This window comes from Triturus cristatus, chromosome 7 (genome assembly GCF_964204655.1).
Source record: "Triturus cristatus chromosome 7, aTriCri1.1, whole genome shotgun sequence".
Lineage (NCBI taxonomy): Eukaryota > Metazoa > Chordata > Amphibia > Caudata > Salamandridae > Triturus > Triturus cristatus.
In genome coordinates, this window is record NC_140590.1 from 135,974,346 (window position 1) to 136,046,434 (window position 72,089).

At 41.8% G+C, this 72,089-nt stretch overlaps 1 protein-coding gene across 1 annotated transcript; it reads left to right on the top strand.

Moving 5' to 3' along the window:
• Positions 1–11,245: 11,245 nt before the first annotated feature.
• On the top strand, positions 11,246–24,926 carry LOC146809034 (lens fiber membrane intrinsic protein-like). The gene is made up of 5 exons (XM_085614281.1): positions 11,246–11,339; positions 14,262–14,456; positions 17,097–17,246; positions 20,749–20,862; positions 24,549–24,926. Exons 2-5 carry the CDS (start codon positions 14,297–14,299, stop codon positions 24,587–24,589), a joined length of 465 nt encoding a protein of 154 aa, XP_085470407.1. The 5' UTR covers positions 11,246–11,339; positions 14,262–14,296; the 3' UTR covers positions 24,590–24,926.
• Positions 24,927–72,089: the final 47,163 nt, after the last annotated feature.

Sequence of the window (72,089 nt, forward strand, 5' to 3'; positions counted from 1 at the left end):
CACTCATAGTCTGTATTTACTAATAGTGTCTAATCTTGGCGTGGTGCCGTTTTCTACAATCTCAACGCCAACTTACTTAGGGACCTTATCTGTTTTTAAGAGAATGAATCTCATCAGAATAACCTATTGCAGGTAATACTTCTGCCAAATTAACAGGTGGGCCTCTTATTATGACATTACAATTAGACAACATGGTACCATTATAACCTCTGTGCCTGCCAGCGGAAAATGTTGTCGATCCAGACAGCAACAACCGTACCAAATGCATGTGGAGCAAATGTGGCACCTAGACAGTACAAGTATAGTCCAACACAATGAGAGTTTTCCTCTTCACCATCACAGCTGCTGACCCCTAATCACTTCAGAAAGCAAAGTCACATAGTGGTGTCCCACAGGCCTTTCTGTTCCAGCTGTGTCAGCACACCATTGGCAGCACCACTTCATTTTCAATGTTATTTTGCTCCGAAACAGAGATGGAAAGGCAGTTTGTATTCAGGCAGTCCCCATGATGGCGCAGTACACAATGTCTCTTTCAATTTCTTGAAACAGTTTGCAAGTTCATTAGTCATAGCATCTGCATTCATGGACCCATGGATGGCAGTAGTTCATTATCCCCAGGAAGGACATCATTCCTTTCTTGGTAGGCAGGAACTGAATGCTCTGAAACAATTTTATTCTGTCAGGTGGCATGTGGCGTGTACCTTGGAATATCTCATAACCCAGGTAAGTCACCTCTTTTTTGTTTTTCAGCATTGGCATTTTGACAATGAGGCTTTGTGTCTTCTCTCCTGGAGGTAGTTGAGCAGAGCTACAGTGTCTTTTTCACAGGCTTTCACAGGCCTCAAGGGATGGAGATGTCACAAGGAGGTCATCAGCTTCCTGCAAGACGATGCTACCACCTTCCCGGCATAGGTGGTCCAAGTCTCTTTTTACTGCCTGTGCTTTGACATTGAGACTCACAGTGAATGAAGTGTACTGGGTATCCCAGCATGACGGCAAAGAGGCTTTCACCCTGTGGATGGACTCCACTGCTAAAACCCACTGAGGAGAGAAAAATACTCTGCCTCTGCAGGTATGAATAATAATATAATACTAGTGTCAGGCACAACAGGCTCTAAGGAATCATAGGTTCATAAGGTAATTTCTTTATGGGGACAGCATGTTTTCACCACCCTCTCTTTTTTCATTTTATTAATTTTAAATATCACTGTTTGGTGAGGGCATTTTTCCAAACCTCTCCGTTCCCTAGATCTATACCTTATTGTTAGTTATGTGTACATCCATCCATTTCCTTTTCATATGTACCAAACTGCAGTCTAACAGCATCATTCATCATCTCTCAACACATCCGCAAGTGCTCTAGAGGGTTGCGTACAACAGAGAATCTTTACTGAAGCTGCAAGCAGTATGTGCCCTGTTCTAACCTATCCTTAGGTATTTATGAGTAAATTTGATTTATTAAAAACATATGTATATATATATATTCACTAAAAAAACCATAGGTTTCACACACGTTATAGTTAGGAATTAGCATTTAAAAAACCTTTCAAATTCACTTAAAAAACCATAGGTTTCACACACGTTATGGTTAGGAATTAGCATTTAAAAAACCTTGCAAATTCACTTAAAAAACCATAGGTTTCACACATGTTATAGTTAGCTGGACATTTCACTCGTAATAAACCAATGAAATTCCACCGTTATAGTTAGTTCAGGTAACTATAACTCACGCAACCGCAATCCACTGCTGATGACGTCAGATATTACATCACTGTATTTAGACACTTATTTACTCATTTATTCTACCATTAACCTTTATCTATATATATATAACAAATATTTATTTTACAGAAAGACACATATGTCATCAGTGATGTAATATCTGACGTCATCTGCAGTGGATTGCGGTCGCGTGATTTATAGTTACCTGAACTAACTATAACGGTGGAATTTCATTGGTTTTTTACGAGTGAAATGTCCAGCTAACTATAACATGTGTGAAACCTATGGTTTTTTAAGTAAATTTGCAAGGTTTTTTAAATGCTAATTCCTAACTATAACGTGTGTGAAACCTATGGTTTTTTAAGTGAATTTGCAAGGTTTTTTAAATGCTAATTCCTAACTATAACGTGTGTGAAACCTATGTTTTTTTTAATGAATTTCAAAGGTTTTTTAAATGCTAATTTATGTATGTATTAATTTTTTTTATATAATTTGTTTTTTGAATTTGGATAAAGTTGAACAGCATAGTTAATATCTTCTATAAAATCATAAACAGTTTTAAATATATATATATTTTTTTATGGGTTTTTCACCGTGCGCGCACCTCGCGCGCACGGTGCGCGCACCTGGCGATTTAAAAAAAAAAAAAAAATGTTTTTTCTCACCCTTCGTGGTCCTTCAGGGACCCCCTGACAAAGGCTAAGGGGTCAGGAACTCTCTACCCTGCCCCATTTTCACGTTCTTATATGTTTTGTTCTTTTTTTAAAAGTTTTTTTACCGTGCGCGCACCGTGCGTGCACCCCGCGATTTGTTTTTACAAAAATAAAATGTTTTTTTCACCCTTGGGCTCCTTCAGGGACCCCCTGACAAAGGCTAGGGGGTCAGGAACTCTCTACCCTGCCCCCTTTTCACGTTCTCCGCCTTTGTTTTTCTCTCTCACACAATGCGACAGACAAAATGGCGGCCGACACTTCCTGATTTTGACCGATTCGAATGTTTACTGACATCTAACAGCCAATCAGAATTTCGCTCGCGCACGGCGCGCACGGCGTGCTTATAGATATATATGTACTTTTAAATGCAATTTTCTCAGGAAATACTGAACAGATTGACACCAGATATGCAAAAGGCACTTCCTTGACCTAAGGACTACCTCTGTGCCAAATTTAAAGAAATTCTGTTCAGCCGTTCGGGCTGTACCTTCGACTAAACGTCCTATGGGAAAATGCATGGGGAAAACGCGTTTTGGCCCCCGCTTGACGAATCACCCCGAGACTTTCAGGGTAGGAGCTGAGCGGAGCGCCCCATTAGTTTTGAAAATTTCGCGAAGATTCGTCAACCGGCGCCAAAGTTATTCAAAATAGAATTTTGAGATCTCCTATGGAAACACGGTCCTAACTATAACTATCTACTGGCGACCGCCAGTAGATAATATATATATATATATATATTTACATATATACTGCTACAAAAATTATATTTATTTGTATAAAAATTGTGAAATGTATCCCTATTTATTTCCCACCTTAGTGGAAACATCTCCTACCTTAGTGGAAACATGACATTCCCCTTGGGCGTGTCTGATACCTTCATCTTGAAACACTGTGCAACAATAACACTGATACCCTATTCTTATGTACTCTCTGGTATCTACGTAGGGCCCCTTGATAATGTTATTTAGTAAGATAAACCCCACCCTGCATTGTGGTGCATCAGCCAAATAAGTGAATCAATCCCAATTTCTTCCCCACACTATCTCAGACCCACTGAGCTAACTATGTCTGTCTCTGACCAAACTGCTTGCTCTGTGCTCCTAAAATCACCCCTCCTTTACAAATCTATTCCAGCCTGACTCAAGGACCTTTTTATTGCCCTCTCTGACACATCCTGGGTTAACAGCTGTCAATAGCCTCCTACCCCTGTCTGAGAAAGCTATTCCCATGCTGTTTTCACAATTCAAAGTAGCTCTCAAGAAGCATGGCTGAAAATCTTTCCTGCTCTGTGCCTCTGTCCTGATAATTGAAAGGTAAGAGGCACTATTATTCTTGTATTATTTATTTATTTATTGTGAACTGTGCGTGCTAGCACCTAAAGAAATTGGCTAAAAATTTCAGTTTTCAGAATGCCATAATTAGCTCATAACTAGTGCATTAAGGCGTGCAATGTAATTCTCATGTCTGTAGAGCTACTCTTTGCATAACTTTGTAAGTGCATCTCAGACTGCAGCCAGTAGGCCATATTAGGAATCATATTTTAAGGTTGGCCCTAATATTCAGTAATATTGTCATTGCTGCAGAACCTTAATATTCACCCTTTTTATTTGGTGCAACAAAATATTTTAACCAGTTGGAAATAGAAATCTTAATGTGCACACTAAAATCTGAATATATACTTTGCACATTAGACATTATAAGGATCATAATTATGCAAAAACTATTTTAGTGCAGTGACTTTTAATAATATTCAGTAGTCATTATATCACTAACCCTTTTGGTTGTGTCTACATATGAAGAGCAAGCCTCATTCCTTTCATTTTGTCTTTAAATGCATTTATTTATAACACTTACAAAACTTCTTTTGAAATTAGGCACAGAAGCTTTACTGAAACATAGAAAGTTTGTTTCACCCTTTAGAAATAAGTAATTATTTAGTATGAGATCCATAAATGTAATTTTATGAAAAGCAGGAAAGGAAGTCCTAACTTGTATACGTTTTCTTTTATCCAAAATAATCAACTTATATTTCAAAACTTTCAAGACTATTTGTCTTTAAGGCACAGGCTTGTAAATGCTATTTTATACTAATTTTAAACCTAGTTGCCACAGTCTTTACTTGTAGCTTGTGCCTGTCGCTGTTTTTTTATGACCAGCAGTCTATTAAAACCCAGGCATTCCAAGTCAGTCAAAATCTTTCATTGGCACTGTGGTAAAAAGGGAGGACGCTTTTATTTTAGCATTTTACCCATACAGCAGCCACCAATTACTCATACAATGTGAATGCTTTTAATATTATGTATCTAAGGAGAATGCTGTAACATTTTGCACAAGAGTGTTTTTGAAACTCTAGGCCTGTGTGCACATTTTACTGCTACTTTAAAATTAGTTTTTTTTCTTCTTTCTGTGAGGCCTACTCTTTTACTATTTAGTGCCCTTTCCTAGGAAAAGTTAGTTTTAACATTACCATGTTACAATTATTATTATTTTTGATTTTATATATGTCTAGCTATACTCAAAAGTTTCAGAGTGCTTTCTTTGCTATGAGATAACATTTCCAAGTGGTGCATGAGCAATCCTTAATACATCAATTATGTATTATTATATTAAGTATCCAAAATGCAGCAGCTTGTATCAAAAAGCTGCACTGGCTTGCAGTGGCTAACTAGATCAAATTCAAGGCTCTATGCCTTACATATAAAGCTGTATATTATTTCGGCCCCATGTTCCTTAAACAATCTCTCTCCTGGTATATACCCAAACGAGATCTAAGGTCTAAAAATATTTTAATGATCTTGCTCCCTCTATTTAAAAGACTTAAATGGGGGCAACTGTTTTTCTTCTGAAGCGGCAGTGCTTTGGAATAGCTTGCCCAAAAATATCAGAGCAGCTCCCACGTTACATAATTTTTTTGTTTAGCAAACTTTTAAAACGTTGGCTTTTTAATTCCTAGCCTCCTCCGCTCTCTAGACACTGTAAATACTCAAATTTAGCGCCAAGACACCCTTGGGTATTCATGCGCTTTTGAAGTTACCATAACATAACATAACATAACATAACATAACATAACATAACATAACATAAACAAACACAAAATATCTTCTCTGAAACAGAGGACAATGTATGCAAAGCCCATTCTCTTTTTATATAATTCATTTTCTTACCTTTATCTGCAGGGCTATCTTTCTTTCCTCCTGCCAGTTTTTTAAACAATTTTCCAGTGGGCTTACCATGATTTTCTTCTGAGAAATGTTTTCATGAAATGTGTTTTTGTTTTTTTACTCACAATGTGCACTTTTACCCTGAAAGACAAATACAAAAGGTCTCCTAGAAAGGAAAAGTTGTTAGGTAGTGGATAGAATGTGTTAAAAAGAGGAAAATCAACAGTTATGGACCATCCAGAGACATCACATATAAAACCCATTTGCTTTTCTAATGCACTAATGCGCTCCATTTTTTATATAATTCAAAGAAACATTTCAAGGAAACATAGAGGTCCAGTACTGATGCTGAATACCCTATTCAAATGCAGTCATTCATCCATGACATAACTACGCATAATTAAAAATCACCTCCCTGTGTTCCGGTGCAACCTGCAAATCAGAAGCTCCACTCACTATATTCTGGGAGGGTTTTTTTTTTTTGGTGGGTAAAATCAATACCCCATCCTAGCACAAGTTCTCCTGCAATGGTTTTTATAAAACCCCCAAGGGTCTAGCCATTTGTCAATATTTATTGACCTAAAGTAACTTAGTTACTTATCAGTCACCTGTTTCACTACCTCTTATATGTGTAGGTACACATAAATTATTCTCTACCCCAGGCTCTCCTGCAGTGTATGCCACATATCCATTAGTGTATTGACACAGAGAATATTTTTAAAAACATTCTCTACAGTCCCCTGTCTATTTTAAATGCCAGTCAATGCCCCTTTTATTAATACTATGTGTTAAATACGCATTTGAAAGACTGAAAGGTCACTTGCAGCAAGACAAGTTTGTTATTTAGCTTACATCTCACTTACTGACTAGTGACATCACAGTCCTCCAATATACCACTTCTGACACCATTTTGATGGGGAAATACTGGCACACTCCCAGGAGCAAATGAATGAAACTCACCAGACATAGCAGGTTTGCTCAGAAACAGAGTGAAATTTATTTATTGGTACCAAAAGCATGCATCATTGCTAATTAGCAAGGAAGAAGTCAGATCTGCCACCTTAGGGGCTCTCAGACTGCTTCTTCCCAGAGTGACAGGTTTCTAGGTGCAATATACATTGAGTAATGCCATGTCAGCGGAACTAGAATAAGGCACCAAGCCAAATATGGCTAACATGGATGTGCTATGTCTGCACCATGCAAATTATAACAGTCAGATATGGGCAGACCAGAAAGGCTGGCTCGGCACTGTGTAAGCAACTTGCACAACCAGATAAGGAAACTTATGATGACGTCAGGACATGGAAAGTGACCTTTAAGGCTGATTCAGGATAGCTGCTGGAAGCTTGTCCAGGCAAGGTCAGATAGGAAGCCTTTTGGAGCTCTGGGCCTTATGTTAGTGTGATATATCTAAGCATGATATATTTTGAAGTGCATACATATGAATTTAAATGGATATGCATATATATTTTGCAACATAGTCACCCGATTACCTAATTCCATGATGTACGATTTTGTGAAATTAGGTGACAGGTCCAGCCCATTCATAAAAGAAACAACCCTGTCTATTAGGACCTGCAGGCCCATACGTGTGTGCGCTAACAATACCATGTCATCTGCGTGCAACAGTAAAGGCACCGGTCTCCTACCTATCCTAGGAGTGTCAGCTTGTAAAGATATCAGGGCAGATTCTAAGCCGTTAATGTATAACGTGAATAAAAAAGGAGCTAAACCTCATGCTTGGTGAACCCCTCTAGAATATTTAAAATTATCAGTGAGTTCTCCTTCATGAGTATATCTAACTACAGCAGTAGTATTGGCATGAAGAGTCATTAATACGTTTATAATCGCCTGGTCAACCCTTAGGTCACCGACTAAAAACTACAATTTATTACGGTTCACCCGGCCAATTGCTGAGGTAAGATCCATAAAACCCAAGTAGAAGGCTCCAGATTTGGCAATCGTATATTTAGAGATTAAAAGATAAAGATTAAAGCACTGTTCTACTGTTGACTTTCTTGTTCACATTGCACCTCCGAAATGCGAAATGATTTGTTTTGTGTCAGCTCAAGTGGACAGCCTATTTCATAAAAACTTTGACAGTAGAATCAATAAGGGATATTGGGGCGATAATAGTGAGGGTTGTCTCTTTCCCCCTTCTTGAAAATCAGACCAATGGTGGTGGTAGACCACGAGGGTGGCATCAATGTCTTTACTGTTCAAAACCAGGGCCCAAACGTTGATAGTGTCCAAGAAAAGGTCCGGATGGATTCCATCGTGTCCGGGGGCCTTATTCCGGGATGGGTCCTTGATGCCCAGCCTAACCTCGTCGAGAAGGCAGGTAATGGGAGCATCACTGGGACGGGGATTTAAATCATTAAAAAATCCCTCACTTTGTCCATAATTCTAAACTCTGTCAAAATGGGCCTTCCATTGTTCCGATGTGATATGATGACCTAGGTCCGGTTTATTTGGCTGTGAGAAGGAGGGGCTGTTAATAATCCGCCAAAAAAGAGAACAGTCCCTTTGTTTGCTTGCTTCTATTCCCATGCTTGTTTTTGTAGCAAGCACCTCCGTTCCTTAAGGGCCTCATTACACTTACTGCGACAACTTGCCACACAAGTTCTATCGAGTGAAGTCTGTTTCAGGGCCATCTTAAGTTGCCAGAGAACCCGGGAGCATTCACTATCAAACCATCTTGGCTGTTCAAAGCGAGGAGTGACTACCGGGGCTGTTAGCAGACTGGCGACTGACTAGACAATGGCAATAAATGCATATATGGTTTCCTCTGCAGGAGCTGATGGATCTAGACACAATAAAATCTCATGTTGTCTCAATTTAAAAAGAAAATAATTAAAAGCATTGGGGTACAACTGTGACCAATGGCGCTGTCTGGTTGCTCGGCACTTCGAACGCCAGAGTCAAAGGGCTGTGGTGACTGAAGGGACTGTGTCAAATATTAAAAGAAGATATGAGCTGGGCCAAGAAAAATGAGAAGATAAAAAGCAATGGTCATTGCACACCCCCTGCCTTTATAGATCCAGAAGAGATGCCAGTTCAAGATGTTGACCCACTCATACAAAGCCCTGCACAAGAGACCAGCATACAAAAACAAACTCATGATCTTCCACCAACCAACCACACACCTACAATCCACCTCCCTCTTCCCTGTAGACACCCCCCTGAATCCACCGAGGTAACAGCGGAGGATATGCCTTCTCACATCTGGCAGCAAAGCTTGGAATTACCTTGCTCTGTACCTCAGAAACGCCTCATGGCTCCAGAAATTTAGGAATGGACTCAAGACCTGGCTGTTCGAATGAACATCACCACGAAGCAGCTAGCAATTCCAGCAACTCCAGCACCTTGAGTGATTTGCTGCACTTTACAAATCCTTGATTGATTGATCTCTGTTGGGACTTGAGCAATCCTATAATTATGCACAACCTCTGTGTGGACTTGAACATCATTAGCTTCACACTCTCTATAATGGGATTTAAGCTTTGAATATACACACTATTTAAGTGGGGGCTTAAACACATTCATCTTCACACACTATCTCTGTGGGGACTTGATCATCACGATAATAAATCACTATTTTTGTGGAGACTTGAACAACACGATAAAAAACACACTATCTTTGTGGGAACTTAAACATCACTATAGTAACATACCATCTCTGTGGGAACGTGAGCATTCTGGTAATTACTCACAAACTCTGTTTGGACTTGAAGACCATTAGCTTCACATTCTCTTTACACACTATTTCAGTGGGGACTTGAACACAATCATCTTCATGCACTAACACAGGGAACTTGAACACCCCAATAATATAATTCTATTATTATGGGGACTTGGACAGGATTCCATTCACACACTATCTCTATGAGGACTCCTATAATTATATGCTATTTCTTTGGTGACTTGAAAATGATTACCTTCACATTCTACGTTTGTGGGAACTTTCATCACTGCTAAAGACACCTTCTCGATACAGAATACTGGTACTACTGTGATCACATACCACCTCTGTTGGCATTACAACACGCAATCCCAATGCAGTGATGACATACAACCTCTGTAGGCATCATTCAATACTACTACTACGCAGACATTAACATTATATGCATTCCTAGAAAGGTGTGGTCCAACAGCTATTTTGACAAAAAAGTAAGCAGCTACTCAAGCTCTGGGTTCGACTTGACCGTATTTCTTGGTTTTATATGTTAATTTCTTTATGTGTTAGTTCCCTTATCTCCTAAGATTTAAGCACTAATAAATAGGTTCAATACAGTTTTAAGTGTCTTTCTTTAATCATGATGATGTTTTCTGACACATTAACATCATCTGTCTTTTGTATCTACCCCTAGTATTTATGCAGCAATTCATATATGAATAGATTATAATGTTGTTTGTGTATATTGTTGATAAAATAAACATTTAACCATGGGCCTTTTACTCTGTCCAATCACAAATAGTATTATGGAGTGGGTCCTCACACAGATGGTAGCACATGTTCAAATCTCCACAAGGATGGTTCTGTGTCATGATTTTTTTTCTTAACAGTTTTCTTTTATTAGTATATTTTTTAAAACATTGGGAAAGGTTAGTCACCACAAGGCAGGTATCCACATTTAGGGCCTCATGTAGGTAGCCAAATACCGGTCGGTAACGGCCGATTTTCGGTAATTATACCGTTACCGACCGGTATTTTGGCCATTGGTATGTAGGGGGACATATTTTGCTTTCGGAATTTACCGAATCGGTAAAATTACCGATTCGGTAATAATACCGAATCGGTAATGTTACCGAATCGGTAACTTTTCCGAATCGGTAATTTTACCGATTCGGTAAATTCCGAAAGCAAAATCGAGATGTAGGGGGAGTGTGTGTGTGTGTTTATGAGTCGGTATTTACCACCAACTTATAGTTGGTGGTAAATAATGAATGTATGTGTAAATGCATTTTTACGCGCGTAGCAGTGTGCAATGTGGCATACATACATGCCCTTAGGGCATGTATGTGTGCCACATGTGCACACATGGCCGAATCAGGGGTGCAACAGGGTGTCAATGTGACACCCTGCCACCCTTGTATGTGTTCCCCCCATTACCGAATCGGTATTTACCGATTCGGTAATGAGGCATACCTTCCCATCAATGGGAAGGTATGCCTCATTACCGAATCGGTAAATACAGATTCGGTAATTACCGACTAGTAACGAATCGGTAAAAATTACCGACTCATTACCTACATACGAGTTACCACTTCTTAAATACCGAGTCGGTACGGCTCGGTATTTAAGAAGTGGTAACTGGTACGCTACCTACATGAGGCCCTTAGTGCCCACAAGGATGGTAATGTGTGTGTGTGTGTTTGCGCACATGCTTGCGTGTGTGTGAACCTTGCTTGTACCTGTGTAGGTGTGCATGTAAAACTACCCATATATGTCCTTTGTTTAAAGAATAGAGTTTTGTTTCCTCACCACTCAGGCTCAATGTTCAGGGAAAAATGATTCATACTTCCGCTTACAATAAACGTGCAAAACAAAAAACGACAGTGCAAACAGATTAGTAGTTATCAGTTAGGTGCGCACAATAAAATTGGGCGTAGGCAGTATTGAGACATCCTAAGGACCGCCCTTTATAAGGGATCTAGAGGCCCCTCTGCTGTTCAACAGCGACAGGGACCTGAAACTGTAGAAGACCCATCACCACAGGAGAACAGAGCTACCACTGCAAGAGTAAGTGAGAATGAGAAGATTTCATTATTCTGGGGAGAATATGGCATTTAAGGATGGGCAGTGCAAAATGCTGTTTTGTACAACATTGATTGACGTCGCAAGTTTTTGCTATTTTATTTGAAGTTATGCTATGATGACTGGCCCCAGAAAAAATTCTCAAGATGAAACAATCCTCATCAAATTATATAAGTACGTTTGTCTGAAGTACTTTTTTTTTCTCATTCAAAAGTTAATTGCTTACCTATAATTGGTGTACTTAATATGAGTTTACTCAAGTTAAATACAAAAAATAACACGGGTTGTGGGGTGAAATGCATAGTCAGTCAGTCAAATACCTTTATTCTATCTTCAAAATAAGATCATAAGGTACAGAACAATAGATCCACCAGTAGAGTCTTAAAAAGGTCTACATGTACATTATGGTCTTTTTTTATTTGTTAACTGTGTTTCGATGCAGTAGAAATTGAAGATAATTTTCAGAATTCACGCATTTTCTCAAAGAATGAATCGTTGGAAAACTTTGTAATGCTCCAGTGAAAAAGGAAAGGCTGTGATCCTTTTCATCACAAGAAGTGAATCTTCTGTGCACAGATCTTTGTACAGAAACACTGTTGAAGGAATCTTAGAAGGTCGTAGGTCATTAATGAACAGCTAATCAGAGTAATCTAATTACGTTTTTTGATCATGTTTGTAGGAATGCGATTTTAAAGAGTGCTCTCATGTTCAGACATAATTTTGGAGGTAAACAGAATACCTGTAAGATGTTACTTTAATTACATAATTTAAGAGTAGACATTAACCCCCTTTTTTCCTTTTTGTTTTATTCCTTAAATAATTAGTAGTTGCACATGAACTGTAACTAGTAGCAATTTCAAATTTCTGCTGCAAGCTGATTTGAGACAACGCTGAAAATAATTTCCATGGTGTTTGTTACAGAGTGCACAAACAAAGCCTACCAGCTCCTAACAATTAGTTATTGAGGGAAATGGTGCATAATGGATAATTTCAAGTAAAGAGCATTCCATAATCTGGTGCCGCCAGCTGAGAGGGACAGGCCACCCCGTTTGGCAGGTCTATCACTGGGAACAGACAGAGCTTTGTTTACTGACCCACGCTGTTGAGTTAGTTGAGATCCGTTAAGCGGAGGCTCAATAAGCCACGTCCCCAGTGAAATACTGCTCTCCCGACCATAATTGTTGACTTATATTCCATGCGCTCTCCAACCGGGAGACTCTGTAGGCTTCGATGCGCTGTGCCGGGAGATATAGGGGCAGATTTATGAGCCCCTTGCGCCACTTTTGCGTCACTTTTAACATGGGAAAAGTGACGCAAAAGTGGCGCAAGGGGCTCATAAATTTGCCCCATAGTTTATAGGGACGAGATTCCCTCCCAGCAGACACATTTTGAAGGTGGTAGAATTAGGTCAACAGGTTGTTGTTCAAACCCCAAATGTGCCCTGTTTGCCATGTTGAAGGGCTGATACTAACACGAATATCGAAGATCGGCTGGATTTTTTGGGGGAAACTGAAAAAGCCGACATTTTTGTCAGTAGGGGAAGATACTTTGAAGCTTTGAAGATTTGGGTTTTCATAGAAAGTTCATGGTCCATCCCGAGCCCCAGGTTTCTCAACTTCACTGTTGGTGCGGACTTGAACCTACTTTCCTTGTTCAGATTTGTTTTGGCCAGCTAGGAGGAAGCGCTCTGACAAACATGACCTCTGTTTTTCTAGGATCTAATTTATGCGAATAAACCACTTCCAGCCGTCAATGTCCATTAGATAAAAGCTGAAAAGCGTGTGCTCCATGGGGCACACGCGTGACAGTGGTTTCCGTTTAGCAGGATGTGTCTCATAGCCTGTGCTCTTAGAAAGAGAATCATGTCAATCCGTAAAAAAGCCAACTTCCCCAGGCCACAGTCAACCACATCTGCAGTGTCTCAAGTTGAAGGTGAATGACAGATCCAGTATAACTAGCACTCAATAAACTAGCAGTCAGGGATCATGAGTAATGCTATGAAGACGGCCTCTGTGATGGGAACCCCCGTGTGGAATCTTCCACAGTCCTGTTGGTCTCAATCTATGCTTAAGGTGTCCCTGACGATATCTTCCAGTACCTTAGGGTTCTAATGGACATTGCTTGGGGGTCTAAGGGACATTGCTTGGGGCTCTAAGGGGCATTACAAATAGGTGTTTTCTTTGTGTTAACATCCACCTGTGATTTTTTAGAGGGGGAAACTTTACCCCATATTTCAAGCACTAGGTGCCTAATTTAGATCTTATAGAGCAACTGATTGCAAATGATAAGAGGGAAGTTAAACTAACAAAACCTTTTCTGGACAGACATCCAAGGGACAGTCATTGGGTTTGCTTTAGCTTGTTATATCAGTCATTGCTATGGTTTAAATAGGTGAGAAAAAATACAAGATGGCGCTGACTGTGGCATCTACTTGGATCTACTCAATACATTTGCTGCCGAAAGCTTAATTTTCAGGTCAGAGTGGATTTTATTTATTGTGTGTGGAAAAGCTCAGCTTTTTATCACAGAGCCATCGCCTAGAAGACCTAGTGGCTCTTTCCTCCATGATTTTTTCTGTCGGTGAATTTCTGTATGAAGAAATCACAAGTGCTGTAAAAAGCTCTTTCTCCTTTTAATATAGGAGCCTTCTGGGCCCTACAATGGTTTTGGAAAGGAGCCATGCAGGCAGTATCTTAGTTTGTCATTCTTTTTCCAGTCTATATTTAATTCGTTTAGATTTTACAGCTTTCTCTGTAATATATTGCTTCCTTAACGTTTGAACTTTAACTTTGCTACCCAATTCAAGATTTATTGGTTAAACCCCTTAGTTAACTACTCAGGGAATTCTTACAACCGAGGTTCTATTAAAATATTATCAATATAATAATCTGTGTTATGTCTTTTCAGGTGAATTAAAGAAGTTGCACAGAAAATAATTAAAGATGTCTGCCCTGAAATTGTCTTCGTTGGCCCTTATCATCATCAGCCTTATATTCATTCTAATCTCGCTCGCATCCGATTACTGGATATCTGGCTCTAGTTCCTTTTTCGGACTCTGGAGAATTTGTTTACGTGGTATTTGCGGGACACTGGGATCTGCCGGTAAGAGAAGGAATCAAACTGGCAAAATGCACAGAGATGTAACAATGTATATGATAATTTTTCATCTATGCTATAAAAATTTTAAAAAAACAGGAACTGGAGGCCGATTTGAAGGCATTAAATATAACTGAGAACATTTCTCCAAAACCAATAATTAAATCACAGGCAATCTGTCCAGGATAGAATTACAATTGTTCAACAGACCATTAGTTTTCACATTTTATTATTCAAACATGAGAATCAAATTTATAAATCATTTTTCATTCATATAATACATATACAGTTCATATTAAAACACACCAATACACCAATACACATAGGATAAAACATTACGAAGCCCCACGAACATTACAATACAAAACATAGATTGTATAGGTTGATAAAGACAAAACACAACAAAACTCAAAGCACATAGGCAATCCAAATATACAGTCAGTCAACGAACAAAGGGAACATAATAAATACACAGACACACTTAAGGAATATTCAAAAATTCAATATATGGGTAATACATCAAATCATTGCTGATTCATAATACATAATGTTGTTCATACAGACCATTTAGTGAAATATTTTGACGTAGAGCCCCTGGCACGACACAACCAGCAATTGTGTGTGTCTCACTGATGGCGTTAAGCCACTGATTCTAACTATATTTCCAGCGCCCTGATGAAGGATTCCTTCACTCCTGTGCCACTTCCGAAATGCACGTTGGCGGTTTTCTTGTTGAATTATGTATTAGCAATGATTTGATGTATTAGGCAGGATGATATTGCATAGACCAGAGAGAAAGTTGATTGACATTACAAAAAGACTACATACACATAATTCCAACGAGATGATAAGGAATTTCCCAAAATCACACAATGTTTGGTCAAATGCATAAGCCATGATTACCTAAATACAATCATTATGTTTTAACATACTTGCTCCTTGTCTTTTTTTTTTTGTTTCTTTACTTTCGGACACCTTAATTAGGGCAAAGTTTAGAATTGAGCATCATCAGAAAATTCTCGGGGTCATATTTTTGAGAGAAGTTGCATTGCTCTTGCACCACGCAATGTGGTGTTAGTGCAACACAAGTCCAAAATGAGATTTATGAAGTCAAGCACGGCCACCTTGCGTGGCCTTGAGTGGCTTCATAAATCTAGAGTAATGCAACGTTGGACAAATCGCTGTGCTGCGTTACTCTGCTCTGGGAAGGTGTTCCATGGACGTTGCGTGGGTGTTCTCATGCAAACCCCATGGTTTTTGGCAAATTAACAGATTTATCAGAACTGGTTAACCTGTGAATGCACCAAAATGATACGCCTTCCCAGGGGAGGAGCATTAAGCAGAAATATCTTTATTTCTGCTTTTTACTTCCTTTTTTATGTGTGTTGTGCCCTGCAGCAGACATAGAAAACGGAATATGCATTATAGGATTGTTTTTGTGCAGGAATGTGTCTGTTCCTCCACAAAAACAATCCTGCATGCAAGACAGGCACCCTTGCACCATGGAGCAAGGGTTCCTGCATTGGCGCTAGGCATCCAAAATGGCACCAGTGCAAGGAGAGGACAGGAATGTGTCATATTCTTTTAAAGACAGCGCATTCCTGCTCTTTCCTTTTGACGGAGAGCTGCGCTGCTCAGCAAGGTGACTTGCTGCGCTGCGGCCCATTTTCATAAATAATCCCCTCAGTTTTTACTGGATGTGCTGTGTTGACCTTTGAAAAACCATCTAACAGAATTGTCCCAGCATCTGGGATAAAAATGTCAGAGGTAACTTTGGAAGCACATTCTGTAACAAGAAGGAGAATCATCTAATGAAGGATTTATATATTATCCTCAAAAGGGATGATTTTTGTCAGCCATGCAAGTTTAAACTCAGGGGCCACAAAGTAATTATGAGCCTGAATTATAGTTCGGTGGTAATGAAAAATCCCCCCATTTGTCGAGGAAGTGCTAAATCCTTGTCTGAAGGATTCCACTTTGCAACATAATCTACAAGAGGAATAACATCCACAATTGGTAAGGGCAGCTTGGCGGATATACTTCCGCAGGCAGATTCTAAACTCCTTGTCAGAGGATTTAACACATCCTCTAGAAATCTGATACTCTCACTTGTCCACCCATCTCTACATCCCACCATCTGCATCACGATCAGGTGATTTGTTTGTCTAGGGCAGGCTTTAATAGTAGTGAACCCATCAAAGCTATCAATCCTTTTCTTGGCCATCAGCCCAGATCACACAGGAACAGTGTATGTAAACAGATGTGCACATATGATTGTGCAATTGTAGAGTGTGGACCTTGGAACTGAGCTGCGGAGCACTGTAGAAGCTTTGGGCAGAGCTGCAAGATGGTGGATTGAGTATGTTTTAATTAGGGGGATATCTTTTCATGTAGCATCTGGGGCTGGAATGCAGTAGCTCTATTTACTTATGGACAGGTTGTTCCTTGGAGAGATGTTTTAATGCCTCTCAAAAGTGGAGGAAGATGGATCTTTCTAGAAATGACAGGTTTGTCTTAGCCCTGATCAGGAGGGAGCACCAACCCCACCCAGACCATCACCAGAATACCCATTATCAACTCAAAGCAGAGTGATGCATGAAACATGTTATGGATCAGTTTAAGAAACTTTTTCTTGGTTCCTTGCAGCTGATATTGACACCACTCGAGCCTTCATCATCATCTCGTTCCTCTTGTTGGTGGGATCTGCTGTCACACAGATCCTTGAAATCTGGATCAACAAAGTTTCAATGGGGATGAATAAGCAGAAGCTGGTGACCATCCTGAATTTTTGTGCAGGTGAATCCTCATACTAGCTTTGTTTTGAAACAGTTGTTTTCTCTCTAAGAATTGCACTAAATATGATGAGATATTTTACAGCTAATCGTTTTACCGCATAGTTGGCTGTTAATGACTTTGATTCAATCGGTTAAACAATGATCACGCAGAGCGGTGAGAAGAGGAGAGGATGACATCTTATACAACAATGTGTGATTTCAGTAAAGTTAAAAGCATTTATAATATTGTCTTAACCACACATGCCTTTAGTGCGCATACCTTTACCACACAAACGCCTTTACACTGCATGTGTCTTCACCACACATGCCTTTAAAATGCAAGCTAAGTATATTTAAGGTAAGAGAGAGTGTGAGAGAGTGTGTGTGTGTGTAGATAAATGTAGGATGTAGGCGTAGTTAAGGGTATAAAGTGGCATGCATATTTTTATGATTTGGGGTGAGTAGGGATATAGAGTAGTAGAAATATTTTACGGAGTAGGGGTGGGTAGAGCTATAGGATGATAAGGGCATTTTTGGGGATTGGTGTGGAACAGGGTATAAGGTGGAAAGGGTATGTTTAGGGTATAGGGTTGGGTAAGGGTATAGGGTTGTAAGGGTACTTTCAGGGGTTGGGGTGGATTAGAATATAGGGTGGTAAGGGTATTTTTAGGGGTTAAGGGTGGGTAATAGTATAGGTGATAAATTAATTTGTAGGGTGTACGGGTGGGTAAGGGTATAGGGTTTTAAGGATATTTTCAGGGTTTAGGTATGGGTAGTAAAGGTAATTTAGGAAAAGGGAGGTTTGGAGGCTAACTCCCTAAATAAAGAAAAAATACATTTATAATTGATATAAAAAAAGTTGGGGATATAAAAAGGTAGAGGGTAAGCTTACCTTAACTATACTTACCTTGCATGGTAAAGGCTTATGTGTGTAAAGGCATGCATGGTAAAAGCATCTGCGACGTAAAGGCATCTGCGTGGTAAAGGATTGGAGGTAAAGGCATGCATGGTAAAGGCATGCATTGTATAGTCTTTAATCCTCTCAGAAAGGCATTTGTAGACTGAACAAATGCAATGATGTTAATAGGTCTGGATGCTACTGTGACAGTGAAGCACTACGCTCCACTAATGTAATGTATCCTGGATTTTATTACATCTGGAAGAGTCAACTTCTTGTGTACAATGCACAGCCAGTGGCTTATTTGGCATCAGCAGCCTTTCGCTATTGCCTTTAAACAGTGTCTCACATCTTAAATCAGCCAAGAGCTGGTAGCTGTATCACTGCAGGATACCCTCGCGGGCGATAGCTTTACTTTTTCTCTTCTTTTCTTTCTCCCTTTGTTGTGTTTTTTTTCTGGCTCGCTTTCTTTTTTTCTTTCTTTCTTGCAGTTTGGAACTTTGGATATTGAAACACTGCATAAGCCTAAACCCACGCCCTTTAGCAGATTACAGACGAAACACTTCTGCTTAGATACTGTGAAGGCAACAGAGTGCAGTACTTATTAATACTGGTGCTAGTATTATTTACCTGAATAGATAATAATATTGGATTAAGACAGGGTTGCGTGCTAGTCCCACTGCTATTTTCCATATTTGTCGTGCTTCTCCTGAAGACCCTGGCGGGGGCAAAATACGCTAGCCCTAGAATGGATGGGAAACACATACAATGCCTTCTGTATGCAGACGAGCTTATCATTTTAGATCAGACAGAGATGGGTCTACAGAGAAAGTTGGATGCATTTAAGGATTACTGTAGTCACAAACAGCTAACCGTAAATATGGATAAAACTAAGAGGTCTACTTTGGTAAAAAAAGTTTATAAGTTTAGCTGGCATTTGGGAACCACTAAACTGGAAACAGTTAACAACTATAAATACCTAGGAATATGGTTTGAAAGACCCCTGAATTGGCATACCCACTTGGAGGCCCTAAAGGCAAGGGCCCTTGCCTCGGCGAGTAGCTTGAGAAAATTCAACCGGCACTATGGGGATATGTCACATAGACGAGTTTTGAAAGATTTTGTGGCCATGATACCACCACAGCTACAATAGGGAGCTGAATTGATTTGCATCAGTGGTCAAAGCAGGTGGGACACCGGAGAAGGGAAATGCATCAAGACCTTAATATCCCTGCCAGGCTCCTCCATCATACAGACCATTAGACTAGAGGCAGGTCTGACCTCTTGACACATATTGGCCCAAATGGATTCAATAAGATTCTGGAAAAGACTGGGCTAGGGAGAGGAACAGAAAGTCTCACATTGGTGCAAAAACAAGATCCAGCACAGTGAACTAAAATGGGCAAAGGGGGTCAGAAATAATCTGAAATCTGTCTGTAGGGGTATGAAGGTGAGTTTATGTCATGAAACCCTACAAGTAGCAGTCTACAAGAGTGAGCTGAGGTCAATAGGGAGAGAATTATACCGGGAAATAGATTGGCAGTATCTGTGTGGGAAAAAATCAGCAGAATTTATGTTAAGTTCATGGCAGAAGGGAGTCTGGTTTCCTTACCTGGATATCTTGCTAAATCGCTGGCTTAGGTGCGAATTTATTAAGAATAAGAATTGTTGTTAATCCTTATTATGTAAATGGGTAAACAAAAATGGAAATGATCCAACCTGATGCGAACTGCATATGTGGGCTCCATACAAAATGCGGCATTTTGCACATGTTTGTGAATTGCTTAAAGGTGCTGCCCTTGCGGAAATTGATTTTGCGCCCATTGTTTTTTAAATATGGTATTACAAATCGAGCTCAGGCTGCAGAGATTCTACTGACATGCACTACTTGGACATTGCAATTGCTAATGGAAGGTTTATGACTGCAGTTAAAAAGTCATGCTCGGAGAAATAAAATGAATTTGGTGTTTAGATAAATTATTTTAGCAGTTATAATAAGAAATGAAATGGTACAAATATAATCGGGAAGTTTAAATGTCACAGTTTTTATCTTGGTTTTAAATGAGAAACTCCTAATGAGTCAACACTGCATAATACATTGAAAATGCATATCTTAAAAGGTAGGTACGGCAGCTAAGAACGGACATGTTCAAGTATCCAATTTTAAAATAATGGCATTCCGACAATTTTGTTAGAACTTTTTGATTACATGAGTATGAAGTTGAATCTAAATATTATGGCTCTCTCTCTGTTTTAAATTGTATTGGCTGGAGTATGAATTTTGGTGTTGAAATTTTAATACTGCGATATTTATTACTTAATTTGTTAAATGTTTAAGATAAGTTGAATATATGTGTAACTGTGTTGTTTAAAGACCAATGATCTAAATAAACATTCCTTTGACTGACTGACTGATTTCTGTTTATTTAAGTTTCCCAAATATTACAAAACCTTTGTTTAGTGCAAAAGGACAGGATGAGTCTAAATGAAACTATGACTATAATGATTTTTCCACATGACACAAATATAAGTGATCCAAGTAAACAGTCAACATTCTTTCCTGACTCTGGACTCATCTGCTTTCCCTGAGTGAAGAGAAGTCTCATGTTGTTTCTTTTGTCCCCAGCTTGCAGTGCCATCATTGCTATGAGTGTCTTTACTGGATTTGGAGGAGTCAATGCTTTATATTCTTGGTCGTATGCCCTAGGATGGGTCTCTGCAGCACTGAGTCTGTTGGCAGGTGAGGCCCGATATCTAATAGAGTTTAACATCAAGTCCCACCATGATCCTCATTGCTGATGTCTGCCTCTAATAAACTTTAATACCAAGTCCGACGATGATCCTCAACGCCAATGTCTACTTCCAATAAACTTTAATAACAAGGGACCTATTACAATGTAGATCGGAAAGTCTCTGACCATGGGTCAGAGGCTTTCTGTCTTGCATCGTTGGTTTCAAAGACGACAGCCTTATTTCTATATAGGCTGTCGGATTTGAAACCGGCCGGTCGGACTGACTGACTTCCGACGGGCTCATGGAGCCCGTCGGCAAGTCGGATGCCACTCACAATCTCCTATGTACTGCGTTTACGCCGTGGGGATTATGATGTTAGTTTCCGACAGGCATTTCATGCCTCGCTTTCTGACATGAAAAGCCTGTCGTTAAGTGACTCTGGAAGTCCTTAGCAGAGCCCCCTTGCCACAGTGGCCTCCGGTTGCAGCCTCGGGGCACCTGTTAACCCCTGCACCGCATGCTAGGAACGGCCAGGTGCTTGCCACGGGGTGCAGGGATTAACAAAAACACCCATTTCACTATAGAAGCTTGTGCTATGGTCGGGTTTACAGCTGTAGCACAAGCTCCCATAGAGAAATGGAAGTGTGCAACCACACCATGTGCGGTTGTATCCAAATAATGCGGTCAGAACTGCCGACTGGAGGTGAAACAGTTCCGATTCCGCAATGGTGCGTCCCCCCGACATAGTGATAAGGGCCCAATTCTCACCATGCTCCTCAATGATGATGCCTACACCTAATAAATGTTAATACCAAGTCGCACCGTGATCCTCAGTGCTGATGTCTACCTCTAATAAACGCTAATACCAAGTCCCACCGTTATTCCCAAAGCCAATACTTAACACTAACTAACATTATTATCAAGTCTCACCTTGATCTTCAGTGCTGATTCCTAATTCAAATAAACTTCAAGACCAGGGGCCTGATTTAAATCCTGATGGATGATCCGTAGTTCCGTGGGACCACCCGCGTATTTATAAATGACTGTCAAGCTGGTGGTCATTTATGAAGCATTGCCAGGAACTGCTGTCACTGCGGCTCCTGTCAATGCATTTTGGTGTTTGGTGCAGAGCTCCATTAACATGACGCTGCCACCGTCACTCTACCTGTGTTACCTACTACATCAATGACAAGGACAGTAGTCCACGGCTATTCAAATGAGAGCATGCTTGTTGCACCCCTCCAGGTTAGAGGATAGGTCCAGGACCTCACACATGTCAAAAGACAAGCCTAGGTCTTCAATCAGGCACTAGATTAGTGAGAGGCTCAAGCCAAAATGAAACAACAGGATACCTAATGCTCACAGTCAAGCCCTCGGGGCATGGGAACACAACTGTGCACCATGTACACATTCTAATTCCAACAACATCTAAGGGATGTATATCAATGTATCTCTTGTTCTGAGGTTTATAGCCTATTGTCAACTCAGACAAAATATAGAATACAAACGCAAAATAAGTAAAACAAAAGGGACTACTTCAAATGAAGTTGCACCATCAGCAGCATGCCATTCAAGCTCCTTTCTGCATATTGTATGATGCATTGTATATTGTATAGTGTGTATTGTGTTGTTATATGCAGTTCTGGGCTGTTTATAGTCATGACAGCGGCATCTTGCCAAAAATCTAAAGATGTAAGTAGCCAGACTATAAAAATTACGTTGTTAAGTACCTTATCTTGCCACTGCTTCATATGGACTAGCATAACATAGTCAAGAACCATATAGATGTGGCAAATACCAACAATTCATATCTCAATGCCAACAATACCACAGGAAAGGGTCCTGGCATATAATCACACACTGAATGGGAAGACATTGTATCAGCCCAGAAATGTCCAGATATGAGTACAACAAAAGTTTGAAAATTCATCTTTGAAAATGATATCTTCATTACACACCAGCACAATAGTACATATTAAAGCTAAGTGGCAAGTGCTTACGACCCAAAACACATGGGCAGGGGGTATGTGCATGAGTAATATGCTGGAGCATCATTAGAGTTGGGTGCCTCTTCTGAGCAGCAATATACTGAGGAAAAATCATTAAAAAGAGGCCAACTTCAATGCATAATTTGTGGCAGTGGTGGCAGTTGATGGGGACCAGAACTCACTTTTCATCTTTAGACGATCTAGAGCTAGAGAGAGAAAGGCACAACATGGAGAAAAATCAGTGAGAGAAAGATGGGAAATACAGTGCAAATGTAAAGGCAAGGATGCAAAGAACCTGAAAGAGTGTGAGATAAAGATACAGAAAGTGCAGGGTGAAGGACATAAGAAGCGTAAGGTGGAATCGAAACCAGGCAGCATTTATTTTTATGAGATAAAGAGACAAGTATCGTAGGATGCTGAACAAAAGAGGTGGGAGGTAGAGTCAAGACTTAGGGCCTGAGTATGTGTTTGGCAGAAAGAGCACAGGGCATCAGTGTGGCAAATAACATTACATCCATCAGCTGGATGGAATGACGCCTGCTAAATTTAGAGATGACTGCCGGGCCCAGCGGTCCTTGCAAACAAAGCAGCGGTTTGCTTTTTTTTGTGTTGACATTTTTTATTGAGTTTTAGAATATAATACAAGTTAAGAACAATGCAATAATACATTTGTTAGTAAATATTATAAGAATGAAAGACTTTAATGGAGGAATAACATTTTGCTGTTGGATAAAACGAATAAATATGGAATATAGAAATATATGATACATAAGTAGTTACATAGGCAAATTAATAAATATTAAAAGTCAATGTAGGCAATAAATATAACATCAATTGATAAATATAAATGGATTGGATGTAAATGTGAAACAGTGATTGTTGCTTTTGAGGAACAATAAACAAATGGATCAGGCGCGCATGGACTGTTCCACAAGGGTGTGGATGATGTCATAGTTTGATTCCTGTACCTCATTTCCATATTATTCCTGGCAGTGACATACAGGGAAAGGTACATTACAACATCCACTCTAAATAGGGCAGATGACGCAATGTCCTTACTCTGGCAGCCTCCACTCCATTGAGCCGCTGGAGGCTCCGCAACAGAATTCTTAAGATCTGACTATCTCTAAATGAGGCGGGCGGACCCAGGTTTTGGCGGGCAGCATACTCTGTTTGCCATGAAGCGCATGGTCTACTAAACTCTTCATTAGGCTCGAGGCAGCCTTGTATTTGGCGATCTCAGCATTCAGTGAGGCAGGTGGTAAGCTCCTCAGAAAAATGTTTTCCTCCTCCATTTATAAATGACGCATGCGCAGACCTAATGAAGAAGATAGTGGGTCCAGAGTGATAAGAGACCTCCTACAGCAGGAAGACAGCATTCACCCATATGCCCAAGTGCTGTATATGCACCAGAAGCTAACATCAGAGCTCTCTCTTTAGAAACTACAAGGCACATAGGTGTTGGGTCTGAAACTTGCCTTTTGCTTGGAAGCTAAACATCACTCTCAGTTTTTGTTTGTTTTTTGCTTGTTGGTGTTTTATGTGAGGTGCTTTTATCACACTGCAGAGTTGGGGGAAGCTATACTTTCTATCTAAATGTTTGATACACACATTAAGAATGTTGGTTTCTTATCCACTGACCTTTGTTCTTTCCCTCCACTTGTGGTCTCTGCGTCTCATCCTCTTGTGGCTCATTCGCGGGCAGGTGTTGCTGCCTTGGTGTCCTTCAAGAAGGAAGCTGAGTAGAGGGTGAACTGAAGAAGACCTGAAGCAGGAAACAGAATGGATGGTGCTCAAGAACACTGGCCTGAAGCCACCCGGTGCTGGACTCTTTCGGAGCAAGTGCTCATCATTTTCAGCTCTTTTTTGCACAGAAACAGAGCTGAACATAGGAAGTCCTGCAACATGGCTGTTAAGATGCCTCCGCTGCTTTCATACTTTGAAAAGTCTCCAGAAGAGGAGATAACATTACACTCAACATTCCTACAAGAATGGACTGTAAAATACTTTGATTTTGCTGGCAAACAAAACCTGTGGATTGTGGAACTTATTTTCTATTTTCAAATAAATTGTTTTTTTCTAATGGTTTTGTAGGTTCTACAGTTTGTTTCAGATTATTCACATTTAAGTATTAGTGCGCGCTATAAGTATTATATAACATAACATAACATTTGGTGTTACAATATAGACACTAAGGGGGCCGTCATCCAAACTAACAAGTATTCACCGTTAGTTTTAGGTCTCTAGTCTTCTGTAGTCTTGGGATGAATGCTGGAGGACTCCGGTCATTGGACACCCCTTTGTGTTGCTTCTGTGATCTTAGTGATTCGATGTGATTATGTTTCCCAAGTGAAACTGGTTGAATAGGTTTCTAGAACCACGGTTAGTATTGCAGAAAGGACCTCAGTGGCGCAATGGGCGTGCTTGCCTGCTTTTTACATCCCTTGGGCACCATGTTATTACAGAAGGGGCCGCAGACGCTTGTGCTACTCATTCTGTAATACTGATAGCGCTGGTACACATTTAGCCTTCTCGTGTGAGGGTGTTCCCTCATTTACATGGGAGTGTGGCCCCATGCAAAGGAGGGAATTTCTTTGCTTCTGCATCTGCACTGTATTACGGGCGTGGGCATAGAGACAAGCTTGTTCTTAGGAGGTGCACTGACAGTACAGTAATGCACTCTTGGTGCAGACCCTCAGAGCATCCCTTTGGAGTGGAGAAAGGGGACCCCCAGAAATCCCCTGCAGGTATGTTGTATTGTGTCCACCTTCCACATGGGTTAGTCCATCCCACTTGCTGCCTTGTTCTCTCTGCCACATCTCTCGAATAAGGTGAGAGGCTACATTGGCTTGACCTGAGAAGAGCCTTTAGTTTTTATATTATGCACACCAGGAATGCTGTGTAGATGACCAGCTTGCCATAGGCTTGGCTGGGGCCAAGAAGGGGAAGGTAGTGCAGAAAGTGACCCTTTCCAGGTGGATCATCTGTACATAAACACATGCTATGCCCTGGGCAAGAAGAAGCCAGTCTGAATGCCTACCAGCTCACTTCATCCAAGCCAGAGGTAGCTCAGTGCATTGGCGAGGGCTGTCCCTCCTCTGTCTGGCAGGCTGCTATGTGGTTATTTTGCATGCATTCGCCAAGCACTGGTGGGTAGACAGCCAGTTCCACAGAGTGAGGCCACTCCTCAGACCCTTTTAAGGGGCACTGCTTGGGTATCTCTTTTAAATGTGAGGTAGATTTGGTTAGAAAATAAAATCAGAAGAATAATTTACACACTTTCACTTTTCATGGTGGATACTTTAACTGCAGATTTCTCAACCCCTTCTCCCCTTTTCCGGGGAGTTGTGGTAAATAAAATATACCGGACTGAATTTCATACGGGATCTTAAATAAAGTAAAATAGCTCAAAATAACAAGAGGCAGAATCCGTGGTATAAGAGGTTTTCTAATGGGCTTTATTCCATTCAAAATGGCCGACTCGAGTCGCGGCCTTCAGGTTCCGTCACCACGAGGGTTCAGGAAGTGAAGTACAATAATTCATTGACAGACATGTATTTTTATAATAAGTGCATTACAATGAAACGAATGTAAAAGGCGTAACATTTGATAAGAAAAATGACGTGACAGTGACATAATCGAAACTAGGCGTAACAAGGAATAAAAGAAACATGATTGGTTTGCATTATCAGACATAGGTGGATCTATAAGATAATACTTGGCATAGATGCGCGCGCAGCAGCATGACGTGTAATTGACGTGCAACTAGGGGGTGAAGGGGACTTGACATTTAGCTCTACATGTGGAGACGAGAAGTCTGGGGGGTCAAGTCAACCTAATCCCAAATCATATCTACCATCCTATGTTTGGAGAACTATGTTATCCACAAGGAAGGACTCTCGGACAGAATCTATTCTATACTAACTGTGTGTGCGTGTACAAGCGTCTAAGTGTCTATATGAGATGCGAGGGGCAGAAAACATTCCATGGCAGCAGGACTATGAATCACTTGCAGGAGGACGGAAAGGCTGAGTCCTTGCTTGTGAGCTAAAGGAAATGTTTACCTAAATCACTTGACAGGAATGCATCGGCTAAAGAGCAAAATAGATAATTCGAAGGTGAAATACAGCTTCTTGGCAGGCATGCGAAAACTGGCCGAGGCAGGCACCGTTAGCTGCACAGGGAGTAGGACAAAGTTCATGGATACAGATGCGAGCTCAAGCTGAAGCTGTCAAAGACAGAGAGCAGGGAAAGGCTTTGAGGACAGAATCGGGCCTACTTGCCTGAACTGTAAAAATGGAGTAACTTAGCCATATAAAGTCGGTGGCCTTTCATACCTAGGAATCGAATATCCAGCCCATCAATGGCGGATCTGACAGAGAACATGTCGACGGTAGACACACATATGTTTGCGTCTTAGAAACTGGAACTGGAGGGAACATACATGTACTTGTAACATGCATATAGAACCGTTGGGGTCCAAGATAGGGGACATAACTGATCAGGAAAATCCACATTTCCACATTCCCTCCTTGTCCCCTTCTTGCCCTTCAAGAGACATCAATCTTCATCATTCCATCGATTTGCTCATGGAGCATCATTTCTTCTTCCTTCTTCTTCCGGCATTCTGAACGAGACCTTGGTGGTGGAATACACGATGTGGCACACAGACCACAAATCGCTGGTCCACATTGTAGACATAGACAGCAACTGAATAGTATGAGAAGGCCAATACCTAGGAAGGATAGAACTCTCCATCCCCAGGCTGATATCACACTCCAAAACCACCCGGACCACGTCCAAGTGCCTGGATTCTCGTGTATCTGGCTTACAATCTTATGAAGGCGTGTTATAGCTTTATATACAGATGGCGAATTTTCTGGTATGAATATGCAGCAGCTGGATCCGATGACCCTGCAAGCTCCGCCCCTATCGGCCAGGATGACGTCAAGGACAAGACGATTCTGGAGAACAACAATTCTCATCACTGATTGTTCCTCTGTCAGATTGCCTAGGGCGGCTATAGTCTCGTTTACTACAGCTTCAAGAGTCTTGGTGAGTCTGCGTATCAGCTTACTATTTGATATAGTACCTATATAGGGAAAGATACCTTTATTGAAATCTACATATTTGTCCCATGCTGTCTCAGTATAATCGACAACTGGGAGATCTCTTCGCTCTCTATTGTGTACTAAATGAACATTTCGATAATAATCAGGGGGAGCTAGGAAAACAGGTGGCAAAAGGAATGCTATGTAACAGGTACCATCCCAATCTAGAGGCAGGCGCATATATGCCGTCTGGCCACATATGAAGTAAGAATGGCGAGAAGCTCTAAATGAAGATTTACCTTGATCACTATATTCTACTATAGTAACGCATTGGCTATGGCCCATATGTATGGAACCAACTTTTCTCACACATAATTCACCCTTAACTGGAAATACTGACATAGTGGGCAGAATTAGTTCAACTTCGGATTTGACATTCAAAATCATAAGATTAGGCGTAAAATTACCTAATTTATACACTTCATTTTCTAAATCAGTTCCTGTTCTACTGGGGTGACCCTCCTTATTAGGGTGACAGACTTTGAATAAAACTAGATTCAGATTTCCCCATATCCAATGTTGTTGATAAACTGCTGTGTCTGGGTCTATGGAATTTAATAAACTAAACCATGCTCCACAGGAGCCATTGTGTGTGAACGGATGTGGAAAGAAAGGCAGAACTCCTTTGTTATTCTGATAGGGAGGAAGTCGGCCACACACCCAACAATTGGTGGCATTACTAGTCTGATGGGAATGATGTAACATACTAATGAATGTGTTATTACGCAGCGCAAGTCTATAGGACAACTCATGTGGGGGTAGGTCACTAAAAGAATGTTCATCAGTTATATTGAAAGCAAGTTTAGAAACAGGATAATACATATGCAACAATATACTTGCAGTAACTATTAAAAAACTCAAGAAAAACAAAATTAATAAAGTCACAATACAGTGGCTACGCAGTGATTTACAATAAGCATGTCGTTTCATTATGATTCTGGACTCTACATGATTCAGACCTAAGGGATACATGTCGGGACAGATTCAACCGCTTCACCTTGGAGAGGACTTAAACAATCAAATCGTCCGACAGTTTAGATCTGGACCTGAGTTTCTGTTTATAGAGTTCGGTGCTACTGGCCTCAGCCAAAGGTAGCTTTGAGTCAATGGGGGAAGACACACGGGAAGTACTGTTTGTGTCAGGAGGAAGTCCATTAAATTTTTTTATATGGGTGGAATGCACCCATCCTTTTCTTCCTTCGATCTTCACAGCTGTTCTGGTCGTCAGCAGGACCAACTTAGGAAGCCTCCACCTTGGCTCCAGTTGGGTTTTCCGATCAAAATTCCTGACGAGAACATAATCACCGGGAATTACATCATGAGGTTTCACCTCGGTGTTGTCGGGAAAAGCTGCGACTACCTGTGAACGACAAGATTGTAGTGCAGACATCAAGGAAGCCAGGTAATCTGTCAGCATATTACAGTCAACATCAGTTATTTTACGGGGTATAGGTGTCCCCCACATATTCGGTGGCCTACCAAAGATCACCTCATAAGGCGATAGCCCTGTTCGAGAGTGTGCTACCATCCTCATGTAGAATAGCGCAACTGGTAAGGCTACTATCCAGTCCACACCTTTTTCCTGACATATTTTAGACAATCTGATTTTTAAAAGTTGATTATGTCGTTCCACGAGACCTGCTGCCTCGGGGTGTCGGACACAGTGGAATTTCCACTGATATCCCAACAAGAGTGAGACATATTTCATTAATTCGGATGAGAAAGGCTGACCGTTATCTGAATATACAACACGTGGTAAACCGTACCGTGGGAAGAATTCTCGAACTAGCTGCTTGGCAGTAGTCGAGGCAGTGTAATCTGATACGGGATACGCCTCTGTCCAACGGGAGAGAGCGCAGACAACTACGAGAACATATTTGAATCCTCGACAACGTTCCATCTGAATATAATCCATCTGGAGGACTTCAAAAGGATGGTCAGGAGGCTGAAATCCACCCTGCTCTACGGGAACACTCTTTCCTGGATTAAACTGACAACATATCATACAGGTACGAACTTTTTGTTTAGCTGCTGCTCGTAAATGTTTATTGAACCAAATGTGCTGAATGCTGTCTAGCATAGCCTTCTCTCCTAAATGTGCTGGACTGTGAACTGTAGCTATAATGGCTTGAACCATGGAATCAGGGAGAAACCATACAGATTTCTCCTTCGTCATCCATCCTTGATCTGTCTGGATCCCTCCTAGTTCAGTCCACTTCTTTATTTCTTCTGCTGTGGCATGTGTCTGTATGTCAATTACGTCAAGTGCGGGATCCTTAATTGTCATACACTGTGTTGGTGTCTGAACTATTGGCTTTGTCATGTCTAATGTGCGATTCTGAGCAGTCTGTTTAGCTGTTTTGTCAGCTAAATCATTGCCTTGAGAAATGGTATCAGTAACCTTCGTGTGTGCTTTACATTTCATAATCGATATAGCAGTGGGTAGATGTATTGCGTCTAACAAAGCATGAATGAGGGGTCCGTGCTGAATGTGGGCACCATGGGAGGTTAAATAACCTCTCTCTCGCCACAGCACGCCGAAGTCGTGTACAACTCCGAATGCATAACGTGAGTCAGTGTATACATTAACTTTCTTATTTGTGGCTTGAATACAGGCTTGTGTTAGAGCAATAAGTTCTGCTGCTTGGGCTGACAATGTATCTATACAATTTGTTTCAATAACTTCAGTGTCTGTTGTGACTGCATACGCGGCCACTAAATCTCCTGTACTTGTTCTCATGCACGATCCGTCTACATACAACGTCAGGTCTGGATCTAACAATGGAACGTCTGTCAAGTCTTGTCTAGGTTTCGTCTTTATTTCAATGATTTCAACACAATCATGAGCTAGTGGGTCTGTTCCAATTACAGGTAATAGTGTAGCAGGATTCAATGTATTACACCGTCGGATCTCTATGTGTGGTTGAAACAATGTCAGTTCATAACCGGTAAGTCTTGCTATGGTCAAGTGTTGTGTTTGTGTTCGGTTCACAAGAACCTCTACTGCATGTGGTACTTGTACTGTCAATGGGTGTCCTAATACTATGGCATCGCTTTGTCTGATTGCTAAAGCTGTCGCTGCCACTGATTTCAGGCATGCAGGCAAAGCCTGAGCTACGGGATCTAATGTACTGGAAAAATAAGCACATGGCTTGCGTGATCCTGCTTGATCCTGAGTGAGTACTGACAAGGCAGTACCTTCGCGTTCTGTAACAAAAAGTGTAAAATGTTTGCTATAACATGGCGTTGCTAAAACAGGTGCTTGACATAAAGCTTTCTTTAAGCTTTCAAAAGCTTGTGTATGTTCCTGAGTCCAAGGGAGAACAGTCGATGTGGCTGCCTCCTGTGTGGTTAACTGAATGAGTGGTTTTGCTAGAAAAGCGTACTGAGGGATCCACTGCCTACAATATGAAGTGAGGCCTATGAAAGCCCGCACCTCCTTCTGTGTCTGGGGTATTGACATGTTAGCAATTAACTGGATGCGATCTGGTGTAAGCTGCCTTCCCTCCTTGGACAGCGAGTGACCAAGATAAATAACTCGCTGAACACAGAATTGCAGCTTAGAAGGGGACACCTTGTGCCCCTTGTCGGCTAGGAAATGTAAAACTGTCAGAGAAGCCTTTTCACATTCTGGCTCGCTTCTTGCGGTGATCAGCAGATCATCGACATATTGAAGCAGTGCAGTATTGACTGGCATGTGGATACTGTCAAGTTCTCGTTTCAGTGCTTGGCTGTAGATGCTGGGGCTTTCTGTAAATCCTTGGGGAGCGCGTGAGAATTTAAAGCTGCGCCCATTTAAACAGAATCCGAACAAGTATTGGCTTTCCGGATCTATTGGGACGCTGAAAAAGGCATTCTTGAGATCGATTACAGTAAAGAACGTTGCTTCGGAATCAATTGCTGTCAACAATGATGATATATCAGGGACCACAGGGAATTGTGGTACAATACACTTGTTTAGTTCACGCAAATCAATAACCAATCGGTATACTGGTGGGGCAGTAGGGTCAGTTCGTTTAAGAATCGGAATTATCGGTGAATTACATACATTGGAGTCTGTTTCTATAACTACTCCCTGGGCAATCAGCTCATCAATGATTTTCAGCAAAGCCACTACAGCATCATGCGGTAACTTGTATTGTCGCATTCGTGGTAGTACCACTCCTGCTTTCAATGTAACTCGATAGGGTGTAATGTTCATGCAGCCAACATCCGTAGGGCCTTGTGCCCATAGATGTACTGGTAAAGTCTGTAGTCGGGGATCCATGTCTCTAGACACATAGTGACCTTTAAAATCCCGCAAAAACAACCTTACTCCTTCCGGAGAACAACATATTATGGCTCCTAGTGCTTTCAGAGTTTTAATTCCTAACAGATTTTCTGGGCATGATTTAGTAAGCAATAAATCTGTAGTTCGTGTCAAAGGTCCTATCGTAAGTGGTAGAGGCTGTGATACTTCATTAACAATAGGTTTTCCCGAAAAACCAAGGGAAACATTTTGAGAGCCTGAGAGGGGTGCCCCTGGAACTTCACTACGTTTTATAGTTGTTCGACTTGCCCCTGTATCGAGTAAGAATTTTCTATCTTGACCTAATAATTCACTATGTACATAAGGTCCTTCTTGATCTACAGGAATCTCGATAAGCGGTAAGTCGACTTCCCTCTCTAGGCTGGTTCATGCGTAGCGCTGATATTCAGGGTATTCATACTGTGCAGTCTGATACATTTGTCGTGTTGTGGTTTGTGTGGCAGTAGCAGGCAACGGTGGTGCAGCTGGCACAAACTGTATGGGTTGCTGTGAGGCTGGCATGGACTGTTGCTGAACTGGCCTGGACTGTCCATGCTGCATAGCTCCTTGTTCATTCTGATCTTGTCTAACTAATCGTGGTCTCTCTTTTGCAATACCTGTAGCTATATTACGTTTCAGGACTGGACAATCATGTACATAATGGCCTAGTTGTTTACAGTAATTGCAGGTTCCTTTTACAGGAACTGCAGAATCACCAGAATGTGTCACACCCCTTTTGTGACCATCTGCTGGTACTGTCTGAGAAACTAGCATTTTCATTTTTGTATCCTTCATGCGTCTATGCTCGTGTTCTTGTTCATCCCTAATTCTATTGTGATGATACTGTAACATTTGTAGCATTTGCGACGGAGTGTTACTTTGCCAGGTACTCTCGAATTTCAATATTCTATTCTTCACTGGAGGCAATGCATTTTCCACCAATTTTGTCACAAATAAATGTGGATATGAGTCACTACTTGCTTTTATACCACTATTTATACCAAAACATTTTTCAAATCGAGCATAATAATCGCTTGTGTCTTCATCTTGCTTTTGTTTGCAGGCTGTGATTGCACCCCAATCTTCCTTTTTTGTAGTTAATAAACGTGGCAGTACCTGTACTAGTAAACCTGGTAACAGTTTAACTTTATCCCCGAGCCCCGAACCTGCAGTTCGGCCCCTTTCTTCCTCTGCTAATGCTGTCCAGTCTATCTTTTGGTCTCCTACTTCCCACTCTTTTTCTTTCAGTTTTTCATAAATGCCAGCAGGCAAAAGCACCTTTAATATCGTCATAATATCAGGAAAGGTGTACTCTCCCATCAGTAACATGTCTTTAATTTCTCGGTGGAAACCCGCTGGGTCTTTGTCATGACTAGGTACTACTTTCTTCATTTCTAATAATTCCATTTTCGATATGGGTGTGTAAACAAATACACGGTGAAACTCATTGTCTTCGCCTTTTATTGGGTGCACTTCTCGTAAAGGATTTTGTCTATCCATATAGTACGGTGCTCTTTCTCTGTGGGGCAGCGAGAGAGAATCCGGACTTACAAAAAGGACATACTGTTTACGTGACACTAATATCTCTTTAATTAGCTTGTTACTAGAACCTCTCCATCTGTTTGTGAGTAGTTCCGTTAATATATCAGGTAAAGGACCAGGGTCAGCATGTTGGCACTTATATAATATGAGGAGTTGCTGAATCATATAGATTCCAGCTAAGCGTTGTTCATCTGTACTGAGATTGAGAAACGTGTGTGCTACGGTCTCATCACCGTATTTTTCAGGACTGTCAATCCAGTGAACGGCTGATCTGGCTAATTCTTGCTCATCCATGGAATCGAGGAGGTGGTAACCCCTTCGTTCTCGTAGTATCTTATCTGCGGCTTGAAACGAATGTTCAGGAGACTTCAGATTTATTACAGGCGTCGGATACGTTCTGCTGTTTTTTGGGCATACAGAATGTATTGGATCAGGAAAACATCTAGTATTTTCACAGGATCTTCCTCTGCCTACATAGGCTATGGTCTCTGACTGTCTTGCGGAATTCCCTGATTCGGACACTTCATCTTGCTCAAACTTGTCTGTTCCCAATCTTTCTTCATGAATATGCTCTATTTCTTTACGGATTTTTCGGCACATGGCTATTATACAATTTTGCTTATCGTGTCTCCCTTCTGATATATTCTGACTCCATCTTGTAAGAATAAGCATTGCATTCGGGTCTACCCCCGGACGATCTTGATTTCTGATCATACAGTTTATGAGGAAACGTAACAGTTCCCCCTGGATCTCTACTTTCTGGAATTCCATAGCTCTGTTAATACATCCTGGATCTCGTCCTGTTTGAACAAAATGATATATGTTGTCTAGATGCGTAGTCATCCCTGGTAACCTCGCTAAATACTCTGCGGCTCGCCTGATACGTAATGATGCCAGGACCATTTCGTCCTCTTTACCAACCACCGGGTCATATCTACAATTTACAAGGAGTTCCTTAAGCGTACGTTCACTTACGAATTTAGGTGTACGTGAATGTGCTGACTCTTGAAAGACAAGTTTATTTATTCTAGGTGGTGTAAAAGTACTGCTAGCACCTCCCGTGGCCCTATCTGGGGCGTCGGGTGTGAATGGGTTCGTTGAACGTGACACAGCAACTATGGGTGTCGATACCTCTGTAGAGTCGACTGCGGAGACAGATGCGGAAACAGATGTGCTTGCCGACGCTTGTGTCGGAACTTGCTGTTGCACGGGGACAGGTACCTGATCCTGACGTTCAACCCCTCCGCCAGACGGTCTATGTGGTGTGGCGTTAGCATACTCGGGAGCTGCGTCATCTAGATATGAGGAAAGAAAAACATCTTCTGCGGTTCTTGGAAGCCCCTTTGGATGTACCTTAATTGGAAATAATGGGGGTGGCAAGTCTTTTGGTATCTCTGGAGCAGCCTTAGGTAATCCTTCGGCTAATAGGGGATACATACCATTCATAAGAGCATTTCTTTGTCTATTTACTTGTTCTGATCTCACTCGGATACCTTCCTCAATTAATAGATTTTCTTGAACTTTATTTGAACTTTCTTTACTCCTCTCTTCTTGTCTACGTGCTTTTTCTGTTCGTCTATGAGATTCTTTACGCCATAACTCAACAGCGTCTTTCTGTGACTGTCTGACCTTTCTTTTCCATAACTCTTCCTCCACTTTCATGATGCACTCTGCATCCCAGGTTCCCGCTATGGGCCACCTTTGACTTTCCGGTAATCCCTTGGTATAATCTACCCATAGATCAAGAAACAATATGGCATCTAAGCCATGTTTATGGTACATGAAATGCCCTGGAGTGTCCCTAGGAGGAATAGGAACTGCTTCTTCAAGCACCCCTTTTCTGGTAGTAATCTGTCTTAACTTCGAGAAGAGCGGCATATTTACAACTGATCTGATACTTACTCTTGAATTTTCTTAATACGAAAAACACAATAAATGAACAGTGAACAATGAACAGTCATTCGTACCACAATATGCAAGACATTTCTGAATACTTTAAACATTAAACATTAAACATTTTAACAATGATCGACAATGATGACAGTCTGCCTAACTAATCACCACGCTGAATTCTTGACAATAACTGAATACTTCGGAATACTTGATATACTGCTAAACAGTACATATACACTGCTAAACAGTGCAGACCGGATTTGTGTACCCAAATCCGTCTTGACCGGCACAACCTATGTGCGCGTCAACACGCCTCCCCGGCGATGGTACTCACCGAGTAGCTCCTTGAAACGGAAGGCCTCAGAGAATGGACAGGACTCGATAACTGCGGACAGCGGACCCTCTCGACATCGGGATTTCGGAAAACCTGGTGGGCCTCTGTATACCTCGGATCTTGCTCTCTCAGCTAGGCTCTGGTCGGGATACTTCGCACTTCTCACCGCCTCGTCTGGGTTGATCGCAGCCTCAGTCGCCCCCGCTTGACCGGAGGGAGCTTACAGGAAATCCTGCTGGTACGCGTTTATGGTCCGTCCAGCTGTGGCAGGAGACCGGGCCTGCAACGCACCGCCGGCGCGTGAGATGAGAAAGTGTCCCTGTTCGGGCGCCATTCTGTGGTAAATAAAATATACCGGACTGAATTTCATACGGGATCTTAAATAAAGTAAAATAGCTCAAAATAACAAGAGGCAGAATCCGTGGTATAAGAGGTTTTCTAATGGGCTTTATTCCATTCAAAATGGCCGACTCGAGTCGCGGCCTTCAGGTTCCGTCACCACGAGGGTTCAGGAAGTGAAGTACAATAATTCATTGACAGACATGTATTTTTATAATAAGTGCATTACAATGAAACGAATGTAAAAGGCGTAACATTTGATAAGAAAAATGACGTGACAGTGACATAATCGAAACTAGGCGTAACAAGGAATAAAAGAAACATGATTGGTTTGCATTATCAGACATAGGTGGATCTATAAGATAATACTTGGCATAGATGCGCGCGCAGCAGCATGACGTGTAATTGACGTGCAACTAGGGGGTGAAGGGGACTTGACATTTAGCTCTACATGTGGAGACGAGAAGTCTGGGGGGTCAAGTCAACCTAATCCCAAATCATATCTACCATCCTATGTTTGGAGAACTATGTTATCCACAAGGAAGGACTCTCGGACAGAATCTATTCTATACTAACTGTGTGTGCGTGTACAAGCGTCTAAGTGTCTATATGAGATGCGAGGGGCAGAAAACATTCCATGGCAGCAGGACTATGAATCACTTGCAGGAGGACGGAAAGGCTGAGTCCTTGCTTGTGAGCTAAAGGAAATGTTTACCTAAATCACTTGACAGGAATGCATCGGCTAAAGAGCAAAATAGATAATTCGAAGGTGAAATACAGCTTCTTGGCAGGCATGCGAAAACTGGCCGAGGCAGGCACCGTTAGCTGCACAGGGAGTAGGACAAAGTTCATGGATACAGATGCGAGCTCAAGCTGAAGCTGTCAAAGACAGAGAGCAGGGAAAGGCTTTGAGGACAGAATCGGGCCTACTTGCCTGAACTGTAAAAATGGAGTAACTTAGCCATATAAAGTCGGTGGCCTTTCATACCTAGGAATCGAATATCCAGCCCATCAATGGCGGATCTGACAGAGAACATGTCGACGGTAGACACACATATGTTTGCGTCTTAGAAACTGGAACTGGAGGGAACATACATGTACTTGTAACATGCATATAGAACCGTTGGGGTCCAAGATAGGGGACATAACTGATCAGGAAAATCCACATTTCCACAGAGTGGACACCTTTTTTTGGCAGAAAGGCCCTAAGCTAGTTTTACCACACTCTAACATCCAAATTGTCATGATTGACCTGCATCTGAAGTCATCCAGGAGAGCAAGATACTGAGAGTGCGCAGGAGTTGTGCCTACATGCAACCTTTTATTCCAGGGAGGGGCAAGGCTGTTGTATAGTGCAAAGGCGCCACCTGATGGTTCAAGGGAGCAAATGCTTTTAGTCTGGCAGCTGGGATGAATCTAAAGGTCAGGAAACAGAGGTCAGATACATTATCCACAAGAAATAGCATCAAAGGTTAAGTATCTTGTTCTTAGCCTGCTAGCATCAATACTCTTAGAGCTATCTTAAACTCCAACACTAGTTACCCTTCCAGTACTATGGCATGCAGAGTTCCATTGATACTGGTATATAGGTCTGGGGTGGAAATCCTTCAAAATGTTGTGGAGCCGGAAGTGACCTGGACCTGAAAGGTCTGTGAATAAGCAGCAGCCCGCTGTCCTCAGGAAGTACATCCAGTTTACAGCTGAAACATTTCTATACTATACTAATCACATTTATAGAGCACATGGGGACCCGTAGGCATCCCATCGCTGCTGGAACCACACTGAGTAGAAACAGGGCCAGCTCTAGGGCGGTACGAGCGGTGTCATTGCACTGGGCACTGACTTGGGCGGGGGCACCATGTTTATTGTTTTAACATTTTAAAAGCACCTGATGCTGCGTTCCTTGTGGCAGCAATTTTCAGGCATCATTAAACATGTCAAGATAACTTCGGGGATTAGTGTTCTTCCTGGAGAGAGACAGGAGCTTTATCTAGGAATCTTGGAAGTTTTGACTCATCGTAACCCAGAGGGTTAATATGCCTGTTGCAAAGAACACGTCCCATTCAGATCACAAAGCGCACATAATATAAATGTCAATGGGTTACCAATTTCGTCACAGAGATCCTTTTGTTACTTGCAGTTTATAAGTTAAAGTCCTAATATAGAGCAGTGAACTATTAACTGTCATCAAAGAGCTGCATGCAAACTGCAAGGAATATATTTGAGCAATATGTTTTTTTGCCTTGTCTTTCGTTATCATTGTATTGCAAAAAGGTTCATTTGGGTAGAAATCAATTCTTATTATTAAAGAAAACCCAATACAATTTAAATTCAGAATTTGTGTTTTTCCAGACCAAGGACTCTTAAACTATATTGCCTACCACAATGGATGATATGCCACTCCTACACCTTGTAGGCCTCTGTATTATGTAACATTTGCTACATATTGATTACACATGTATGATTGTGCAATGTGTGTGTGATGTAAAGTGTTCTGACACTTTAAACTTTTATGAGTGGTGCTATAAAACTAAATGAATATAAGAGACAGTGGTTATGGAGACTTTAGGGGTACCGTCAAATGGTGGTAGTGAGGGAATCCGTGGCAGAGGTGGTCAATGGGGCGGGCACCAACAAACATTATTGCACAGAGCACCATCAGTGCTAAAGCCGGTCTGAGTATAATGGATACTCCGTCTGGGGTTAGTACTTGAATAGCCAAGTCTTGAGTAGTTTACGGATAGACAGTTTGTTGTGCACTGTCTGCAATGCTAGGGGTAGGGAGTTCCAGAGATTGGATACACCGAAGCTGAAGGACCGTCCTCCACTTTCTCCTCTTCTACTAGAAGGAACTGTGGCCCTTTGTGCATTAGAGGATCCAAGGATCCTCTTGGGGATGTAGGGGGCAATGAGCTGATAACCATATTGCCGTCAGGTTATCCTCAGATTTTTATCTGACTAATTGTAAGTGTACATTGGCCACTTACCCTATCTCCGTTGATCTGCAAATACGCTGTTTATTCAATATGCACGGTACTTTGCCTTTTATGTTCCTTGATATATTTCATGTCACTATGCTAGTTTTGTTTAATATGTATGTTTATGTAATCATTGTCAACACCTGGCTAATCTTAGGCATGTCACCATTTACGCAGTTTAGATTGAAATTCATGCAACTACTACATCTTACTCTTGCAGATGCAGTTTTCACGCTCTCCCCCATATGAGGCCCAGTGCCTACTGTCGCTTTGATTTGGCCTCTCAGGTTAATTACATGAATTTCGTTTTTCACATAAATTTCAGATTCTTCTGTCTCTTTTGAGAGATATATCCCTAATACTTCTCTCATTAAACCTTAGGTGCCCTTATCCCCCCCCCACACAGTCCTGAGGAAGACCCCCCTGTAAGGTGGACAGTTACCTACTTATCCTTGGGGTCGAAACGTCAACACGATTACCTTATGCCAGCTCTAAACAACGCATATTCTTGTACTGTGTTTTATCTAACTGCATGGCTATGTGTTAATTATACGAACATCCATGTAAACAGTGGCTTAATAAATTAGCCCGTTTTGTATATTGTACTTCAATCCTCTGAATTGCACCAATACTTTTGTTCCACTATATACACACCAATTCCGCACAATTCACCATTATCCCCGTACCTCTTTTTTCTCTTTCCTTCTGGGCACATTGCTAATAATATTTAATGTATTTTTTGATAAATATTTGTTAAAAATGAGGGTGTGATTAAATAACACTTCTCAGTTCATTGTTGTTTGTATGTTTTCTTGATGTATTGCTAGTCTTTTCTCTTGTGTTCAAATAGTGCTTACTGGGACCACTTCCTATTGTACCCAGGTCCCAGTACCGTTGGGTTTACCCTTTATGTAACGTCCATTCAATTTAAGGCAAGACTTGTCCATCGAACTGGCTACAAGCTCCAGACATGGTCCCAAAGTGGGGGTTGCAGGGTCCAGGTGTGGGGTGAGTGAGAATACCAGTTTGGTGTGATCCAATTAGAAGACTATGAAGATCCCAAATGGAGCTACAATGTCTGCGAGTAGCTGTATTTAACGATTAAAAAGCATAGGACTCAAGGAAGATCCCTGCAGGACTCAACAGTTGAGAAGGATGATGTCTGAAGAGAAGGACTCGTTGAATACCTGAAAGGATCGGTCCGTCAGGAATGAGCTGAGCCAGTTCAGGGGTTTCCCTGATACTCCAGCCCTTTGTATCCTTTTTGAGCAGGATGTTGTGATTCACCGAGTCAAAGGCAGCGATTAGTTCAAGAAGTAGAATTGCTGCGGTGCCTCCTTGGTCAAGTCTCTGTTTTGAGTCCTCCACTACTGATAGAAGGGACACTCGTCTGCCAGAGAAGCAGAGAAAATTTTGTCCACCACTCCGAGGACTGCCGTATTTAGAGCGATCACAGGAGCTGACGTTTTGATGGTTCCTGTGAAGGCACTGAAAATGTGGTGCACGGCCACCAAATTATGGGCAGCCCTGCACCAAATGCTTTGTTGTTTCTTCTGAAAAGCAAAAAAAGATAGCCCCCACACCCTAGCAGTTTTCTTTCAAGTTGAGTGGCTGTTTTTTTTTTCTGTTCATAAGTGACATAAAAAAGCGACATCAAGCCATATCCTCTACATTGCAGGGGCAGCATGATGCTCTGCTTTCTGAGGATGTAGCCAGCATGGCCCCCGCCATTTGAAAACTGACGGTCTGCCCCACTGCTTTTGAACTGGTAGGAAATTATTTTGGAGCTGCCGTCCCTCAAAGGACACATTTTATTATAGCTTTTGAATATTTTTATGTTAAATTTAACAAATTTGTAGAGAAACCGCTTAGGGAATATTTGTTCTTGGAAGTGCCATTGTCTACAGTTTCTGATTTACTAAATTTCTATAGCAGTTCATATGCTATATGTACTTCTCACAGAGTGTGAATTGCACACAATGCATTATGGTAGATGTGGTTCAGTTGTCTCACATTTCAGTTTGTTTGGTTGTATAATACTTGATCAGACTTGTTAGAAACCCTTGCACGTTTTTTATAGCTTTTACCATGCTTCAGAAGAGAATATTCCTTCCTTTCAATGGTACTTTTTTACGTTTTTATTTTGGCTTGTTACATTTCTCGAACATTAAATTCTGCTCTTCATGAGTGGAGGTTTCAAACCAGCTTGCGTGGTGTCTTACCATACAGGACTATAAACTGGCCCCAGAAGCACAGGCAAGTGCTGGCCAATGCTCACAAGGGGAAACTGATTTCAAACCTCATGCTGAACAGGAAATCAACTCTTTCAAAATGGACATCTTTTTCAGCCGCCTTTTTCAAAGGATCCTCAGCTGCTCTCCATTTTTTTCTTGGCCAACATTCAGAATACTGTAGAATCACACGTTTTCTTAAATATTTGCCACAGTGTAGGCCGAGGATGTGCCATATCTTTCAAATCTAGCCCTTACAATAGATTTAAAAATAGCCCAGCAGTGGTGAAGCAGTTGTTTGTTTTGTTGACACCAGGATGACCATTGTGTCAACAGGAACTTGCTCGTGATCAAAGTGGTGCAAAGGCTGAAAAGTCTAACATTTTAAGTGAATGTCCTGGCAGGGTGGGCACTATGTGCTTCCACTAAATGGAACAACCGTGTAATTCAATGCATAAATATGAAAACAATTCTCCTGTTATTCAATATTGAATATAAATTAAAATAAATTATATTTGTGGGTTGCCAGTGGCGGCTCCTCCGCAATGGAGGAGGGGCATTGCCCCACTGAGCATGAAAAATAAAACGGTAATAAAACAATTTTATTATCGTTTTAAATTTCTGCTGAGTCTAGGGTGGGGCCAAGCAATCCTCTGCACAATAGCCAGGGACTGGGAAGAGGAGTGTTGGGCACTTATAAGTGCGCTTGTCAGTTTGGCCTGCTGGAGTAGGCCGGCCAAACAGACATGCACACTTAGAATTTCTCCACCTAGCTGTTTTGGTCAGCTGGGTGGAAAAATGCCACAGGCTCCGGATCCCTTTGTGAGCACCTAATCAGGCCGCTCAGACCAATGCAAGCGCTACTCTCACAGCATGAGAGCAGCGTCAGGGAGCCTTTGCTGTCCAAAAGACTTCCGAAAGAAAGGAGAACAGAGGCGTCCGGCAGACAGAGTGGCAGCGAGAGAAGCACATGAATGTGTGGTTTTTTTCAATTATTTGCCACCTCACTGCCCTACCATTCTTTTGGTTAACCGCTGCTGGGGTTAACTGCAGAGCAGATATGACCTGCAGCTAGTTTTGTTCCATCACAGTAACATCCTGTGTGCTCCTTGCCAGTGAAACATACATCATTGATGTCACAGGATTTCTTCTCTTGGGGATGACAGTTTGAGGTGGGGGTGAAAAACATTAGCAAAGCCATTAGACAAGCTTGTGTTTTCATTCACTATACTCGAAGTCTGCAAACCATTCAGAACTCGGCGGCCAGAATCACTCTCAACCTCCCACGCCACACTCACATTGCACAACACCTGAAAAAGTCTACTGGCTCTGCATAGACAAACGAGCACAATTTAAACTCCTCACACATATTTTCAAGGCACTGCATAACTCTGGCCCAGGATATCTCTATAGATCACAGCTGCTTTCACAAACCTTCCAGACACATCCTCTCATCCTAACTCCTGCTTACACAAATCCAACGCATACGGAAAAACAGATATTGTGGGCGAGCCATCTACATCACTTTGAAAGCATGGGTCACATAAGAGCCTCCTCAAAACTTCTTGAATTCCACTAGAAGCCGATGAACTGGCTTTTTGAAAAGTCTCACTATGTCCTAAGTTTAACTGGCGTCACATCTGAACAGTTCCAGGATGACCTTCCAGGTAATAGTGAGCTCTACAACTCAGCATAACATAGCATATAGGCTTTGCCAATGCTTGTTGTTTTAGTAATATGATTACTGAGTTACCCTCCATTCAAGTTCTCTTCCTGCAAGCATTTACTGCCATTAATTGCAATTCTGACCCATATATAGAGGTATCAACTTTTCCTGATTGGTTGATGTATATGAAAGTAATGCCTTATTAGCTCAATTAGGAGGGCCAGTGCTGTCAGTCAGAGATTCATGGCAGAGCATTAAATTGCATGTGAAGCAGCTAAAAAGAAGTGTGGTCTAACAGTGCAACATACCTGCCCCAGTGTGCTGTAATCTGAAACATGCCTCGTTGTCTGGTTTATTTTAAATTTCGCATTCCATCCCAGAATGAGATACCTAACGAGAATTTGAGGTGGAGCCCAGGTGTGATAGACTTTCTTAATTCAGATTCAGAAACAGGTAAACCTCTGAACCAGCATATTAACAGATGTGGAGTCCCCTCCCAGGTGACTAGGACCATCCTTATGCGTGACACGTAATATCTGATGGGCCCAGTTCCAAAGGAATTGCAAATTTTGTTTCCATAACCAGATTTAGGTACCTAGCAAGCGGATAAATCTTTAAGTGAAAGAGCAGGAATAACAGTGATCCCAGTGCAGGGAAATTACAGGGATTTTAATGGGCCATTTGCAATTAGAGGCTTAGTGTGAAAGTGCCACAGAACAGTTCTGCTCATCTTTCAAAGGGCTGTCTGATAGAATATCTATGACAAAAATTTATTTTGGACAGAATATAGTGTCACAAATATCGAGGACCAAAATATCGGGAAGGTGAGTGCAAAAAGGTACGTATTGATGTACTGGGGCTTATTTATGGAAACAGTTGCATCGCTGCGTGAAAACAGCGATTCAACAGTTTTCACTGCACCTTCCTTGCGACACGATGGATGCGCCATGTTTACTATAAGGCGCTCCATGTTACATGGAGAGACAGGTGCATCAGGAATTCTGATGTATCTGTTGGTGCAAAAGTCATGCATTGTGGCGCAAGCATGACACTACTCCAGGAATGCAGAAGGCAGGCCCACACCCATAGCACTGCATCAGCTGCTATGAGGCAGGTGTAAGGTTTTGACACAGTGGCATCCTAGAGTGATGCAGTGAAATCTGATAGACTTGCACCACTCCTACAAGGCTTTGTTGCATGGGAACAGCACCCTGCATACATTATACCTGACGCACGTATAATGTAACGTAGGGATTTATAAGGTGACCCATCTGCCTGGATGCGTCACCTTGTATCTATAGTGCAACATGGTGCATTGTTTATGCTGCCACTGCATCACAAAAATGATGCAACGGAGGCTCAGAAGTCTCACAGGGCCTTATAAATAAGCCCCTTTGTCTTCCTGATAGAGTACCCTCCCTCTGACCCACAGTGGTTCCTGGCAGTGTATTGAAAGTCTGACAGACGGCTCCGTCAACATGAGAGTACTATTCGTCAAACTTTTAACCTGTTTTTTTTTTTTTAAACAAAATCCCAAAGTGGGATTTTGTTTTTCAAAATAAAAAAACTAATGACCTCTGCACCCATAGGAGTTGTCTTCCATGGAGTGAGGGTCATATTGCAGTTTCACTGCAGTGAACTGGCCATTTGACTGCCAACTGTAATCAGGCAGGTGGTGAAATAGTCTAACTTCTGATGGCCCTTATTCTGTCGTGTCATCCGGCATGTATGTCAGTAGCGGAGACAGAGTACTCTCCACCACTGACATACTGAAGGTCTTCCCAACTTTAAACTGAGGTGGGCAGACCTTCAATTTGGTGGAGCGGGAACTCAGTCGCAACTGCAACAGAGTACCCTCTACGCCAAACTCTAAATCAAACCATATGTGTGGATTATCTTACATACACCGTCCAACAAAGGTGAGAGAGAGGGGAGGCTAACCTTGCAAATACCTCCTCCCACACACAGGCATACAAAATGGATTCATGGTAGAGCAATCCTCTAAAAGCATCATTGGTGCGAAAATAATGTCAGTATTGTCATGGGCAAAAAATAATTTCCTTCTGTTAGTGGTATACTCCATTATCAGGAGCTGTCCAGATTCAGGTACAACTTTTCCTGCATGAACTCAGCTACAATAGGAAGCTCTTTGAAATTTTACACACAGTAGTGACAGAAATCCAGTGGATCTTGATAAAATGACCTCAAGGACCACCCAAATAACTTCCTTAGGAGCACCAGTGATAAGATTAAAAGCCAGCCATGGAAAGGGATATTTATGGAATGCTTATTATTTCCACATCATTAGCTCGACATGTTTCAGGCAACATCGAAGCACAAATGGGTTTGTGGCCTTCTTCAAGACCAGGGATCCATAACGCTCATAATCACTAATCAATGTGTTTAGTAGTCTTTGTTTAATACTATTTTATCATACATTTCACCCTCTACAGAACGTTTCCTAAATTCCTTCCCCACAGGACCTGCCACTGTTTTTCGGTAAACACAGTCCCGAGTGCCAGAATTGGTCGCGGCCCAGGTTCCTCAGGGTCCTATGCTCAAGCTCCATCTCTGGCAAATTCCGCCCTCTCAGCCTTTTTCATGTAGATTTGACCCACCAAGTCTACTGAGGGAACAAAGAAATCACCTTCAACTAATATTGAAGATGAGAGACTACTGAGTATGAGAGCAAGAAAGAGCAAATTGAAAATATTGTCCTTTATATAAAATCATTCTGATTGTGGCATGCAGCAGTCTCCCTATGTGTTTTGACAGTGTTATTATACACTACAGGCCTTAGTATACACAACCAATTCTGTGTTTGTGGATTGAGTGTGTTCACTTACCCCTAAATCTTAAAATGAGACCTTAACGTGTATGGGATATCACATAATAATAAACAGCATGAGTTGATGCAAGGCATATAAACCATTCTAAAGTAAATAATAATAGAGACGTGTGATGAACAATGCTTGAGCTTCTGTTTTCTTCACAGTGGCAACAGTTACGATTACTAGTTATCTATTAATATGGTGATATTCCTACTTAATGTGATTTATATTAGATTAGCACAAAATAAATACGGGCTATTATAAAATACTGAAGATTGTGTACTGGTCCTGTGGGGGTTTGGGCAAGATCCATTATCAATAACCTGTAAGAGTAAGTTTCTCTGGCTGATCTGTCACATTCTCAATACCTCTCCTCTTTATAAGCATAATCTAGAGGAAAAAGTGAGAAATGCATGACCATTTACCTTTTTTTCCATAGAGATGTTGAATAAAAGGATATTTCAAAATAAGTTAACTAACATTAAAACCTTTGAACCTAAATATGTGACTATTAAATTAAACTCTACTTTTGAAGAAGTAGTTAAAGCCAAAATACAATTCAATAAGATGTATGTTTAACATTCTAGTGATATTTTATTTGAAAATAAGGCAACATTTTGTGCAGGTCAAAATAAAATAGGAAAATTATTAGCTAATTATCTCATAATTTAAAAAGAGAGATCTCACATCAATATGGTTAAAGACTCAACATGGAAAATACATACCGGCAAATTGGACGTTAACATTTGTTTTAAATTGTATTATGAAGATATGTAGGGGCATATTAACAAGGAACAGGGCAAATTAACGCTAAGGGCGTTTAGCGTTAATTTTTTTAACTCCCGCTATCACTGTATAATATCGCCTGGTTATCGCGTTATTAACAACGCTAACTACCTAGGCGATAAAAAATCCAGCGATAGCGGCATTTTTGGAGGTTATTGCTGGTAATGCAGCGATAAAACTACAAGGATGGAGATATCCTTGTTGATAGCCCATGGTGGACTTAGCCATGTAATCCACCTCCCATTGGATTACATGGCTAAATCTGGAAATTAGCAGACGTAAAAAAGCAGCGTTAACCGTGGTCAGCGTGAAGCTTGATAATAGGAGAAATGTCGCTTAGAGACATTTCTCCTATTATTTTGCTCTGGAACGCCCAATTTGCATCTCATTAGAGATGCAAAGGGAAGCGTAGTGAAAAAGGGTGCTAACATGCGATTTTGCATGTTAGCACCCTGTTGTTGATAGGGCGATATTTTTATCTACGCTTCTTTGGCTTTTAAAGCCAAAAAAGCGGAGATAAAGCCCTTGTTAATATGCCCCATAGTCCTTGGATAATAATCCCATAGAAGCAGGTACTGGCTCCTATTTATTTCGTATCTATAAAGATGATTGAAGGTCATGTGAAGTTTCTGCCTTAGATGAAGACTTAAGTTTGGATAAAATATAAAAAGATATTGGCTCTCTGAAAAATTTTAAATCCAGAAGATTTTACCTAAAAAGATTGCTGTAATGTTTGTGATATTTTGAATCTTCAGTTATATGAACCCCATGCTGATCTTTTAACTGATAATCCTAGAGGGACGTTTCTTGAGGCAATGATTTGCTTCGTTCTGAAGGATGGGACAGATTTGACCCTGTGTCACAATTCTAGACACATTTCCAACTATATGAGAATTAGTCATAGACAGCTTTTGATTGTTGGAAACAAATTTATGATCTTCCAGATTCATTCAAAAGTCAACATTCTGGGCTGATAATGAGACTACTTACACTTCACAGGGACACTTAACAAGCCTGTGATTTATGCACCCCTTTTACTCACATTCACGGCATTCTCCTCCGTCCCGGCTGCCGCCCCTGGCCCCTGGTTATCTCCCCCATTGGTGCTCTTACTTATACCCCTAATCCTGTGTTACTTGTCTCGGTATCTGCCAGGGCCGGACTGGGAACCAAAACCGGCCCTGGCAAAGTGCTCGGCTGCCCCCCACCCTCCCGTTGGGGGTGCGGCCGAGCTCTTTGCCAGGCCCGATTTTCGGCCGATTTTGAGCTCTGCTGCAAAAACGGCCCTGTAACAAAAGCGGCCCCCAGGAGCCCAAAACCGGCCCCCACCCTTACGGCGCACCGGGGGATTGCCCGGTGCCCGCTATGGCCAGTCCGGCCTTGGTATCTGCAGTCGGCTGTCTCTGCCTAATACTTCCCCTTTATGTGTGCATTTATGTAGGGAAAGACCACCCCTCGCACCCCCATGCTCTGGCGAACTACCTGATGGCCACCACCCTCCTCCCTCGTGACCCCACCCTCTTCCCTCATATCATTCATAACATTTTGGGACTTTAAGTTTTATGTAATTAGTTTTCGGGGCAATTTTATGCAGCTCAAACTCAACCCAAAGGTATTGGAGTGCTTTACATGAGCATCACTTACATTACACAGAAAGAAGTTTTTGTTAAAAAGCTTTATGACGCAGCCAGCGTTGACTGCGCCATTTGGCCTTTTTAAAAACTTTTAAGCCACAGTAGCTTGCTTTGCTGTCTAATATGTTTTTTAAAAATTAAAGTGTCCCTGTAGTTTAAGTGGTTCTCATGAAAAGCACTCCAATACCTCCCGGTCGAGTTTGCGCTATATAAAACTGCGGCAAAAATTAATTAAATAAAACAAATGTTACAGTGCTGCTATGTAACCTGTTTTTTATTTAATTATTTGGGGAGCTTTAATATAGCGAAAACTCAACAAGAAGATATTGGGGTGCTTTACATGAGTACCACTTACTTTACACTGCTGTGGCTTAAAGTTAAAAAGTAAACCAGATGATGCGGTCAACGCTGGCCTAGTCAAAGTCCTTTTTTGAAAAACTTTAAGCCTTGGTCTATAGCAGCTCGGTCTGCGGTGTAACGTGTCTAACTAAACATTGACAAATTTGTGTTTCAATTCTTCTGTTGCTCCGCCCTTCATGTCTGGAATAACGTCCTCCAGAGGAGCGCAACTTCTATTAGTGCAGCAGGAGCAGTGGCACCGGGGCCCAGAGACCCGAGACATCCACTTAACCCTCAGTAATGCTATATTTTATAATTCAAACAGCAGCCGGGGGCTCGTTTCCATCCTAGCACTAGGGCCCATGACACACTGATCCTGCATTTACCACAGATCCTCCATTTACAACGGACGTCTATTGTAGATTTAAACAAGCTTTGACAAAACCTGCAGATCAAAGCTACTTTAGGCAACTATCTTCTTTATGGTAATGGCTGTAAATTACGTCACATGCGAATGCACAAGTATGGCACACGAGCAGACACTGGCGAAGGCTACACAGGGTAACACAGATCGGACACTTGGAGACCTTACACAGTAGACACAGTCTCAAAGGCATTGGGCCTCGACTGCAGAGATACCCCACAAGACATTTTCTGACTGAAACAGCTCCTTGTGAAAAAAATTGTACAAAATGTAATGCTTGTGAGTTTCACAAAATGTTGTTACAAGTTTTGCACAACACACATTTTTCAATTTTGACGAGTGTAATAAAAATATTGCATTGACCTTGAGTTAATCCAACCGAATAGTGGCTCAGCCCTCACACAGCAAAGCAATCTTTCTGTTATGCACATCTCACAAGAGTGAAATCCTGAAGAGGAGAGTGACTTCCCAGCTTCCACAGACCTCACAAGTTAAGGCCTTCCCACTGAAAAGCCAGCCATCAGGCAGAAGGGGATGGGTGACAGGCCGGACCCAGGGTAAGCTGTAGTGTAAGCATCCTGGTGGCTCTGAAATGATGTCAGTGCATGAAAGGTGTCAGTCATGGCTGACTGAGCGAAGGTGTGATGTGTTCAATAGGTACGTTTTAGTGTGATGAATGACTGGTGTTGTAAGGGAGTGAGCAGATGGGCAGATAGAAAGACTGATAGTGAGTAAATGGTGTAAGAAGTTGGGTGCTGATGTGAGTATTTAAATGAATAGTCTTGTAAGGAGCTGTGTGACTTGAATGACTGACTTGTGGCCTAAGTGGCTTTGGTGAAATGTGATGTGGCAAGTGGGTGAGTGCTATTATGACGCATGAGTGACTGATGTTGGAGGTGAGTTGTCAGTGTCTGTGGTTGAGTTAATAGTGGAGGAATGGTGTTCAGTGGTATTAACCACATTCCTGTACAGGGTAAATCAACAACTGGTGGGGCTTTCTGTTTACAGGGAGCTTGTAGGGGCGCACAGGTGTTGACTTGTCCTGGCAGCTACTTTGGTAAAGCCCTCTACCGTCACCATACAGCACAGGCTGCTGCTCATAGACTCTAACTCAAGGAGCATTGGTGTAGGGATCTGTAGTAAGGAAGTCCAAAACTCACAATTGCCCTTAGGCTGCTTTTGCTAGTTACATTTGCTGTGCTCCTGGCTCCACCTGTGGTTATTTTGTGACTTGGTGGCCATGTCTTGGTGAAAACAAAGCTCTCAGGATTCTCAAGTGCTTACACGAGTAGCTCATGTAGTCCATGTTTTTACTGTGCATTCTGGCTTGTGTAGTCCTGTTCATTTAATTATAAAATCTGAGTATAAAATCGGGACCACAAATTCCAGAATGAAACGCATAAACTTGGACTGGATAAGCTAACCCTTCCAGCTCAGGATTTTGCTTTGCATTCAATATATTGTAGTCCTGTTTAGTCCATTGTACATTCATGACTACAAGTCCCATGATGCAAGGCAAAACATAAACCTAGGAAACTTCAGAATTCTTTTACAAAAAACACAATTATTTCCAGATAGAAGGAGGGCTGGCCCGGGGGTACTGGAAGTAGCAGCACAGGAAGGGGTATTGGGAGGTTTATTGTGCTGCAGAACCCTGGTAATAACTTTGCGGACACTTTAATTAGATTTCATGATAAGAAGGGTGAACAGGGGGAGCTAACCGATTGTATAACCAATGTGTGTGGGGTACGACAGGGATTCATTCCCGCTCCAACCCTGTTCTCCCTCTATAACACCTGGTGGATTATTTGCTTAAGGGTGTCCATAGGTGCCCTAAATGAGGGGGGAGGGTTCCCATTGCCTTACTAATCGTGGACAACGCCGTGCTACTCTCCCGAACTCCTAGAGGGTGCAGAACGTATTCAACAGTTTTGCGACTTATTGTTAATCTACAGGTTTGGAAGTTAACACCTCCAAAACCAAGTTTATGATTCTAAATCGCCACAAAACTGTCAATTGAGGGTTCCATATGTGCAGAGCAAAACTTCAGCACGTGGACCAATTTGACTATCTGGGAGTTAGGTTTGATAAATCGCCCAAATTCAAGGCCCATATTTTAAAATCTGAAATTACTTTGTTACATGGTGCAACATCAGTAAACAAACAATTTACACCCTCAGCACCCGAATCCGTGTCCCCAGTCATTCATATTTACAGTGCCAAGGTGCAGTCAGTCAGTGGCCTCTTATGAGGTAGAAGTAGAAGTATGGGGAGTGGCGAATACTCATGGGCTCTCTGTTGCAGAATGTTTAATTAAATCATTGTTTTGTCTACCTCAAAGCACCACAACAGCCCCCCTTTTCTTTGAAACTGTCCTAAAAAATAGTGAACATTGCTAAGCTGATCCCTTTACTTTATTGGGCTAAATGATGGTCCACTCGTGAACTGGCTCTCTACAAGTCAGCTTTTGCGGATGTTTTATCTTTAAGGACTAGTTCCACCATCCCATTGCCAGGCCTGGGTCTGCTCTGGTAAAATCCATCTCAGAATAATGCTAATTCAAAGGCAAATGTTAAAGACGAATACTGGGTATTTACTGTTGAGTCCTACCATCGCAATGCAAAGACGGGTGGTTTGAAGGAGGATATCTTGATTTTTAATCCTGTCCCTGCATTAAAATCATTTATGGATGCTTTTATTCCACCACTTGCACACACCTCGCTAAATAAACTTCGACTTGGCACGCTACTTGTTAATAATTTTATGTATAAGTAGGACCCTGCTAGACAAAGAACGCAGAATTGTCCATAATGCTCCGGTCATACTGAGGACATAGAACATTTACTTTTCTTTTGCCCGGCATAGATCAAGCCCAAGAGGTCCTGGATAAGGCTGCCATGTACTGCTTAAGGCACAAGACATTATGCTGAAGCTTATAGGAGGTTAAGATCCGATTGCAGTAGTGCGAGGGCTTTAAATCTGGGTTGCTATCTCGTAGCAGTGAGGCGTATAAGAAAAGCATTTGGAGTCCCACTGTAAGCACAACTAGATGAAGACTCCTTAGACAAACTTTTCTCTAACATGGCAAATAGCAGAATGTTCCTGATGGTTATGTCAGCATACACACTGTTTGTAAAAGACATGTTTATGCATGTACACTATCTGGATGATTTTAATGGTTTTACCACTTGCACGTTAAGGGCCTCCTTTATGACGACCCTTTCACCATCGGAACGTCACTTTTTGTGAAGTTCCAAGGCGCAGGAGCCTGCTCCATAGTTACGAGGCAGCACTACGTCACTTTTTACGGCTTTATGCTGCCTCGTAAATATTTTCCCCTTTAATGCAGTTTTCTGCGTTAAAGGGGCGTGCAATGGGTGTTGATGGGGGCGTTCCCAGCAACATCCATGGCATGGAAATCGTGAATCTGAGGCAGCGCCAAAAACAACGAGGAGAAATATCTTTATTTCTCCTTGTTTTTCCTTTTTCCATGTGTGCTGAATTCTGCAAAAAAGGAAAACGCCTCTTGTGATTGTTTTTGTGCAGGAAGGTTTCTCTTCCTGCACAAAAACAATCATCTCCTCAATGCAGGCACCCTTGCAACTTGGTGCAAAGGTGCCTGTGTTGGCGCCCGGCAGCCTATTGTGAGCCGGTGATGCAGCGCGGAATGCAAAATTCCTTTCTTCGTCACAGATCATAGATCACACTCAATCAATACATTCGCTGGTGGGGCCCATAACACCAACATTCATTCACCATTAATCTGTTCTCTAAGGAGGTGATTGTTCCATTCGCTGTAATGAGAGAAAATACCCTTCCCTATTCACTAAGGCCTAAACTTCACCTTTTGGTACTCCTCTCATGGATAGGTCATGGATCAGCTTAGCTGCTGGTTAAAGTGATAACAAAATCCTTAATTTATTTACATAAATACACTTTTCATAATAACGACCCAACACAGTTCTTGTAATAAATCTTAAATCTTTATCTAAATAATTGAAAATCGAATCTTTGTTAAATCAAGCAGTAGACCATCATATTGACCTATTCTGGCTAAAAGTCGTCCTCTAAGTCAAAATCTTGGTCATCAGTTCATACTGTCAGAGTGCAGTGTCACCGTCCTCTCCGTCAGCATAACGTCAGGAAATCGAAATCAAGCTCTTGAGCAATGCAACCTCTCTATTCTATGCTGTTTTATAGTAAAATTACATTCCAAAAGTAACGAGTAATATTTTAAAATGTTTTGATTGGTTGACGAAATCCGTTCCACCGCTTTCCCATACGGAAAATGTCTCTTTTAGATGTAGTTCTTATTCCTGTGGACAAATGTATCTTTTAATTGTTCTTTCAGGGGAAGTTGACCTGTTGCCTGGTGTTACCTTGGCAGGCACAGTCGGGTTAGGGTCAATGTAAGGCCACCGCTGCTGTTGACAACGCATGCGCACTTCACCCAGAGACCTTTTTAGTTAAGTCATCTCGTCAAATAGGGATGTCAGCCATTTTGTGGCCACTCCAAATGGTCAACTTAAGCAAAGAGACACAAAAACGTAATTAATACATGGAAATGACTAGTAAAATTTTATCCCCTTACTAATACCCATATGTGTGTATATTTATCTAGCAAAAGCAACACTCAGTGCAGGTTATACTCACATTAATAAAGCACAAATCACAAATACATCACGAAAGCAACATATAACATGTAATATTCTGTTTGTCTATGATCAATATGCGTACACATTTTAGTTTACGTATTAGTTAGGCCATGCAAATGCAATTCCCACGTTTATTCTTTATATTAGTAAGGTTGATTAAATTCCACAGCAATCCTGTTAGTACGATTACTATTAATCAATTAATCTTATTAATCTAAACATGCGAAATGAAGAGGGTATACCAAAATTTTAAGATAAAACCCGCTCCAGCAATCCCCCCTTTGGTGATTTTATCACCACACCAACACTAAATTTATTTACCCCTTTTACGGAAACTCAAAATGTATTCTTGCTCTTATTCATAATTCAGTTTCTTCTACATCTCTTTTTGCCTTTTTATACATGCTTTCCTTCCACTCTTCTAAAGTTATCTCTTCTAAATCTCTATCTGGATCCTTTGCTTTTCTTTTTAGTTTTTCTCTTTTTATTTTATTCTTTGTTTTCTTATTTTTACAACACATGCAACCTAATCTTAATATTAGTAATATGAAAATCACACGTTAATGGAAACAATATTTTACCTATAAATGTACTAACTATTTTAACTAGAAAATTCTTAATAGCAGCTATTTTCTTACCAATCCTTTCCCAAACACTTTCAACCTCCAGTGGTGCAATTTCATCATGCAATTCAGTAATATTTTTAATATAAACTTTCAGATCTTTACTTTCGTCTGGAATGTAAGTGCAACAATGTTGAATTTTCAGCATTCCACAGACTCCACCAGACTCCACCCTCTTTTGCCAATAATATATCAAGGGCAAGTCGATTTTGCATTACCATAGCACGCATGGCAACCATTTCAGTTTCTACCAATATAAATCTTCCAGTGGTGCTTGTTGACAAGCGATCCACTACTGTTGATAATCTTCTAATTTTGTCTGCATTCAAAGATATTTCCACTGCTGGTATCAATGATCCAAAGATATCACCTATAATCTCTGTCCAGGATTCTCTTTTACTACGTACTAAATGATTACCTAAACTATGTACACCATCTTCTCCTCTGTCCATGTGAAAGATTTTTGGAAAAACCAGGCCTACGTAACATGTGCCATACCAATGGTCTGGCAAACGATAATATGCCCTGTTCCCACAGATTAAATATAGTCCAGGGAAAACGGGATCTCTTCCACCTTTAAATCCCCATCCACCCATGATTCGGTATGTATCATGGCACTCACTATTACCTACAAAATAATTATCATATGCAGTTTTATTCCTTCTAATACACATCTTCCCTTTCTGAGGCATATCTAAAGCTATAGTTGGACTAGCTTCACCCTTCAAATGTTTTTCCTTTTCTATATCCCAGACTGTTTTCTCCCCTTTCCCTTCTGCCACTTTTCTTTGCATTTTCAATCTTCTTTCTTCAACCATGTCTAAGAATGTCTTTTCCTCTTTCTTCAAACTGCAAGTCAAATTGTTTCTAAAAATATATTCTAATGTTAGTTCTTTAGTTTCTAAGAAAAATTCACCTAATACTTTAGCAGGTCTTACTTTGTTTAGTTTGTTATTAGCAGGTACTTGCGCAAAAATGTTATCTACATCTGAAAAATAATATTCTAATTTACCTGTCTCATAAAATAAGCTAGCTATCACACTACATGCTATTCCATACGTTGCTGGAAGGTGATGATAAGTCACTCCCTCTGAAACAGATGCAGGTAACTGCATGCATACGTAGCAGTCCCTTACGTCCATGGTTTTTACATATTCATACAATAGCTTCGAAAACACATTATTTGAAAAATCATTAATAGACCTATCTTTATGCAAATAATTATTATCTATTCAAGTCGGAACTACCTTTTGAATCTTCTCTACATTAGTAATGTTTTCAGTGTGTCCTTCTAATGTATCTATAGTAACCTTGAAAGAAATAAGTAAAGCGAGTATACTCCACAGAGGCATTAATAATCCTGTACAACAACAGCACATTTTACACCATCTTTTCATGAATGTACATCTACTTTTGCTACTATCTATGTTAGCCATCTTTGTTAAATTGGACTGTGTCTTTTGACTTAGCCTCTTTTACTTTCACAACTAGTTTTCTAACCTTAGGCTCTAAGCCCCTACTTGGTTCTACCAGTATCTATCTTTTGACTCAATTTGTTATTCTTTTTATCAGTAGTTTTCTAGATCTTCTCAATTTGGCATTTTATCGTTTTTCACTTCTTTCTGTTCATCCAAGTACAGAATTTCCTGATTTTCCGTCTCTTCTTCTCCGATATCGGATAAGATGACTCTCAGGATTCCAGCTTCTTCTTCTTCTTCAACCACTTTCAGTAAAGCCTCCTCTGGATTTCCTTGACTATCTGCCTCTTCTTCTTTTTCAGACAGCGCCACGTACGTCCATTCCGGTGACTTATACTTCTGGTTAGGTTTCCTTGTTCTTTTATTTTCTTTATTCTCAGTTGTTTCTTCTCTCGATTTTTCTTGGCTGGTCACTTCATTCACCTGTTCAGCTCTCGGTGATCTCACTCGTGTCAGCCGATATCTCAATCTCTTTACTTTGTTTGGCCACACTTCATCCTTTTTAACTCTTTTCTGTTTACTTTCTTTATTATTCTTTTCTTCTCTCCAAGCCCTTTTCCTTAGAACTCGACCTTCATGTATTTCGTTTTCACTCTCTTCAGATTCTGTCTCAACTTGTCTTTCCTTTTCAACGACTTCTTTTTCCACCACTTGTTTTGTTTTCCCTACTTCTGTCCCTCCTCGGGTCTCCGGCACGCAATCTTCCTGCTGACTACTTATCACTTCACCTAGCTGGGTGTTGCAGTTCCCTACACCTCCTCGGGGGTCTTCCGCAATCTGTCCCTCTCTCTCTGTACCTGTCCCTTTTTCACTTTGATCTATTATTTCAGGTGGAATTTCTCTTGGTCTTTCATCTGAAACTTCCTTCTCTCGAATTTCTTTTACTGCTTCTTCGTTGTCTTTTCCTTTTTTCTTTCTGTGTTCTTTTCTGAGACCTTGTCTCCCTTGTTCGTTTTCAGAATCTGAACGGGTATCAGAAATCTGCAATCTTCTTCTCAGAGAGATACTTCTGGGGACAAAATTTTGATTCAGTTCTGTTTCCCCCCTTTCAGAGTTCTCTTGTGTTTTTGGCTCTTCGTTCTCCGATTCAGTACTTGACTCTGAGTCATCATAGTACTCTTTATCTTTGCTGTCCACTGGATTTGGTATCCTCAAAGTATGACTGGCATGGATCCAGTTTTTCAATCCAGCACACTTCACAGCTGTTGTCGTGGTCAAAATAACTTGTCTTGGTTTTCCCCACCTTGGAACCAAACAGTTTCTTCTTCTGTGGACTTTTATCCTTATCCAGTCTCCTGGGCTCAGATCATGGGCTGGCTTCCTTTCAAGGGTGGTGGCATCCGCTCCAACCTGATGAAACACAGAATGAACTGCGTCAGCCAGGCCTTTACAGTATTCCAACACTATGTCATCAGTTATTGTCATCAGCTTGTTGACTGGAATGTACACATGCCTCATTGCTCGTCCCATAATTATTTCATGTGGATTTAACCCTGTAGTTCTGTCTGGTATCGCCCTGATTGTCATTAGTACTAGAGGCAAGACATCAGGTCATTTCATACCTGTGGCCAAACACATTTTTCCAATTCTATTTTTGATTGTACCATTCATCTGTTCAACCACACCAGAAGCCTCTGGTCGGTAGGCACAATGTAATTTTTGTTGTACATTCAATGCTTCACTAATCAATTTTATGATCTCATTATGGAAATGTCCTCCTCTGTCTGATTCAAGGGTCACTAGGAACCCGAACCTGGGGATAAATTCTCTTTAAAGTAGCTTTGCCACTGTCATCCCATCATTTCTTCTAGTCGGAAATGCTTCCACCCACCTGGAGAATAGGCAGACTATGACCAGAACATAACTCAATCTGTTACATGGAGGCATTTCCATGAAGTCCACCTGCATTCTAGTGAAAGGCCCTCCTTCTCGAACTATGGTTCCTAGACTCACCACTGTCTTCCTTCCAGGATTGTATTGCTGACATATTAAACATCTCTGGCATAGACTTTCTGCTACAAGTCTGAATTTTGGATTGTACCAGGTCTGCTTAAAAGACCTGATCATAGCGTCTCTCCCTATGTGTCCCTGGCCATGATACATCCGTGCCATGGTAGACATTATGCTTCAGGCATTACTGGTCTTCCATCTCGATAGACCCACACACGGTCCTTTTCTCTTGGTGCACACCCTGCTTTTATCCACTGTTTCATTTCCTCATCTCCTGACTCTTCCTGCAATTGCCTCACTTCTTCCCACGTTCCCACAACGTTAGTAAACATTACTGAGCAAGAAAACATTTCCTTTTCCTTTGCCCGATTGACTGAATACTGATTCCGTGCACAATACTGTGCCATATCATTAGCATACCTATTCCCGGCAGTGATGTAATCACTACCCTGACCATGGGCAGCACATTTCACCACAGCTAATTGTTTAGGCAGCTGTATCGCCTCAATCAATTTTCCAACCACTTCAGCATTCTTAATAGGGGTTCCACTTGAGGTCAGGAAACCTCTTTGTAGCCAGAGTTGGCCAAAATCATGGACAACCCCGAAGCCATACTGGCTGTCAGTTATCACAGTCACTCTCCCACTCTTCCCAATTTTACATGCTCTAGTCAAAGAAACAAGTTAAGCTACTTGAGCTGATCTCACTCCTTTCAGGTAAGATGCTTCCATCATTGCTGCAACCGTGCATACTGCACATGCTGCACTTAGTCCTCCTTCATCTGTTCTCAATCATGACCCATCAACAAACAACACAAAATCACTTTCTGGCAAAGGTACATCTTTTATATCTGGTCGTGGTTTCGTGCAATACTCAAGCACATCCAAACAATTATGATCTGCTTCATCTCTCACTTCCACATTCTCGGCATTTGGTAACAAAGTTGCAGGATTCACATTCAAACACCTCGCAAGGCTCACATTTGTTGCACCTAATATGACCTTTTCATACTTAGTCAGCCGACTATGTGTCATATACTGAGTACGACTCCTTGTTAAAAGAATCGCCACATCATGAGGAACAAACACTCTCAATGGATATCCCATCACGATACCTTCCCTCTGCTCCAAATTTCGACATGTTGCAGCCACTGGGTCAAGCATTGATGAAAAATATGCAATTGGTATCCTCAACCTTCCATGTTTCTGGATCAACACAGAGAGTGCACATCCATTTCTCTCACTGCAATACAACTCAAACTCTTTCTCATAATCAGGCATGCCTAGTGCTGGTGCTTCACACAAGCCCTCTTTCAATCGTTTGAATGCTGCCAATTCTTCCTTGTTCAATTCAAGGGGATCTTTCACATCACTCCTGGTCAAACGTACCAAGGGCTTTGCGATCAGGGAAAAATTACTAATCCACTGACAGCAGTACCCTACCATTCCCAGAAACATTCTCACCTCTCTTTGAGTAATGGGAGCTCTCATTCCTTTTATGATTCTGATCCTGTCTATCGTTATTTTCCTCAGTCCTTTCAGAATTTTCTGTCCCAAATACTGTACTTCCTTTTTACAATACTGCAATTTTGCTGGTGACACTTTCAATCCTCCATCTGCCAAATGATTTAGTAGTGCTATAGTGTCTACCTCACAAGCTTCACGTGTTTTCGATGCCACCAATAGGTCGTCGATATACTGCACTAGTACTGAGCTTTCGGGCATTTGCAGACTTTCCAATGATTTCTTCAGCAATTGATTAAATATTGAGGGGCTTTCTGTATACCCCTGTGGGATTCTGCACCATGCCAAAATCCTCTCGCCAAACCGAAATGCAAAAATTTGCTGACTGTCATGATGTAATGGGATAGAAAAGAAAGCATGGCATAGCTCAATTACTGTATACCATTCCGCATCATGGGGAATCTGGTACAAAATCACTGATGGATTTGGCACAATGGGACAGCATGACAACAATTTTGTTTACCTTTCTCAAATCCTGTTCTATCCTGAATTTTCCATTAGGCTTTTTCAGTCCCATTATGGGTGATGATTGTTTCTCTTAGGATTCCTTGCTTGATCATTTTCTCAATTATTGGGGTTACTCCTTCAATTATCTCAGATGTCAATTTATATTGAGGGACGTTTGGATAGCTTATTCCTTCCTTCACAGTTATTTTCACAGGATCTATATTTCTCATTAGCCCTACATCTTCTCCTGTAAAATCCCATACTCCCGCTTTTACTGACTACTTCAATTCTTTGGGTAATTCATCAGGGTTGAATATTGCACAAGTCTCAGTAACCTCACATTCTCTGTTAGCTATGGTCATTTTATATAGTACATCCTCATCTGGTGTTTCAAATGCTATTCCATCTGGAGTACAGAATATGGTGCAATTCATTTTGCACAACAGGTCCCTACCTAATAAATTCACTGGACTGGTGTCGCACACAACAAAGCGGTGCATCTCTGTAAATATCCCTATACTAACTTTCACTGGTTCTGTCAAAAATGTCTTTATCTGTCTGTTGGAAACACCAACTACTTGGATTGTTTCATCCGAAAGAGGAAGATTCTTAACATCAGCTGATCTAACAGTTGATCGAGTAGCGCCAGTGTCCACTAGGAAAGTGATATTTTCATCATTAACCCTCCCATCTACAAATGGTCCTGTCTGGTATACTTCTAGAGTTGCACCAAGTACGCACTCTTCTTCCTCCCTTCGGCACCGTCAATAGCTACCTTCTGAGTCACTCTCATCGCGTTGCAGCCAATACTGCGAAACAGCGCGAGCGCGTTGCGGTTTATTTACCTGTTCTTCATTGTAGAATCCCGATTCATTACTATACTTCTGAGTGTTTCTGCTCTGCGGGAAAGGTGGTTTTGGCACCTCATTCTGTGAGGTAACCACCTGCTGCTGTTGCTGCAGTTGACCACTCACCTCATTCTGCACCTGGGGATTCAATGATGGATTTTCATTATTAGTACTTGGAGGAAATTTACACTCGGATTTCCAGTGCCCTAACCTACCGCAATTATGGCATGGGAACTTCTTTTTAGCTTCTTCTATATTACCTTTCCCTTTTCCTGGGCCAAATCTCGGTCTAGTTCCTGGGTTATTTGCTTGTTCGACTAACTGAGCTTCCTGCCTTTCAGCTACCTTTACTTGTGCCCACATTGCCTTTTCTTTTAATTTTCGCTGTTTGGCCTCAATTTCGTCACTGAAATATTTAGCATGTCTCAATACTTCATCTATTTTCTTATTTTGCCAATCAACCGTATGCTGTTTTATCATGTCACCAATTTCTGGGCGTAAACTATATACAAATCTGTATACGAAATGACTCAGGTTCTCATCTCCACTAAACTGCTTAAAAGCTTGAATTAGCCTCTCATAGTATGCATGTACTGATTCTTTTCCTTCCTGATGTGTTCGATCAATTTTTACCCAATCTGTCTCTTTAGGGGGCACCTTGTTTTTCAAAAATACCATAACCTGTTCATACTTTTTCATTACCTCAGGGTCCGGACTTCCTGTCTTAGGATCCCTAGGGTACTCTTGAGTTGGCCAGTTGATCATCAACTTGCACTCTGTCCGCAAATCTGCCGGTACTATTATATCAAATAGACTATTCAAATCTATCCATAGTACTTTTGACAATTTTACAAATCTGTCTACCTGCCGGTACCACTCGACGGGCTTTTCGCGTAGTCGAGGGAAATCATTCGTAAATGACAAAATGTCCTGTCTTGTCCATGGGATGTGTACATATCCACCTCCTGGAATCTCCCTCATGGGGTATTCAGTTACTGTCTTTTCTTTCTCTCTAACAGGAAACGGCGAAACTGTCTTTTCTGAAGCCTCATTACGCTTTCTATACCATTTACTTCTCCATTTATCCACATCTCCCCATTTTCTCAACAAAATGATTATGTCCTTAATCTGACCTATCTGTCCTGTGGTGTTCAGATTTTCAATGTCTTTTTCAGTAAAATCAACTCGATAGGGTTTCTGTAAGGCTTTTACCTTATCAATATCTATACCCATTTCATTCGCAACTTCTCCTAGTCTTTCATGTAGATTTTTCGCTCTACATGTCACACTTTTGCACAAAAATAACAATTCCTCATCCTGATAATTTTTCAATTTTTCTATGGGAATAGTCCCTACGATTTATTCTTCCAATACCATCCGTAACTTGGCTACATCTATTGACTGGGATTCTTTATCTTGTTTCTGTAACCCTCTTAACCATTCACTTAGTTCTTCCACAGAAGGTCCTACTGGGTTTTCGATGCTACCTTGTTCCGGATTTCTCTGGAGTTCCAATAATGTTTCTACTGTCGCTCTACTCTTTTCAGCATAATTCTGATTTATAAATGGATTATTTGAAACACTTGTTTCAAACATATTTATTGTCTGTCCCCATGGATTCTCAATTTGTCTCTGTTCTGAACTCTCAACCAAATTCTGGTTCCGGTAAGGTACCGTCAAGCAATGTTCGCTATCCTTTTGTTTCTCAAAAATGGGCACTACTGGACCTATGGTCACAGGAACTGTTACGGCTTCTAGATTCTTAGGTAATTCTCTTATTTTCTCTGTCAATTCTAGAGTGGTTTTGGCCAATTCTGCTGAATTTTCACTATTTATTCTATTCTCCGACCTCTCTACTTCTCTAATGGAGTTTCTCTTTCCTAAATCTGGTGACATAGTCTCAGTTTTGATAATTTGTAATGTTTCTCTCATTGGGGCACTGGGTGTCAATATCTCTGGGTCTGGTTGGTACGGTGGTGGATTTTGATAAAACACATCATCCAGCACATCATCATCTGATTCACTTGCTCCATATCCTCTTGATTCCACATTATTCCTCTTTTCCACACATTTTCTTCCTTCATTCTCTCCTACCGCTCTTACGGGAAACACACCCTCAGTCATACTTGCATTCCGCCATCTTTTCATTCGATCCTCATGCGTTTCATGTCCATATGATCTGCCAAACAGATATCTGTAACTTCTACCATTTCTTTGCTTTTCTCACTCATGCATTTCGTCTTCCCACTCCGTCAATGCCTCAAATTGCGTCGGTCTAGGTCTTGGTTCTAAATACATCATCTTTTCTCGTAAATTCCTTAACACTGCCATATTAAACGAACCATGTTCTGGAAATGCCAAGACTCCATCGTCCTTGGTGTATTTTACCCAATTGTCTAACCAAATACAAGTATTGTACCCATATTTCCCAATCATCAAAGATGCGGGGGTTTTCGGTGGAGGAAGTAACTGTCCTTCCCTAGTCTTGACCTGTTTGTCTTTCTTAAACCACTTTTTTATTTTACCAAACCACGACTTTTTCTCCTTGTCTGGCGGCTGGTAATACATTTTCTTGGTTTCCGTGTACCGCTAGTCTCTCTACAACTATACCGCTATTCTGTCCACTTACAGCGTGACTCACACTAACGCACCAATCAGGAGCGTCTACGTCACTGTCACAGTCCTCTAATCCCAGCGCGACTCACACTAACGCACCAATGGGAAGTGTTTACGTCACCCTGTACTTCTCCAATCCTAGTGTGGTCGTTCTGACGTCAGCAGCCGCTGCGGCAGCTCCTGCTCCTGTCTACCCCTCCTTTACAAGTCCGCTCCGTGAACTTTTATTGCAACTTTTACAATTCCATTAGTAACAACACTAAAACATCTCTGTTGTCCGCTTCGCTAACCAAAGAATAGCAATAGACCTTTCTCACGAGAATTCTGTCTTTCCCGAGAGCAGCGCTTACCTCTGCCCTACTACGGAATCATTACTTCCGTTGATAAAGTAGCACATCCCTCTACCTTACCCTTCTAACAAGCATTAGCTAACCGTTTCTCTAGTATTTAAGAAATAAATCCAGAGTTTCACAATTAACCCGAATGCTATTTCGTTCACGCACTTTCACACAAGAAAATATAGTACATTCGCACAGAATCCTATCTTTCCCGAGAACAGCGAACAGTCTGTCCTACTACAGAATTATGACATACGTTAACAAAGCAGCGCTTACCTCTACTTTGTCCTTCTAACAAGCTCAGAGAATACCTGCTACCTTTTCAGTGATAAGCGTTATCGGTATGCCATTTGGTTTCCTGGTACTTAAAGACCAAAATTTCACAGGTAACCTTCACTATCATTCACACTTCTTTTACACAGAAAATATTTCTAGTGGCAACACACAACGATGCTACCGAATCGAACCCAGACAATGCGCCGTGCAACTTCAATTGTTACACGTTTTCCCTGTGTACCTACAGGTCAACAACAATTCCGTCTTTCCCGAGGGCAGCGCTTACCTCTGCTCTACTACGGAACTGTTACAAACTTCCGACTTCCTACATCCCAGAAGCCGTGCAAACACCATAAAACTCAACGCAACTCAACATAGAGTGTTAATACATAAACCAATACCAATCAATAATCAAAAATCAATAAGCTATTTACAAGCAAAGATCACCAAAACAGTAGCTAACCATATCTCTGCTACCAAGAAAAACTGATGAGGTGCGGAATGCAAAATCCCTCTCTTCGTCACAGATCATAGATCACACTCAATCAATACATTTGCTGGTGGGGCCCATAACACCAACATTCATTCACTATTAATCTGTTCTCTAAGGAGGTGATTGTTCCATTCGCTGTAATGAGAGAAAATACCCTTCCCTATTCACTGAGGCCTAAACTTCACCTTTTGGTACTCCTCTCATGGATAGGCCATGGATCAGCTTAGCTGCTGGTTAAAGTGATAACAAAATCCTTAATTTATTTACATAAATACACTTTTCATAATAACGACCCAACACAGTTCTTGTAATAAATCTTAAATCTTTATCTAAATAATTGAAAATCGAATCTTTGTTAAATCAAGCAGTAGACCATCATATTTACCTATTCTGGCTAAAAGTCGTCCTCTAAATCAAAATCTTGGTCATCAGTTCATACTGTCAGAGTCTTTGGAAACAGCTGTCCTGCAGTGTCACCGTCCTCTCCGTCAGCATAACGTTAGGAAATCGAAATCAAGCTCTTGAGCAATGCAACATCTCTATTCTATGCTGTTTTATAGTAAAATTACATTCCAAAAGTAACGAGTAATATTTTAAAATGTTTTGATTGGTTGACGAAATCCGTTCCACCACTTTCCCATACGGAAAATGTCTCTTTTAGATGTAGTTCTTATTTCTGTGGACAAATGTATCTTTTAATTGTTCTTTCAGGGGAAGTTGGCCTGTTGCCTGGTGTGACCTTGGTAGGCACAGTCGGGTTAGGGTCACTGTAAGGCCACCGCTGCTGTTGACGACGCATGCGCACTTCACCCAGAGACCTTTTTAATGAAGTCATCTCGTCAAATAGGGATGTCAGCCATTTTGTGGCCACTCCAAATGGTCAACTTAAGCAAAGAGACACAAAAATGTAATTAATACATGGAAATGACTAGTAAAATGTTATCCCCGTACTAATACCCTTATGTGTGTGTATTTATCTAGCAAAAGCAACACTCAGTGCAGGTTATACTCACATTAATAAAGCACAAATCACAAATACATCACGAAAGCAACATATAACATGTAATATTCTGTTTGTCTATGATCAATATGCGTACACATTTTAGTTTACGTATTAGTTAGGCCATGCAAATGCAATTCCCACGTGTACTCTTTATATTAGTAAGGTTGATTAAATTCCACAGCAATCCTGTTAGTACGATTACTATTAATCAATTAATCTTATTAATCTAAACATGCGAAATGAAGAGGGTATACCAAAACTTTAAGATAAAACCCGCTCCAGCACCGGCACAGGGGAAAAAGACAGGAATGCGCTGTATCTTATATGGCATATTCCTGCCCTTTTCTTTTGCCGTAGGGCAGGCACCAGGAAGGCCTGGGGTGCTGCTCTACGGCAAAACCTCATAAATGAGGCCCTTAATGTTTATCACTTGTAGCTGCTTACTTTGTTCTTGCGCAACGCACATGCACTTTGACTTTAACATATTTGTTTTATGTGTAATTTAATGGTTTTATTGGCTTGTTCCTGGAATAAACTAACTTTGCAGAAGAAGAATGAGCAGTAAAAAGGCATTTACGTTTTGTTTTTATCATGTCTACACTTTCAACAACCGAAGTAACGTCAGAAAAATTCTTCTGAGAAATTGCTTTTTATTCTTTTAATATCAAGATTGCAGTTTAATTTTCCTTTCTCTGGCTGCAAGGAGAGGTAATGGTTGGCGGATGATTGAAGCCACTGTTTCTGCTGCCTTTCTGGTTAGAGAGTCGAAGGGGGTGAAAAGGCAGAAGTTGGATGCCTCTGTTCCTCCTGATCCTGACCATGATTCAGAGGAGGAAGTGAAGGGATGTTTACTCATTTGGCGGACCTTCACAATTCTCTCCAGCATGTTCGGGACAATTTAGGGTTCCCTGAAGACTCCTTCGCCAATTATCAGAAGCAGGAGCCTGAAAGTCTTCCGGTTTATAAATCTGTACGAAATGTACTACAAGGGGAATGGAAAGATATAAATAAACATGCCTTTCCCCGGTTTCTGGATAAAAGATATCCTTTGCAAGGGTTTTCAGAGGAATTCTCTTTGGTGGTGAAGGCTGATTCGCTGTTGGCTGGACTTGCGTCACTGAGCCTGGTGGTTTTCAAGGATGCAGTTCCTTCTGATCCTGGGGACAAGACGGTTGAAGGGGCTTTTGGTGAGGTCTTTTGCAGCTTCAAACCTCGCTGTTCGAACAGCTGCATACACAGGTTATCTGGTGCAGTCTCTGCTGAAGGACTGTCAGTGTATTTTGGAGCAGCTGTTGCAAGAGGAGGATTCCTCTGAGTCCTTGACAATGTTGGAACAGCAGTTGTGTTTCTTGTCTGACTTGTCCTTTGATTCCCTTAGTGCTTCAGCTGTGGCGGCTGGCGCTTCGGTGGCGGCTAGGAGGCATTTGTGGCTTAAACCTTGGAAGGCTGAGGCGGCGCAGAAGACTGCACTCATGAAATTTACATTCACGGGCTCCACACTATTTGGGTAACCATTGGAGGCTTCGATAAAGAAAATGGTAGAGGACAAAAAGTTGTTGGCTCCGGTCCGCTCTATGCAGAAAGCAAAGTTTGCTGACTATAAGGGCGCATTTGTGCAAGCGTTTCAGTCTATAATGGCCGCACAGCCCTTTCATGGTAGGGGACATGGCGGGGGTTTCCCTTCCTTCCACAAATCCTGGGGTCAGCAGCAACACACTTAATCTCCCAGTCAGTCTAAATCATTAATATGTAATGTTTCAAGAGGGAGGTCCGGTTGGAGGTCACCTCAGGAACTTTTTCCTGGTCTGGGAAGAGTTTGTCAGGGATCAATGAGTCCTTCGGATTATCAGATTGGGGTGTCTGATCAAATTTGTGGAGCGCCCCGGGGAGGTGTTCCGGGCTACCCCTGTTCCCAGTTCACAGGTCAAGTGTCGGCCACAATTAGATGGGGTTCATGACTTGCTCATTACTGTCCTGTACTAGATTTGAAGGCCCTAAATTTGTGCATTCTTCACCAGTCCTTAAAGATGGTGACTCTCCAGCTGATTCTGCCCTTTCTGTTGGTGGGGAATTTCCTCACTTCTCTGGATCTCCGTCACGCCTATTTTCATATGCCAATTCACAAGGACTCACAGCAGTTTCTACGGTTTGGTGTGGGCCGCGGCCATATCCAGTTTCAGGTATTGCCATTTGGTCTCTTTGATTTGCCTAGGGTGTTTACAAAGGTGTTCGTTCCCTTGGTAGGATTGTTACATTCTAAGTGGACCCAGGTGATTCCATACTTGGATGGCTGGTTATTCTCTTCCTCTTCTTTTCCTAAGGCTCAGTCACATACCCAGAATGTCTGCCATCTCCTGTAGAAGTTCGGGTGCATTCTGAACTTGGAGAACTCCCATTTGATCCCCACTCAGGAACTGCTGTTCATTGGGGGGGGGGGGGTCTTCAACAGAAGGGTGGGGAAGGTGTTCCTTTCCGAGCTTCGCAGATTGACTCTGGTAAAAGAACTGAGGCAGGTGTTGGCCTCTCCTGCTTCCCCGGGTCGACAGTGGTTGAGAGTGCAGGGGTTGATGGCAGCGTCTGTAATGATTGTTTCCTGGGCCCGGTTACACTTGTACCCTTCGGTGAATCACGTTCTAAACCATTAGGTTCTGGGGTCTCAGAATTACGACCAGTTGATTCTGGGGGAAATGGGTATTTTCTGGAACTTATCCTGGTGGTTGGAGGAAGGAATCTCTTGAAAGGCTCTCCTTTTGTTCCCCAAGAGCGGTTGGTGCTGACAACGGATGCCAGCAAGCTAAGTTGGGGGGCTGTGATTGCTCAGGATTCCGTTCAGGGGATCTGGTCGGTCAGGGAGGCGGCGATGTCTTCTAACTGGAGGGAGGTGAAAGACGTCCAGTTGGCCCTGGTCATTTTCTTCCTCGGGTCCTAGAATGGGACGTTCTGTTGCGGATGGACAACACAGTGGTGGTGTGCTATGTCAACCACCAGGGGAGTTACAGGGTGGCTTCTCTGAACTTGTTAGCGCAGCAGATTTGCCAGTGGGCAGAGATGAACTTGTCACTGAGAGCGTTACATCTGCCTCAGGTGTTAAACTCAGAGGCGGATCATTTGAGCAGGTTGTTTCCCTCCCTGTCAGAAATGTGTTTGGATCAAAAGGTGTTTGGGATGCTCATGAAAAAGTTTGGGCTGCCCATGTAGGCCCTGTTTGCAACCCCAGAGAATGCCTTCAAGGAGAAGTTTTGCTTTCTGAGTCAGTCGAACACGGTTTGGAGTGTGGATGTTCTGTCCTTTTGGTGGGGGGAGGGTTTGTTGCATGCCTTTCCTCCAATTGCTTTAATTTGGAGGGTCCTTCTGAAGATCAAATTGGACAGAGCATCGGTGATCCTGGTGGCACCTGCATGGAACCAGAGACCTTGGTTTGCTCTGTTGTTGCAGTTGACGGTGGGGCCTTGCTGGAGGATACCGGTGGACCCCTGTCCTCTGTCTCGAGATTTTCTGGTCCGATTGGACCTGGCGGGCTGGATGTTGAGGGGATGAACCTGGTGTCTCTGGGTTGTTCTCCTGAAGTGGCTCAATTCATTCAACAAGCCGGTCAGCCTTCTACCCTTAAATCTTATGTCTGACATTGGGTGTCTTTTCAGGGTTGGTGTGCAAATAGGGGCTGGTCTGCCTTGACTGTGGATCCTATGCAGGTCGTGAATTTTCTGAAGGATGGTTTCAAAATGGGCTTGGCTGTTTCCTATTTGAGTGCTCAGTGTGCGGCTGTGAGAGCCTTTCGGGGTCCGCCCTGTGAGTCTGTTGTGCCTTTAATGTCCCGGCTTTTGAGGAGTTGTTTTCTCCAGAAGTCTGTGGTTAAATACTTGTCTCCGGGTTGGGATCTCCTGTTGTTACTGCAGGCCTTGCAGTCTGCTCCTTTTGAGCCTCTGGAGGAGGTTTCTCTTGGGTTTTTGATGATCAAGGTGGTGTTCCTGGTGGCTATTACCTTGGCCAGAAGGGTTGGGGAGTTGGGCTTGTTGCTTTGTTCTGAGCCCTCTTAGAGGTTATTTGCCGATCGCGTTGTTCTGCGACCTGATCCTTCTTTTGTTCCTAAGGTTCCTTCCTCTTCTCACTGCTCGGAGTAGCTGGTACTGCCGGTTTTGTGTCCTGATCCACAGTCTGAGGAGGAGGTGCGTCTGCACTGTTGGGATGCTAAGCAGGCTCTTTGGGTGTACTTGGTCCATACACTTCTGTTTCATAAAGTAGATTCTCTTTTTGTGACTTTTGGCCTAGTGGGCCAGGGTCTGAAGCCTTCTGGCGCCACACTCAGTAGGTGGTTGAAGTGGGCAATCTTGGCGGTTTATGAATCCTGTGGTGTACCGGAGGTCGACCAGGGAGATGGCTGCTTCCTGGGCATGTTTTCAGCGGGCATCTAAGGCGGAGATCTGCAAGGCCGCCATTTGGAGTGCTTCCCACACCTTTATGTCCCATTATCGCCTGGTAGTGAGTGGAGCTGTGTCTGCCAGTTTTGGGGACGCGGTGTTGAGTTCTGTGCTAGGGGTGTAGCTTTACCGCTTGTTGTTCTGATTAAAGTCTGTTTGCAACTCTGTGTTGAAGCTGATTCTTGCTTGGGTACCTGCTCATGTGTGTAAGGACTGTGACGGGGAGGTCTTATGAAGAGGTAATGACCAGTTACTTACCGGTAATATTCATTACCCCATAGTCGTAGACCTCCCCGTCACAGTCCTGGTTCCCATCCCTCCCTCCCTGTTTCGGCTTCTTTTGCTTGGTGGTGCAGGATGTTGATTGGTAAGGTCAGGGGATATGTGCCACAGGATGTGGGTGTTTCCTGGAGGGTAGGGATCAGACCAAGGGAGGTTTTCAGGTTGGAATATCTGTGGGGAGGAGCTATCACTCATATGTTTAAGGACTGCGATGTGGAGGTCTACACCTTTGCTTAGTCAGCCATGAGTGTCATCTTTCATGCACTGACAGAATTTCAGAGCCATCAGGATGCTTACACTACAGTTTACCCTGGGTCTCGCCAGTCACCCATCCCACTCTGCCTGATGACTGGCTGTGCCATGCTGAGGCCTTAACTTGTGAGGTTTGTGGAAGCTAGAAAGTCACTCTCCTCCTTATGATGTCACACTTGCGAGTTATGCATAACAGAAAGATTGCTTTGCGGTGTGAGGACTGAGCCAACTGGCTTTGCCATAGATTGTTTAAATGGCTAGCGTAGTGAGCAAGGGTGGGACCCGTGCTCACTACGCCACTGGAGTCAAGCTATCCTGGCTGATGACGGCTGATAGCCAGAAACCGGTCCTAGGATGCTTGATTCCGGTCCAGGGAAGACATGGCTTGGCAGTTCGGGCTGGACTGTTCCCATGAGGCACAGGGTCAAGACTGATTTGCATATGGCCATGTCTGAACTGGGGTGGCGTAGTGGGCAAAAGAACGATGGATTTAACCCAGATCTCTTGACTGCGGGAGAATGTCTGCATTGTCAGCATTCCGTCCATCATTTGTTTATTGTAACAAGTACTGCACTTCCTGCCAGCTCGAGGCGGCATATTGTTTACTCAGTGCTTGTCAGGCACGAACGACACCGGCGCGTATACATTTTGAGACCAGCATGAGCTTTTCAAAAGTAGAATCGCTTTTTGCACTTCATACTCATAAAAAGAAATACACATACACAGATTTATGCCTGTGTAAACATGCTGCTCCATTGCAATGAGTAGAGTGGTTGTAATGTCCTAGCATTTGTGTACACCCACAAATAAAAGACTTTTTATTTACGCTGTTTTATGTAATTAAGTTCTGAAGTTATTGGAGGGTTTTACATGATCACCAGTTACATTACACAAGGGTACGTAATTTATTACTAGGCACAAGGGGATTTAGTGTTTTGCCCATGATCACAGGATGTTGATCCAACGCCAAGATTCCTACCGAGTTCCCAAGCTCCAAAGCCTGCAGCGCTGGCCGTTAGGTCACATACTTTGGTGGTCATTCGCATGTCCTTAAAGATCCCTGTGTCCCCTTCCTACCCATGGGACAAGCCAGAAAATTGGGAAAGGTTAGAGATTTACTCTTGTCAAAAGCATGAGAAAATTCCTTTCCAGTGTGGGAGGACAGAGCAACTCCAAAATTAGTGGCAGTGTAGGGGAGCATTTTTCTCCATGCGGAACAAATTTGCTCTAGAGAGAGGGGAAAAGGGGAAGGAAGACATGTGCAAAGAAAGGAAAGCATTCTCCACCCCCATGCACAACTGTACATTGCAAGCGATTGCACAGGCGGAAATTACTTGTTATGTGAGCAGAAAGACATTTACAACTTTCCCCAGCGCTCAGCTGAAAACCTGGGACTGTCACAGTCTGGCAGGCATAAGCATGGAAATCTTTGTGAGTTCCAAAGATCCAGAAATCTGTATTGACGCAGTGTTGGAAATCTATGTGTGCATTCTTTCAACCTTTTCTGTGAATGGGGCCACGCTATTTTGTAGTTATAGCGTTAGCAGAGACCTTTTGATATAACCCACAAAATATTTATGGTATGTTTACGAATAGGCTCCTTTTAGCCTGCCCTCTTCATCCATTGGCATGTTGTGCCATTCACATT

Coding starts and splice junctions, on each gene's coding strand:
- LOC146809034 (XM_085614281.1), top strand. CDS start 14,297: ATGTCTGCCCTGAAATTGTCTTCGTTGGCCCTTATCATCATCAGCCTT. Junction 14,457..17,096: donor CGGGACACTGGGATCTGCCG/GTAAGAGAAGGA, acceptor GGTTCCTTGCAG/CTGATATTGACACCACTCGA. Junction 17,247..20,748: donor CATCCTGAATTTTTGTGCAG/GTGAATCCTCAT, acceptor TTTTGTCCCCAG/CTTGCAGTGCCATCATTGCT.